The following is a 72,089-nucleotide window of genomic DNA, read 5'->3' on the forward strand; positions in this document are numbered from 1 at the left end:
TTGAAGAGGTCATTCATACTGTTTGCTATGTGGATGGTTTTGATGAGAATAAGATTGGAAAAAGGAGTTCGGTTAGGAGGCTACTGAAGTGGTATAGGAAGACATGATTGTGTCTTGGATTTATACAGTGGTAATGAAAATGGAAAGAAGTAGTCCGTTTTAAGATATATTTTTGATTTTCTAATAGATGTGGGTTAGGAATAGGGAGTAGATGGAAAATAAAGGGAAAGTAAAGGAAAGACTCAAAGATGAGTTTCAGACTTCTGGCTTTAGATTTTCTTTTTTAAATTGTGGTTATATATATAACATAAAATTTAACCATTTTAAATCATTTTAAATGTATAGTTCTGTGACATTAAGTACATTCACATTGCTGTACAACTATCACCACCATGTCTAGAACTTTTTCACTATCCCAAACTGAAACTCAGTGTGCATTAAACAGTAACTCCTCATTCTCCCCTCCTCTTAGCCCCATTATATGTACATGAGTACCATAGACTGTGGTTGCAGAATTGAGGTGAAAACCACTAAATTCCTAGCAGAGTCAGAGAAATCTTTATAAAGGAAGAAACTAGAAGAAGAGTAAGAAATGCCTAGCCAGAGAAGGTGGGGAAGGGCAACCAGTAGGAGGAACAGCATGTAGAAATAAGTGTAGACAGGGCCGGCCCGTGGCACACTCGGGAGAGAGCGGCGCTGGGAGAGCAGCAGTGCTCCCACCGCGGGTTCGGATCCTATATAAGGATGGCCAGTGCGCTCACTGGCTGAGCATGGTGCGGCCGGTCTCAAAAAGACAAAAAAAAAAAAAAAAAAAAAGTGTAGACATGCATGGCCCAATTCATAAAAGGCAAATAATTTTCTGTGGCTGAAATATGAAAAAAATAGTGAGAAGATATGGGAAATGTGGGAGGTAGTTAGGCTGGGGACTGATTATGGAGCCTTACTTAAATGGTAGGACAAAGAATTTAGAATTTGATATTACAGTCAATGGGGAGTCATTAACTTAAAAAAATACTTTTTTCTGTTTTCCAAAATAATCCATATTCATTATAAAACATTAGTAAAAACACAAAGAATAAAGTAAAAAGTACTGGAACACGAAATATTTTTTATGTAGGGAAAAGTTAACAACATATCGATATCAATCAGTATGCTTTGGAAAGATAATTCTATTGGCAGTTTAGAGGCCGAGAGAGGGGAGAGACCGCAGGACAGGAAATGGGTTTAGAGGTTATCAAAATAGTACTCATGAGAGATCTTCATCTCTTGAAGGTATGAACACAGTAGCAGTGGAGATGAAGAGGTGGGGGGAAGATCTGAAACAATCCTGAGGAGGAATAGTGACTGATTATATGTGATAGGAAAGAAAAAGGGAAAAGTGTGGGTGATCCTGAGATTTCTAGCTTCAGAGAATGGAGTTGATCATTAGATAGCTATGATTTTGCAAAGAGTAGTCCTGAGATAATAGGTTATAGGGCAGTCAAATTTTAAGGGGATGGGATTAATACTAAGGTCTGGAAAAAGGGATACAAAGAGAGTAGTTTTTTGTTTATTTTTTTTAGAAGTCTGGAGCTGGGGTATTCTCTGCTTATGGATTCTACTGAACTCTAAAAGTTCTGCCCAGGTACTTTGGTACCCAACAGTTAATTAGACAATTCTAGGGCCATAAATGTAAAAACCCTTTATGCCAGTTAGTGAGAAATGAATCACTAAACTCTATTAAAAACATATATTCGCTGGGCTGAGCCTGAGGCACACTCGGGAGAGTGCAGCGCTGGGAGCACAGCGACGCTCCCGCCGCAGGTTCGGATCCTATGTAGGAATGGCTGGTGCGCTCACTGGCTGAGTGCCGGTCACGAAAAAGACAAAAAAAAAAAAAAAAAAAAAACCATATATTTGCTAAATCTAGTTAGATATATGGGGGCTTATTCTATGATTCTCCTTATTGCTATATATATTGACATTTTCATAATAAAAATTTCTTAAAGAAAAATAGGTACTTTTATTGTGTAGGATATAAGATGATCTCATTGTCTATTCATTCATCAAACATTTATTGTCTATAATGTGCCAGGTACTGTGCTAGCCAATATAGGGAATACAAGATATATAAAGTACATATAAGTGTTATTAAAGTGGTAAAAATAATGTGCAGAAGGAATTAAGAATTCCTAACTGGGGTGACCTTGCACCAATTATTGGGGAGGACACAGGTTAGAGAGCATGAATTTCTAATCGGCCCATGTGGCATAGTTTCATAGGGGAGCTCTGACACTATAACCGAAACTAAACTATCCCCCCCCCCCGTGTGTGTGTGTGTGTGTGTGTGTGTGTGTGTGTGTGTGTGTGTGTGTGTGTGTGTGTGTGTGTGTGTGTGTGTGTGTGTGTCTGGCCAGTACCTGGATCTGCTGGATCTGAACCCTTAACCATGGCCTTACAATACCCTGCTCAACCAACTGAGCAAACTGGCCAGACCCTGTCCCCTTTTCTTGTGGGGCTCCTACCAATGCTGTTTCTTACAGGAGGTTGTTAAGCCTGCTCAACAGCCAGGGGAAGGAGGCTAAGAGTAAGTTTCATTCTGCTGTCTTGGCTTTAAAAGTTTGGTTTGGACTAGAGCATTGGATATGGCCTTGATTCCAATAAATATCTCAACATTAAAAAACAGAAAAGGGTTTTTAAAAAGCATAATTATGACTCCGAATCTGCCAATGGAAAGATTGATTTCAGTTACTTCCTAGGACAACGCCATGTCCTAGGCATCATTCTTTTTAACATGTTCAGGTTTTTAATTTACAAATCGGAAAACCCATACTAATACCAGCCCTGCCTCTACTTCAGGGTAACTTGGCTGTGGGATTTTTTCCTCATCAGCAAAAACTGTCTTGCCAATTTCACAGTCATTGAGGGGATCAAACAAGCTAACAGATGCAAATGCTCTTTGAAAAGTATAAAAACACTGCATATAAGTGAACCTTCACTATTATTCTCAAAGTCTTATTCATAACCTTGAATAAGAGAGTGCATAAGGTGGCCAGACTTCACTGTTCTTAGTTTTCCACAGCCTCTGCTTCAGGAAAAATAAATTCCCCTACACCCAGCCTTCGCTTTGTTGACTGCTCAAAACTCTCTTCATATACTTGTTCACTTGCTTTTCTGAGTATGTATATAGGACAGCATCCCCCCAAACAGAGGAAAGGGACATGCAGATGCGGTCTCACCAACGTTTAACTGAACTCCAAGCTAGAATAGAAGCTAGAGGTGCACATATGAATAAGGAGCTTACAGGCCCTCAACAAACCAGTAACAACCTGCTTTGTGTTAGGAGACTAGGAGTTGCCGTCCACTTGCCGGACAGCAAGAACTGCAGACAAGCAGCAGGGGGCAGAGGAAGCCGACCTGGCCAAAGCTAGGGTGGACCCTCCCACGTCTCATTCGTGTCTGCGAAGCGGAAGGCAGCTCTTCTGCTTTTCCCCTTTCTTGGAGTACAGAGAAGATAAAAAAATCCTTTCGTTTTACTACAGTAAATACTCGTATACCCATAGTCAGGACTTTGGACTAACAGCGCTTCGCAGCACCGTTCTCTGTTAAGGAGCCACTGCGCCCCCCGGCGGGAACTGCGGCGAAACTCTAGAACACCCGAAGTCGCGGAACACCTTATCGTCCTTCTTCTCCAGTGGCTCGGCTGTCTACGGCTCCGCCCACTCACGGGGGTCCCGCCCCCGACGCAACCCGTCTTGTGGCACCGATTGGCTGGCTACTGTGCGTGAGGACGTTGCGTAGCGGGGCGGGGCGGACGAGCAGTGTCCGCAGGACCTCAGCTCTGTGTCCCTGGCCGCCGCCCCCGCCGTGGCGCCGCATCCTCCCCTTACCTGTCTTGAGAGGGTACAGGCAGCGGCCGGGGCTTGGGGTGGTCGCGCAGCCGCCAAATATCTCCTCCAAGCCGCCTTTCCCAGCAGGCGGCTCTTCTCAGCCGGGTCCAGGTTGGGGGGAAAATGGCGCCGGGGCCCCTAGGCGTCCAGGAGATGCAGCTGCTGGAGGGTCGTTTGGGACCGCTTTTCCGGCTTCTGTTCCTCGCCCAGGCCATCCTCCTGCTGCCTGCCGCCCGGGCAGGCCTCTGTCCCGTGCAGTGCTCCTGCCGCATTCCTTTGCTGGACTGCAGTCGCAGGAAACTGGCCGCGCCAAGCTGGAGAGCGCTGTCGGGCCCGCTGCCCCCCGACACCGCCAGCCTGTGAGTTGGAGGGACCAAATGGAGGGGGAGGTCCCCCTCCACTGAAGACAGGAGGGAGACTAGCCTGGTCGGAGGGCGTGGTTGGGAGCCTAAGTTCTGAAGGAAACTGTCGTTACGATGTTGTGAACTTTGTTTTGGGAGTTGTGAGACTGATCAAGCCGGTGTTAAGGTTTCTGGAGACTTGTATGAAGACCAGGGTTAAGATTTTTGTGGCCAGAGAATCTGATTTCCTGGGATGGGGAGGAGTTGAGGCGGTGATGTATAACGTTAAGGACTCACGGGTTCTGGGTACCAGCGTTGACTGGATGGATGGTTGGGTGCGGGCCGAGCATGAAGCAGTTCCCCTCGCCCACTTTAGTCTGAGTCGGTTGCTGTGTATCTCATCTTGAATGGTCCCCAAGCACGTGGTTTTAAAATGACGATCGCCAAGGACGTATGAACTGTCTTTTGTCCCTAGTTCGTGTATTGGCTCATTTTGTGCTGCAGTTTTGATACTTAACAGGGCTGAAAACTTCATCATGTATCAGGAGATCCAGTACTAATGCACATCTTTATAAGTAGCATTCTTAATCTAATTTAGGATTCACTGTAAAGAAGGGAAGGCGTATTCTTTTCAAAATTATGTGATGCTGGGCCAGCCCGAGTCGGGAGAGTGTGGTGCTGATAATACCAAGGCCATGGGTTTGGATCCCATATAGGGATGGCCCGGTAGCTCATTGGGTGAGCGTGGTGCTGACGACACCAAGTCAAGGGTTAAGATCCCCTTACCAGTCATCTTTAAAAAAAAAAAAAAAAATTATGTGATGCTTTGTTTTCAGTGCATTTCCTTATGTTAAAGAACCCCAAAATCAGTCCTCTATTTATGTATCAGAAGCAAGTACAATGGTTGAATGAATGAATTCTGGAGTCTCCACTGCTGAGTTTTCATCTTGAGAGGTCTGTGTTAGACAGTGGCACTTGGAGGGCTCATTAGTGTGAGTCACCCTGGTGGCATTAGGACCAGTTGGTATTAAATGATGCAATTATGGGGCTTCTTAACCACTAACATACAGTTATACTCTGCCGCTAACTGAGCAAAACGTTTATTAATTGACTTCTAGTAGAGATGTCTCTAAAAGAAGAGTCATGACTCGAAAGGATAGATTGAGATGCAATTAAAATATGAGGAGCTGTTTGGATTTTCATTGGAAATAGAGTACAAATAGCAGGTCTTTGCAGAGGTTAAGAAGTGTTTATATATTTGCAAACAGGTTAAGTATAGAAAGGAAAGAAAGCTACATCAGATATTCATCGAGAAAATTAATATAAATAACCAAAGGTTTTAGTAAGCATAGAACTGCAGTATAATAAGGTGCTTTCTGTTGTTTTACGATAGTGACATGACACCTTTAGCTAATTCTGGTTCTGTTGACTCAAATCAAATTTAAAAATTCACATCAGAGTGCATTGTAGTCTGAATTAAACCTAGCATAGCATCTTCGTTATGCAGCAAGTGCCTTTTTCTAAGAAATTGTTGGAACAGCTACCTGATTATGACAGAATAAATCTGGCACTGGTTTGAAAGCAGCACGACTTCATTTAGCTGTAATTGAAATAAATGTGGCCTGCTTTTTAAGATCTTCCACTGGTAGGTAAACAGTAATTCCAAACAATTTTATGTAAGATATATTTATTTTGTGTCTAGGTTTGTTTTTTGTTTAATCAAGACAAATTGCCTAAAACCAAGTGACATTCAAAAATTTTAAGTGTCCTGTATGAAATTGACATTTTCAGTTGAAGTGAAATGACTTGGAAAGTAATTCTGTTGTAGAAATATAGTTGGGTGGAAGTCTTACATTAGCAGAACTCTTAGAATATTAAAAAATATGATTGTGTTGTTTTGAATTGAGAAATCAAACATTCTTCAGCAGATGGAGCTGGATTTATGCCTGGAGCTATAAACCTGTCAAGTACACTTGGGTTTCTTTATGTAATTTTGAATTTTAAAATACATACAGTGCTTTAAATATATGATGTACAGTCATGCATTGTTAACGACAGTTATATGTTCTGAGAAATGCATCATTAGGCAGTTTTATCGTGGTGCAAACATAGAGTGTACTTACACAAACATAGATGGTATAGCCTACTACAACCTAGGCTGTATAGCTTATTGCTCCTAGGCTACAAACCTGTACAGCATGTTACTGTACTGAATACTGTAGACAGTTGTAAAAAAGGTAAGTATTTGTGTATCTAAACATAGAAAAGGTACAGTGAAAATACAGTATCATAATCTTATGGGACAATCATCCATCCACTGAAACATCATTATGTGGCACATGACATTGTATTAGTGCTCAAACTCAAATGCTTGAACTTGTGACCATCATCAAAATGATTGTGGGCAAAATTCATGAATCCTGGTTTTTGGAAACCTGTTTAGGTACTGTCTTTATGCTTCTCTGTATGAGAAACTCTTTCTAAAATATAATTTGGTTTTTTAAAACTTGACTGGGTTCTCCGTGGGTGAAAAGCTCTGTATTGCATTGTCCTCATTACACACACACATACACAAGCACTGGAGGACCAGGTATACTAGTCATCTTCATCTTTTGTCAACTGAGGGTTTTAGAACCCCTCTATCCCAATCATTTGTTGCATGGTTATTTCATGATAAAAAAAAATTAAGAACAGTACATACTTTTAGAGTTAAGGACAATTTAGTTTTATGAAACATTTGTTACCTTGTCCTTACCATTTTCATTTCACAGTAAAAACTACTGAAAACTTCATCATTGATCAGTATTTGGGGACCACTACCACACTAGATTAATTTTATTATATTACACATGTATTTAGTTACCTATAGTCTTTTAATCCTTTCTTCTCTCATTGTAATAACTGTTTAAGATTTGTTTGCATTTGTTCCTTTAGAATAGTTGTGACAGGTTAGTTCTTTAGCATATAAAGAGGACATTAACTTATGCTGAATAATTCTAGGGAAGTCATGTGCAACTTGAGCTTCAACCTCAGTAGCTATCTTAGTGTCATTGGCAAAGTATTTTCACTGTTAACATGTAGATTCAGTCTTGATCCCTTCAAAGGTCTGAGCTCACTAACAATGACTCGTGTATGTCAAGCAAAAACTGCATAGCTTTGCTTATATTTCATATTTCCTTCCTAAAGGAAGAGATAATTTGTAGTATCCATCATTTCTACATTTGTAGTGATACTGGTAAGGATTAAGATACTCTGGAAAACATTCTTAAGTTTAAGAAGGGTAATGTGGTAGGGGAATTGATTTGAGGTTCTTTTAAGTTCATTCCAGTTCTTATTCATTTCTTTCTGTCTCTTCCCCCTCCCCGTCCCCCCCGCCCCCCCCCCCCCCGAAAATGAAATCTTTCAATTTCCTATTGTATGTAGAGGATAAAAACTGTGAAGAAAACTGTGTGAGAGGAGGAAACATTTTTGACATAACTTTTTACTTTGCAGTTAAATAATCCAGCTGGAATGTGAAAAGAATTCATTTTACTTTCTTAAAACTACAAGGTGGTGATCTGAAAATGAGTCCTTTTTTAAAAGGTACAGACTAGGTTTCCCTTCCACTAAGGTACCTCATTTTTGCCTGTTGTTACTGTCTGCCTTTCTTTTCTACTTTCTCCTTCCATTTGAGTCTGTGATATTTTTCATCATGCTTCTCACAGAGAAGTGAAATTGACACTGGGGCTGATCATTCAGTGGGTTTAGAAACCTGGTTTACTCTGCGATCAAGCTAAAGTAGGACTTCTCCATTTCTGCCTTCCCTCTAAGCCTCCATAAACAGGAATAAAGAGGAAATTCTTCTTGCTGTGGGATAATATCACCCTGTTCCAAGTCTACAATGAAGAGTAAAGAACTATGCTTGTTCCTGGAAGGATTCCTTACCCTTTCCTTCCCCTTAACCCTCACAACTTCACCAACAGCCAGTATCTGCCTTAAGACCTTCAGCACCAATGTCATTATGCCTTTTATTCTCGTTTATATCAGTCTCTGTAAGAAGCGCAGGGCTTTCAGGTTATCTGTCCTCTCCCAGAGGCACCCCCAGCTCCTTTCTTGGCTTTATATTTGTCTTTAGCAATTATCACCATCTGATACACTACATATTTAACTTTGTCTTCCTTTCAGTAGAAGGTAAAACATCATGAGGGCAGGGATTTTTGTGTGTGTTCATTGCTATAGATAAACAGTGACCAGCAGTAGGTGCTCAAAAATATTTGTTGAATCAGTGCATTAAAGAAAGGTTATCCCTTTTGAAGGAGATCAAGAGAAATTCTCAAAGAAATTAAAGTAGACCATTCTCATTTGCTTCGGTAGTCTTTGAAATATCTTATTAGGTGGTTTCTTTTCAAAATACCTCATTCTCCATAGTAAACATTCTGAATGAATCAAAACATTAGCTGATTATTTGTATTTCAAAATTATCTTTCTTTTAAAAAATAAGAAGAAAAATTCTAAATGTAGGCACATTGTGTTACTTCTAACTCTAGCTCCCATCTCACTCTGTGTTTGGGATGTTTTATTCACCCCAAAATTCAGAAAAACTTTTTTGTATGTATGCACAGTCTTTCATATCTTCAGACTATCTTTGTTTTTATAGGGCTTTTCAGCATCTGTTAGATGTTTACTAAGTATAAATAATTAATTAAACACAGAGTGTCATTAGGGCGTGCAGCTGTAGTTTGAGGAGTTTATAAGTCTGAACCTTCTTTCCAGCCTATATTCCAGCCACTCATTTCTAAAACTGGGATACTTCAAAGGTATTGTGGATGTCTCTCACATACACTATCTTTCTAGGTACTAGCAGAAACATCAGTTTTTTTTGTTTTTTTTTTTTCCGGTGACCGGCGCTCAGCCAGGGAGTGCACCGATCATCCTCATATAGGATCTGAACCCGCGGCGGCGGGAGCGTCGCCGCGCTGCTAGCGCAGCACGCTACCGAGTGCGCCACGGGCTCAGCCCAGAAACATCAGTTTTAAAAGAAACAGACCGACTTGTAAATCCTTCCATCAAATTGGTGGTGGGGGTGGGATAAGTGTTACTGTGTCTCCAGATTCAGTATACATTGTCTTGGCTTGCATACTATTGTTATAATGAACTGTTTCCTATCAACAGTCATTTGAAAGCATGTACAATATACTTTTCTTTCACTGCATTAAGGATTTTACATATTGTATCTTTATCCTGGTACATCTGGGAAAATGGTAAACAAAATGTGAGTCCACAAAATCTAGGGCATTTTTGTTAGCTCAGAAGAAACAAGAAAGCTTGCAGTAAGAGAGAGCATTAGGAAATCTGATCTAATACAGGAATGACACAGATCACTTAGGTTGGTTATTACACAAGTCTTTTCTTGATTATCTTGATATTTTAGATTGAGCCCAGCATAATTCACCAATTTAAACTCCTTTTGGCATTGTGACAGTTCCTGTCTTATCCACTTTCCTTAGCATTGCTTGTCTATTAATTTCTTGTTTTCTAATTTGATATGGGAAAAATCATCTTATTGTTTTAATTGCTTTTCTTTGTGCAGACAAGCTGTTTGAGTCTCTTAATATTAACATTGTTGCCACTGCTTTCTCTTGCCCTCAGTGGCACCTAATTTTAGATGTGAGAACCACTTAGAAGGAAGAGAGAAAGTGTGCTAAGTATATCTATACGGATTTTGACCTTCAACCTTTTTGATATGACCTTGCTGGCCTAAGGGATTAGGGGAAACAACAAGGTTACTACTAGAAAGAGGTAAAGAAACCTACAGTCAATTAATCTTACATTCAACACTATATCCTAGCCTCAGATCTCAACCCTCTTCCTCAGTAAACTGTCTACTCAAGAATCTACTTGGCTGGCTGGTTAGCTCAGTTGGTTAGAGCATAGTGTTATACCACCAAGGACAAGGGTTTGGATCACTGTATCAGCCAACTCCCCAAAAATAATAATAATTGTATTAGTCTGTTTTGTGTTGCTATAACAGAATTATCTGACACTGGGTAATTTATAAAGAACAGAGGTTTGTTTGGCTTATGACTCTGGGACAGCTGCATCTGGCACAGGCCTCAGGCTGCTTCTACTCATGGCATAAAGCAGGCAGATCACATGGTGAGAGGAAGCAAGAGAGAGAGAGAGGAGGTGCCAGAGGCAAACAACCAGCTTTCGGGGGAACTAATAGAGCAAGAACTGACTCATTAATTCCCCCACCCCCAGAGAGAGCATTAATCCATTCATGAGGGATCCGCCCCCATAACTCAAGTTTCCAACACTGCCACATTGGGGATCAGATTTCTACATGAGTTTTGGAGGGGACAACACATCCAAATTCCATCAATAATCTACCAATATGTCTTGCTGCTTTTATCTAGGACTTCATTTTTTAAATCTTATTTTAGAAAACGTAAATTATAAAAGGACACGTATGCTCATTATTAAAAAAACTAGGCAAAACAGAAATGTATTAAATAGAAATAAAAGCATCCCTTCCTCTACCACTTTCATTCCACCCTCCTGTGTTGCAAATAGGAATTCATTTTATAGGAATTTCATCTTGATAGTAAATATAACTTATTGGCATTCTGGTGTCTAAGTGGGGCTGTAGGTGATCTTATACACTCCAAAAATGTGTTTTGTTCACTACTACTTACAGTGCTGCCTGCCATATAGTGGGCGTCAAATCTTTGTTGACAGACTACTTTATTTTAAGTCCAGAAAAGGTGAAGAATTGAAGGAATCTTAACAGCATCCTCTATGCACCAGACTTTGGGGTGTTAAGTCGATTTCTGGACTAGTGCAATGGTTCTAAGCCCTGGCTACACATTACTTTTACTTTAAGAGCTTTTACAGAATATGAGTGCTTGGGCCTCACCCCTCAGTGATTCTGATTTGACTGATCTGGGGTGAGACTCAATGCATCAATATTTTAAATCTTGCCTGGTGATGCTAATGTGCAGCAATGGTGGAGAAGCACTGAATCACAAGCAGGTGTTGCTTATGGAATGTTAATCGAGAAGATCTCTGCTTTGCTTAATTCTTTAAGATTCCTTTATGCTTTGGAGGACCTGTTTATGTTTTTATAGAGATTGGTGTCCTAATTATGTTTCTTATATTAAAAATATTTTCCATTTCCTAATAATACAACATATATAATCAGCACATGAATAATTAAAGAATTACTTATATATTAAGATAATCACTTGGCTTCCTAATGCTAGAAAATACATTTTTCCTCATCTTTGGTCCATGACATTTTATATGCTTTATTCTTTAAGATCCTTCAGTCCTAATGGAAAACTGGCATTTAACCACTGGAGAAAAGATCACATTGTATAAGAGCTTAACACAATGTTTTTAAAAAATGCCCTGAATCCATTCTGTTATAATTTCTTTTCTACGCCAAAGTAAATGACTCAATTCATTTATTCTGTATTATTCCCATCATGAAAAATGTTAAGATGTTCAGTTGATGCAAATAAAATATAAAAGCAATTTAAGTAATTACACCTCATTCAAATTGTTAATTTCATGTTTGGGACAAAAAAAAAAACACCCCAAAAAATGGAATAGTTAATGTATGCTTTGCTTTGTTGTAAACCAATTTTTTAAAGGTGTATGTGTTCTTTACCTCTCCTTTTGCCCTTTTCCAATTCCCCCCTGCCAAAAGACTGTAGTTAAATTACTTATAACAAATAACCGCCAGAATAACTAGTGATGATAAGCAGTTTTAAAGTTAAACCATAAACAGTGCAACAATAGTGAAGTGTGGTGTAAATAAATTTGTAACTAAATGCCTCTAAATTTGAGGTTTCTCTTACACATTTTATATTTTATGTATCTATTTCAAAATCCTATGTCAACTTGCTTATGTAATCAAAATCTTGGCAGGTTCCAGCAGGAAAAGCATAAGCAACGCTGAGCATAAGTATGCTAATTTGAGTTGATATTAGACTTGGTGCCAGGTTAAACTACATCATTCATTATGGAATGATGGATTACATTAATAATGAGAAACCCAACTGATGTTTGGCTTTGATTAGACCTTTTCTACTGATAATGTACGTGATAAGATGACTTGTTTTAATATCCATTAACTTCTAAAAATATAATTACTTAATAATTGTAATAAAATATAAGTAATCTGATACAAAGATGTGCGCCCAGTTGGTACCCAGAAAATGCTCACTAATGGTGATGGGAAATGTCGTAGCTTTCTGAAGAGCATTCTCTCTCTCTCTCTTTCTCTCTTTTTTTTTTGGCAGCTGGCAGGTTATAGGGATTGAACCCTGGACCTTGGTGTCATCACCATGTTCTGACCAACTGAGCTAACCGGCCAGCCTGTCATAGCTTTCTGTATGTTTTCATCATAAGCAATAACTATTGCTCCACTATTATTGAACTATTATTTTATTCTAAATGGGGGGGGAATAATATTAAAAACTTGAATCTTAGTCCAAGTTTTTAATAATATTAAAAATAATATTAAAAACTTAAAAAACTTGGATGGGAATAATATTCCACGGTTTTGTACGGCTCAATAAAAGTTCAACTCTGTTTACTTAAAATTTGAAGGCCAGACGCTGGGTTCTAAAGTAGAATTTTACTATTTCATAAATCAGTCTGAAAACTAAATCTAGTATGTTTGCATTTTCCATTTTCTTTCTGAGGAATATAAGGAATATACTGCTGATTAGGAGGACAAGAGAGCATGCAATTATTGAGTTTTTCTTTTTCCTTATCCAGTGTTGTTATTAACCTGATTTGGTCAAGCTATGGCATTGTTCTGAAAATGTTCTGTAGGAAAAATTCTAATCTCAGAAAACTAACAGAATTAAATATTATTTCCCAGCACATTCTGGGTTAAAGATAAATTTTTTTAATGTGACTTTATTTTTAAATAATACATTCCTGTGGTAAATTATTAAAATGGTATAGAAACATTTAAAGTGGAAACATAACAAGTTTCTTTGTCCCACTGAAGGAAAACCCACTGTTACTTGTTCAGAGTGCTTCTTGAAGATTTACACCTATATCTATCTTTTCTTTTTCTTTAAAAACACACACATGCACACACAAATGAAGCCATACGTGTGTAAATATATTTTTCTTTTTACTGGCTGCTGAGAATTCCATTGTATGGAACTTTCATGAGTATTTAACTGACCTATCTAGATAAGCATATCAGTTTCTGTTTATTTTATAATTTTGCTATCACAGTAACTTCCTGGTAGATTTTTTTTTTTTCATAATTATGTGAGTATATATGTAGAGTAGATTCTTAGAAGTCGTATCACTGGGTAAGTCTAAAACATCAAATATTGTGATACAAGTATGTACCCAATGATTTGACCACTGGTGATCTGTCTTGTTATTAGCATCTTCCTTGTGAAATTGGAATTTAGAAGCAATATTTAGATTGCTATTTTAATAATATAATGTAGGAAAGTAGTTCCAATTAATTAAGGTTTTACCTTGGGAAGTGGATTATACCTGCATGTCCAATAGATAAATACTCAGAAAAGGAGATAATGCTAGATCATCATCCTATTTCAAATCTGTATTATAGTAATCTACTATTTATACATTGACCTGTGTGCTAAGCATTTTACTTATTTTTTGTTTGTTTGTTTTGTTGGTTTTTTTTGTGGCTGGCTGGTACAGCGATTGAACCCTGGACCTTGGTGTTATCTGCACCATGCTCTAACTGCCTGAGCTAATTGGCCAGCCCTGTATTCTTTTAATCTTCCAAACAATTCTGTAAGGTTGGCACTGATATTCTCATTTTGCTGTAGAAGAGACTGAAGTTTAGAGAGATTAAATGACATGCCTAAGGTACCAGAACTGGGCATGCAAAGACTATATCCTTTTTTTTCAAACAGAATGTTTCACATATTTATTATGGAATCAATCTACTTGTGCAGAGTATAGAAACAAATAATTTCCCTCATAAAACATGTCCAGATGTTCAGATTTTCAGCTTGATACAGTAAGATTTCAGTAACATTTGGTAAATATGTGTGCTGTCTCATGTGCAATTCTTTATAAACCCAGCTTGGTTCTTCTCCAATGTCTCCTCTTGGAGTTGTACCTGATTTTATTACCAGTTTTCATCTGAATCCACTGGGGAATGGGCCAATTTTGCTTTTGTTTCTTGGCCAAGAATCGCTTGACCCTGAAAGTCTTGTGAGAAGACATGGAGAGGAAGGGAGGCCATCGCACTTCGATGGCAGAGAAAGGGAGAGAGGGGGCGACTGTGTCCTTAAATGTATCTGTAGAGTTCGTATTTCCGGTTTTTTTGTTGTTGTATTCCCCAACGAAGCAGTATTTTTAATAATTAAAAATCCAGGGAAAGATAATGGAAGAAAATAAAACATGCTCCTTATTCTTGAAATGAATATTCCCATTTTCCTACCACCCCCAACTTTTTGGATTCACATAAAAAGTATTATACAACGTATTAAAAATAAGCAGTGCAAATGAAAGATAGGTAATTTAATTTGGAATAGCATTATGCCTCATGCTATAGTAAAATCTTATTTATCCTGAAGATATTTACCCAATATCTCCAGCCATTTCTAGTTCAATCACAAAGTAAAAATGCTTCTAGGAAGCATTTATTCATAGAGGAGACTCTCTCTCAGATCTCATTTACTCCTGATTCAGACAGTTCAAACAGTCTGTTAACAGTTCTGAGGTTTACTATCCTATGAAAATTGAATAGAGGCAACAAATTGCAGAAAGGGTAAGTAGCCTATTATAAACAGGGAGGCTGACAGTTCCAAGAATTGAGAGCTTAAAGTGTAAAGCTGTTAGAAGTAGAAGAAAAGCAAACATAAAAGCAGAAAGAATTTTAAGAGTTGTTTTGGAATTCTTGTATTTATTTATTTGTTTGTTTATTTTTTATAAAGATGACTGGTAAGGGGATCTTAACCCTTGACTTGGTGTTGTCAGCACCACACTCTCCCAAGCGAGCCAACCAGCCATCCCTATATAGGGATCCAAACCCATGGGCTTGGTGATATTGGCACCACACTCTCCCAAGTGAGCCATGGGCCAGCCCTGGAATTCTTGTATTTAGTTCACTTTTCTCCAAGAATATGTAAGATTATCAGTATGCTATATCACAGCATGGTAATTGATTTATAATAGTAACCTGAGTATTATTATTTTTTAATTTTTTTTGCAGCTGGCCCGTAGGGGGATCTAAACCCTTGACATTGGTGTTACAACATGGTGCTGTAACCAGCTGAGTTAACTGGCCAGCCCCTGAATATTATTTTTAAAAGTAAATTCTACTAGGCAAACTGTAACAAGACAGGGATTTTTATTCACAAAAGAAAGGGCAAATTATGCTGGATAAATAAGGGAAGCATTGTCATACCTTAAATATTAGATATATTTTCTTATCCTTTAACTTTTGCAAAGGGTCTGTTTATCATCAGAGGTTTTGTTATTGCTGAAGATCACAGTTTGGCCTATTAACGCTGCAGATTCTCAAAAACAAAAAAGATCATTGATGACTCAGAAGCATACATATGTGACTGCAGAAAAAAACCCTTGCATCTCTGTTCTTGCAGGAATTCTTTGCAATTTGCTTGCAGAATTTGATTCTCCTCCTTAAACTGTTGTCATTGCTTTGTACAGCCTATAAATAATTTACACCCTGATGGTACTAAATGACTACATTAATGGCACCTCTGTCTCCACATGATATCAAAACTTTAATAATTCATCATTTATTACAGCTACATCCCTGTAGATTAGCATGAATGGGAGCTGAGTTTACAATGCTGAAATAAAGCCTCTCTGAGACCTTTACTCTTCAATTATCATATCCCTAAATATTCAGATATTAGTGGTGTTAGAAAATAAAGGAAAGATTGTAGACTATTACAAAGCAAGACTCGTTAGGTTATGGTTATCAAGCATTAGATTACTTCAAGTTCTGAAGTACGTTTTAGGGATATTTCAAGGAGAAAAAGCTTTGGAAGATCTCTGTTTCAGGACTCTAGCTTTTAAAAAAGCAGACAAACTATCATTAGCTTATGCAAACTAAATGGAATTAATGATTGGACATTGGGAAGAATAGAGGGACTTCAATTTAAAAATTTATCCAAAATCTTAATGTAAGATCTTTACATTTAATAATTTGAAGTCTTCAAATTTGTCTTCTCCAGGCCTTTTGGAGTACTTTAAAAAAAGAAATAGGAAAGGCATGCTTATGGGGAACAAGAGTGTGTCTGTACACTACTGTATGCACAAGTCATATAATTAAATTCCAGAGTAAAATTTAGGTATAAAAGTTAATTTACCCATTTCCAGTGAAGGGGAACAGTCTAGTTGATGTTGAGTTTGTTTATAGTTTTGGAGTGACTCTACCTTTGAGAACTATAAATGTTGTTTTTGGAAAAAGAAGGTTACTAAGTTGACAATGTTTGTAACCCTAGCACTTAGCAGAGTGTCTGGCACATCTTCCAATAAATGTTTATTGTATGAATCCCTGATGATCAGATCAATCCTTGTAATGCTAGTTATACACCTACTGTTTTGATAACTTAAGCTGTACTGGTTTATATTAGTTGCTTCCTGTGATAGTATTACTTTGGGAATTTATTTCAGTTCACCTTTAATAGTTTTTAATCTCATTTGATGTGGATTTGTTTCAGGAGGGTTCAAAGAGCATGATTATGTGGGGTTCTGATCTATGAGACTGTATCAAAGTACATATCCTTAAGACAGTATCCTGTAGAGAGGCTTCAAAGTATTTCAGGTATTCTTTGGGTTTTCCATTGAAAAGCCAATGGGTTTTTCAGACATAAAGAGAAAATTCCTTTTTCCCCAAATAGAGACTCTGTATAGTTTTTGCTAATAATACAAAGTTGTTTATGCTATGTATAAATTGAGTTTAATTTTATTGCTTTAGAATTTCTTAATAATGGTTTTTTTAAAAAAATGATTATCTTGTCAGTGATTATCTATGGCAATGATTGACATCTGTGGGAGAACTATAGGGGATGAGTAAAGTCAAGAGTTACACTGCCAGTGATGATTTAGGGTTTGGAAAAGCATTATGAACCCTGTTATGGTTAAAATGAAAGTCTTTAATCTGTAAGGGGGAGAAATGCTAAATCTTAGCAGTCATGAGATGTAAAATTAGATTATACTATGCTAGCCTGCTATACAAATGATATTAGGTCTTCATTTGTCAGACCAGCCAGCTTGGGGCAGAATATGGAATCAACTTAAATTAAAGTAGTTGAATTTTTGCTGGAATTGAAACATCACCACAAAACAACAACAAAACACATCTTTTCTCTTGTATGAAATTCTGTTTGTTTAGTCACAAGTATGAGTTGGATGAAAGTTTCTGAATATAAGATTTTTATGTGGAGTGAATTCATATTTTTTTTCTCTCTTTTCTTTTTTTGGTTCCAACCATGACAATTCAGTGTTTTATTACAACCTGGTTTCCCAATGCATATGTTGGGCAATTGGGGTCTGTATTAGTCTGTTTCTGTTGCTTATAACAAAATACCTGAAACTGGGTGATTTATAAAGAAAAATGAAATGTACTGCTTACAGTTTCTGAGGCTGGGAAGTCTAAAGTTCATCTGGTGGTGGTGACAGTGACTCAGGGGTCTCACATTGCAAAATGGTGGAAATAGAGAGAACAGAGCTATATTTTTATCTCTTGTATTTCCCAACACACTCCTCTACTCATGAGTGCCCTTGAGCTGATACATCATGCCAGACACCTTGAAATAAAGGCTTTAGAACTTCTGAGGAAAAGTGGTAGTTTAACCTACTCTTAGTTATATAATGGTGTAAACTGAACTCTTAAATGAAAGTGGCCAAGTTTTACAGATGGGCAGGCAAGAATCTAGCTGAGAACAAATTGTTCGTCTGTGATAGAGACATTATTCAAACCTGCATGTATCTGACAGCTGCCTGTGGTGGCACAGTGAGATAAAGTGATCTGTAATGTTTCTCTAGTGTGTCCCTATTGCTAGCATATTGTAATATACCGTACATCTCTTGGGCAGACAGCTTGTATGGGCTGGATTCCACTTCGGCCTTGTAAAGATGCCAGGAAACACTAAAGTGAGTTTTTTAAAGCCTATTTAAATATTTAGATTCATGGCTAATTTTTGTGAAATCTCTATCTGATAAACTACTTGCTAGAGGTAAGATGGGATTTTGACTTTATGGCTTCCCCACTTATTAGTTGTGTGACCTTGAATTGACAAGTTATTAATCTCTGTGCCAGTTTCCATATTAGGAAAGTGAGGATTGTAAAAGTATTTGCCTGGTAAGGTTGTTGTGTGGATTTAACCAGTTAATATGTGTAAAGTGCATAGAAGGGTGCCTGGCACTTAATAAATGTTAGCCAAAATTATCGTCACCATCATCATCAACATAATTTGGGGTGAGATTAATTTCCCTCTCCTGAAGCTAGATTGCTTTTTTTAAGGAATACCATATCTCTGTAATGATGTGGTCAACTCCAGTTTTAATATAGAAGCTCATCATCTTGACTTGTGAAATCTATCTTCAAATTTATTTACAGCTAATTATAATATAATATTATATAATTACTACAATTATTATATATATATATAAACTATGCAATGTTCTAAGATGTATTGTTAAGTGAAAAAAGCAAGGGGTGAAACAGTAAATTATTCTGCCATTTGTGTAAAAATTTGCTGGTACATACACGAAATATCTGGAAGGCTGCATATTTTCATTTGCTGCTATTGGGAAGGGGAGTTGGGTGGCTGGGGACAAGGGTTAGAGACTTTTTTTTACAGTATATCCTTTTGTACTTTTTGATTATTGAACCCTGTGAATGTATTCCCTAATTTGTAAAAAATGAAAACAAATTTAATTATAAAATAGCTATTTTAAAATCTAGATAAATTTTTATTCATCCTTTATAAACATTTCTTTTTGTCTGTACTATTCAAATTCACATTTAATAGGACTTTTCGTATCGCTATTTTAGTTTTGGGTTTTTTCCCTTTACATCTACTTTCTAGCACTTAACTAAAAATGATATTTTGTCTTCTTTCAGGGATTTGAGTCATAATCGATTGTCAAACTGGAACATCAGCCTGGAATCACAAACATTACAGGAAGTGTAAGTTATTTTTATTTATTTAAAGTTATGTTAAATTCCTTGAGGTGATTTAATAAATTGTGAATTTGTAGCTATTCAATCCAAAAATGCTGTCAAAAAGTTGAGGGAAAATTTTTTTTAATTAAAAGCAATTTTTTAAAAACCTGAACTGTTGCCTTTTGCTTTGTTATTATCACAAACTCTCTGGGCATTGGGTTAGTGATTTCAAGTTGCAAACTGTGTAAAAATATTATTCTACTTTCCTGGGGACAAAAGTTAGATTTCTCCCCTCTTGAGGTAAATACATTTTGTTTGTTTTTTTGGGCAGGATTTCAGCCAGTGAAACTCTGTGTTGTGTAAACTTTTTAAATGTCTTGACCTGTCATCTAAGAAGGAAGCATTGTTGTCTAAAGAAGATTAATATGAAATAGGGTATTTTGGGTATTATTTGAGAATGTGGCAGTTAATATAATTCAATTTTCCTCTTAACTGAGGTTTTTCCTTTAATACTGTAATGTATTATGTAATTTTGGGGAGAATTTTCTAAAATATTATTAATATCAGTTATTTGCATTGTGATATTCCCAGGGGCACAACTATCAAGGTATATAAGCCTGTTTGCCTCTACACTAAAAACCCCTAGGACCCTCAGATTTCTTTTTCTTTTTTTTTTTTTTTTGTGGCTGGCTGGAAAGGGGATCTGAACCCATGACCTTGGTGTTATGAGGCTGTGCGGTAACCAACTGAGTTAATTGACCAGCCTTATTTTTCTTTTTAATTCTTTGCTAACGGGTAACTTTTTTGTGCTCTTACTGTCCTTATATTCTCTCCTTCCTGCCCCCAAATTTACTTCTTCTAATCTGTTGAGAATAAACTGAATAAATAATTGACAAGTTTGTTAGCTGGACGATTAGGTAGGCACTGAGGAAAGGCCTGAAAATGCTTCAGTGGAAGGTGCATGAGCTTTATTGCATGAACTTTGTAACTTTAGTTAGTTTCTTGAAGGCCTTTTACTTCTTGTTTCTTTTCTGTATTATAGATTGCTGAATTGTTCAATGATTGAAAACCAGGTTAATAAAATGTGATTATATTAGATTTGCTACTAAAACACTTGAGGCAATCTGTTGAAGAGGCTGTTGAGATCAGATGCGATGTCATGTTATCTATAAAATTAACTATAAGTTACATCTCTGGGTGGGCAAATTAATTTCATTTGTGGTCTCAGGTGACATTCCTTAACTTTGAATAGTTTAAAAATATATGTGTATATATTCACATATATATGTATATATATACGGAGAGAGATCTGGATGGCCCAATTTTTCCTTCTGTGTTTAAGGACTCACATTAGCTGTCCTAAATGTAACTATTCACTCTAACCAACTGAGCTAACCGGCCAGCCTCTAATGTAACTATTCAAAGAACCTTGCTGGGACTAACAATATTTAATGTACAAAATGTTTTCTAGCCTTTCTAATATTGATATCAATAATATGTTAAAACTATGAAAAGGATTTCTTATTAAAATCTGTAATTTCTCAATAAATATATTTTTATCTCAGTCTAACTCATTCTGAGTTGTAGGCTTTTTCAAACTTGTGTATTAGCCAGGAAAAAAAAAAAAAACAGAATTCAAAAGATAACATTTCCTTCACTAAACTTTTAAGTCTATTTTCCCCCTTGCCTAGGAAAATGAATTACAACGAGCTAACAGAAATCCCATATTTTGGAGAACCAACATCTAATATTACTCTACTTTCATTGTAAGTAAATAGGATTTCAGATCTTTTACTTAAATTATGAGCAATATACAGTTTTTTTATTTTAAATACCCAAATTAAATACCCATTTTATTTTGAGTACTCATATTTAACATCCTTTTGGCCTGGGGTAGATAACCGGCAGCAGCTTCAATGTAATCTTTGTTTTGTAGAGTCCATAATATAATCCCAGAAATAAATGCAGAGGTGTTACAGTTTTACCCTGCTCTTGAGAGTTTAGATCTCAGCTCAAATATTATATCAGAAATCAAGACATCTTCATTTCCACGAATGCAGCTTAAATACCTGTAAGTAAAGTTTAAATTGGATTTACTTCAAAGTGTGTGTTTATTATTTATTGATACCTATCTTCCCCAAAATGTCTGTTATTTATTGAGATTTTTATATGCATATGTGAAACAAACCTAGAGTCAGTTTTTTGGTTTGCTGATTTTTTGTCTCCCCCTCATCTACACCCCCCAAAAAGAAAGAGTACACTATTGTCGGAAAATATTGGTAGTTATCCAGGGTAATTTTTGAGATTTAATACAGCAGTTTTTTTTTTTTACCAACAGTTTTGTAAAAGGTAAATAGGAGTGGTTTGTTAAGCAGTGGCTTACCTTATATAATGATGGTAATTAACCTGTGTGCCAGTGTTTTCCAGTTTACAAAGCATATTCACACATACTGCTTCATTAACAATCTAAGTGAAGTAGGTATCACCCTAGTTTTGTAGATGAAGATACAAAGCAGCCAAATGATTTGTAAAGTTGTATATAGTTGTTAAGTGATAGAGCTGGGGCTTAGGCAAAGACTTTGAACAGCTTTCCAATGGTAGAATTTATTTTACTTAATTTTTTTCTTTTGCTGTTATCTTGCTCATTATAGGAATTTGAGTAATAACAGGATAACCACCTTGGAGGCTGGTTGTTTCGATAATTTATCGAGTTCCTTGTTAGTGGTAAAGTTAAACCGGAACCGAATTAGCATGATTCCCCCTAAGATCTTCAAGCTACCTCACCTCCAGTTCTTGTGAGTAACTAAATAGATGGATTATTAAAAGATAGTTTTTCCTTACAGTGTCTTTTTCTTTTTAATTATTGTTGTAAAAATTCAGCAAACCAATTTTTTGACTGTAAAACTATTTTTGTTAAAGGGAACTTAAAAGGAACAGGATTAAAATTGTGGAAGGTCTTACATTCCAAGGGCTTGACTCCTTAAGATCTTTGAAAATGCAGCGGAATGGAATTAGCAAACTTAAGGATGGAGCATTTTTTGGCTTGAATAACATGGAAGAGCTGTAAGTATGAGGAACTAAAATAGGGGAATATTAGGAAAAGAGTTTGTCAAGGACTTTTCAATGCCAAGTGGCTACGATAGTTGCTTTAATTACACAAAGGTACATTAGTTATTTCTCCATTCTCCAATGTGAAATAAGTGTACACAAGACTTTTTAAGTTTTGTTAGCTAACTGGTCTTTTTGTCACTATTCTTACAAACTCCTCATCTAAAAAGTTTACATTCCCTTAATGTTTTGGCTGATGAAAATTAGCAGAACTTATACAGAATACTATACCACTTGGCATGTTGATTTTGTAGACCTGATATTTTAGACAGTCTTACTACCTTGTAGCCACTAAATCTTAAATAAGATAAAAATATTTTTTGAATAGAATTTGTCAGCTCACTTGTGTTGAACAAAAGTATGTGCCTCTCTGAGAAAGAATTAATGAAGATTAAAACTGTACTTGTCATTGAAATGCCTTGTTTTGAAACATATTTTTTCCTCTCTTTCCTTAATTCTGCAGAGAACTGGAACATAATAATCTTACACGAGTGAACAAGGGGTGGTTATATGGCTTGCGAATGTTACAACAGCTCTATGTGAGCCAGAATGCTATTGAAAGAATCAGCCCTGATGCATGGGAGTTCTGCCAAAGACTATCCGAACTGTGAGTGATGGATGGCATTTCATTGGAGGCTGTGAGACTAGAGCAGGTTGGAATAAATCATTCCCACGGCCAATAATGAGATCTAACATCTCTCTTTACTAGAAGTTTGTTGGAAGCTTTGAAATTATCCTGTAAATATAATAAGAATTTGTAAGTTGAACCAAAATACAATGAATTCCTTACCTTCCATGTTTCCTATTTTCAGTGATTTGTCTTATAACCAGCTTACCCGCCTGGATGAATCTGCCTTTGTGGGTCTGAGCTTACTGGAGAGATTGAATTTAGGGGACAACAGAGTCAGTCACATTGCTGATGGTGTGTTTAGGTTTCTTTCCAATCTTCAGACACTGTAAGTACATTCACCCTTTCTGTGTGTGTGTGCATGCTAGTTTTTTAATGCAATAAAGCAAATTAAAACAAGTAATCAATCTGCAAGTTTATATATGCTAATATTTTGTGATTGTTTTTGTCCTTTTCCTTGGGGCATAATAATCTTATTCATCTTTATCCCTGTAGATAAATCTTATTTATCTCAAGCCTATAGTAGGCAATTCAGTTTGTAACAAAGCCTCTTACTGTGCCAGTTGCTGTGGAATAAAACACAGTTTGCTAGTGTCAAGAATGCAGTCATTTTCTTGTTCCTGTGACCTTGACTATGCACCAGAACTACTAGTTCTCATTCAAAATGATGCAGGATGCATAGTGGGAAGGACATAGGATTAGATGGTTGATAAAGGTAATTTCTTCTCTAAAATTCTGTGGTTCTGTAAGTTCAATGTTTTATTCTGATTATGGAATATAATTTTATTGAATGAAGAGGTATTTTAATGAAATACTTACAGTAATCTCAAAGATGAACAGAATAAGAGAAAGCTAAGAGTAACAACTAGAATTTATAGATTCTTAAGTTCCTGAGTAGGGCACTTTGTGATCATCAGGTTCAGAGTTGATAGGTGGTTTCAGAAAAGAGGCAGACTTCCAACTTTGGGACCTTAGTATCAATGAAAAGGAAAGCATAACGATTTTGAGAAGGTGTACATACATGCACAAGTGTGTGATTTTTTTTTTTAACTTCAGATTTGGCTTTGAAATATTAAAAGTTTTTATTTCCTTTTTGTACGTTATCAGAGGTGAAACTAGATTAATGCAAATTCAGAAACTTACATCAGATGCAGCTGCAGCCTTTTAGCAATTGAAGGGATGGCAAACAAGTTCTTTCAGTATACTACTGAATATTACTTTTAGAATTAAATTTTAGGAAATAAATTGCAGAAGTAAACGGTTGTTTAATGCCACAGAAATAATTAAGGCAGAATTAGGATCAGATCTGAGAAACTCTGGCTTTAGCCCAGTGTTCTCTTGCCAGAGTAGATATATTTCTTACTCAATTTCATGAATGATTTTTATTTATGCTGTGCTGTGAAGGAGGGGGCAAGTCCTGAAGAGTTGAGCCACTGGTTGTTTTCATGTTTATTCCTTAGTGAAATAAAGTGAGCTTTGTTAGCTTTTCACTTCAAGTAAAGATAGCTAAGCAGGAAGAAGGATCTTCTATCTGCTTACTGTTAGTCACACAACTTTACCTTTGCCTTATAAAGCAAAAATCTTTGTGCTTTATTTTATTAGGAGATAGCTTAGGGAAGCAAAAGTGATTGAATATTTTTAATTGGTATTTCTTCCATCAGCACATGGTATGGTACAATTGCATTTCCTCTGAGAATGGAACAGTGGATTTTAAAAGATCCATACTTTTCCTTTTAAAGAAAATATAGTGACCACTCTAATACATGGGTATATCATACTTGCTTCCCAGGGGACACATTTAATTGCTCTTGAGCTTTGAAGCTCTGTATTGATATTACTCTTTGTGAGCCATTTTAAGTTTAAGGGCCCAAGGGAAGTCTTGGGTCACCCAGAAATCCCATTAGTCTGAGATCAGATTTGTAGGCTGTATCCCCTACATCTTGAATCCTCCTGTTTTTTACAGGACTCTGTCTATAATTTTTAACATGCTAACACAATTAGGGCTGTTAGCTAGGAAGATTAATATTCTTAGCAGGTTGCTTTATTTATTTATCAAGGCCAGCTCAATTCTTAGCTTATGAGAATCAGTTCTTACATGTTTATCACAGATATTCCTTAAAAAGCAGAATTGTGTCTTCATCATAAGTAACTGTTAAAATAAGGACCAAAATTAGTATGTGGACCTTGACATTGCCATGCCAGGATGCTGCCCAATAGTGTGATGGTTGTTGACTAACCTAACCTGTCTCCATGACATTTTTGTAGAGACTTAAGAAACAATGAAATTTCATGGGCCATAGAAGATGCTAGTGAAGCCTTTGTTGGACTCACAAGTCTCAATAAATTGTATGTATTTATAATATTTATGTATGTCTACAAAAGTGTATTTTCAAGAAATAGTTGTAAATGTAATTGGATTATTGTTTATTTGATATGTCTGGAAAGGCTGAGCCTTCTGACCCATCTGCTGGAGGAAAGAGCTTTGTTTTTTATCATGTAGGTTGTTTGGGGTTTTTTTGTTGGTGGGGCACCTTTCATTGAAAAAACATTCCTATGGGCACTTAAAGAGAAGCTATTTATGAAAGTAGAATTTCTATTCAAGTAAAATAAATGCATTGAGGGGCTGGCCCATGGCTCACTTGGGAGAGTGTGGTGCTGATAACACCAAGGCCACGGGTTCAGATCCCTATATAGGGATGGCCAGTTAGCTCACTTGGGAGAGTGTGGTGCTGACAACACTGAGTCAAGGGTTAAGATCCCCTTACCGGTCATCTTTAAAAAAAAAAAAAAGAAATGCATTGAGAAACTAGAGTTGAACTGGTAATCTGAGTAATTTAGTAGAAGGAGAAGTTTATCTCAGTAAGATTTTAGATCTTCTCCCATGAGACGAATTTCTCTAAAGATTGACACTTTTCTGAATTTCTTTGATGTGATGATCTTTTGCTAAGAAGGGAGAGATGGGGAATATAATCCAATTTAGCATATAAAAACTACCAGTTTACATGGTGGGGATGGTTGTTCAGAGGTACGTGATTGAGCTCCAACGTCTTAATGGAACATGCTATGCTTTGCATTGGTTAATAATTAAAGTTTATAACTTTCTTCAAAATGCATGTTCTCATCAAATTTTACACATTACGTATGTGTAGTTTTTTTTTTGTTTTTTTTTTTAAAAGATGACCGGTAAGGGGATCTTAACCCTTGACTTGGTGTTGTTAGCCCCGTGCTCTCCCAAGTGAGCTAACCAGCCATCCCCATATAGGATCCGAACCCATGGCCTTGGTGTTAGCAGCACCGCACTCTCCCAAGTGAGCGGCCCTATGTATAGTTCTTTGTACGTCACTTATATCTCAAAGCTGTTAAAAAATACAGAAAAAATTCATGTTAACACACACACACACACAAAACCGGGGGGGGGGGAGAAGATATAACAACCACAATTACTTGAAGTTGATACGACAAGCAAACAGAAAGGACATTGTTGGGGGGGAGGGGGGAGGGAGGTTTTGGTGATGGGGAGCAATAATCAGCCAAAATGTATATCGACAAAATAAAATTTTAAAAAAATAAATAAATAAAATAAACAACAACAACAAAAATAAATAAATAAATAAATAAAATGGTCATGAACCAAACTATGATAATGAGAAACAAGTGCTATAAAAAAAAAAAAAAAAAAAAAAAAATTCATGTTAAGCTTATTTTCACCTTTTTTAGGTAAATGTTCGATTTAATGAATTTAATTTTGCTTAGTAGAGAGCATTATTAGAAAGATTTGTTTGTATTTCAGAATCTTACAAGGAAACCAGATTAAGTCAATTACAAGGAAAGCATTCATTGGTCTTGAATCCCTTGAGCATCTGTAAGTATTTTACACACATTTTGCTCATTATATAAATAATCTTTGCTATTAGCAGAGGTTTTCATGACCATTTGAAATGTTTATATAACTTAATGTAGAAACGGTGACTAGTAATGTTTCATTTCTCTTTTCAGAGATTTGGACAACAATGCTATAATGTCTATCCAAGAAAATGCTTTTTCTCAAACTCACTTGAAAGAACTGTAAGTAACTTAAGTAATTTTTTTGTTTGTTTAAATTACCAGTTATATCATTATCCATGCTTGCTGTGCTTAAGTGTGGTGAGAGTGACCCAGAATGTTTCCAAAAGCATATAATTCAGGGAGTAAAAAAGAAGGACTAAAACTCAGGTATTTTAGTGGCTGGATATAATTTTAAAATAACCTAACATTGAAAAGTCCATAGTGTGTGGCACCAAGACCTGTTTTGCCTGTGCTGCCAGTGCTTATAATTAGGAAACCTTAGCTCTGCTCCTTGTGCTTTATGTAAACTCCAATGTCTTTTTTTGTTTTTTTTCTCTATTTCTTTTTGGACTATAAGAAACATGTGTTGCTAATTCTTACCCCTTGGATGGGTACAATTAAGGTATTATGTAATTTTGTTTAGTTTCTGACATAATCTGCCACTTTCAGTATAATTGTCAGAGAGGATATCTCTAACCTGTTGTTCAAACTATTAAAATGTTCAAAAACTGTTAAATAGCTGCATTAGAAAAAAACTTATTTTATACCCTCTTTTACTCATGATTTTTACAAATTGCTCTTATTGGTTTAGTGATTTTCCTGGGGGAAAGAGCTTAGCTGGACATTGGTATTAATTTTAAACTCTGGTTATTCAAATATGCAGCCAGGGGTAAGAACCACTGGACCATAACAATTCATCTTGCTTTAGCTGGAAGCTACTCAAAGGATGGTATGGGACCAGAGCTGGTTCATGACTGATAAGGATAGAAATTCAGAATAAGCATTTAGAACCTTTTAGAACAATTTGACATTACTGTGACACTTGTTGTAGTTTATAAAAGTATTGGTCTGAGTGGACTGGAAATTTTAAAAACTGGTTCTTACCACAGATGGTTTGAGATGTACTGGCAATGTGTGTTTTCAAACTGCCTAGGTTCAGATCCTTGCTCCATTCCTTACAGTGGGCAAATTATTTAGCCTAAGAGTTTCTCTTCTCAACAAGGAAATAGCACTTCTCTCAGGGTTATATGAAGATAAAATGAAGTAATTTGTTTACCCACATATTTATTCATTGTCTTCTATGTAAGGTACTGTTCTGGATGCTGGAAACAACAGTGAGTAAGACAAAGTCTGTGTTCTCATAGCATATTATGATAAAGTCTAGTAAGGAAGGTAGTTAATAAGCCAGCAGACATGTACTATCTTATCAGATAATAAGAGTTCTGAAAAAAAATAAAACTAGGTAAACGAGGTGAAAGGTATGGAGAGTGACAGGGATTGTTATTATAGATAAAGTGGTGAGGGGATTTCCTGTACTGGCAAGCCATGAAAAAAGAATCTTTAAAAAAACAAACAAAGAAAGTGGTGAAGGGAAACTCTTCTGAAGATACAACATTTGAACCAGGACCTTAATGAAATGAAATGGCAAACTATGTGAATACTGGGTGAAGGACTTTTCAGGCACAGGGAAGAGCAAGTGAAATGGGGTCAGAGTTAAGCAGGATCGTGTGGGGCCTAATAGGCCATGAGGAATTAGGATTTTTTTTTTAATAAATGATTAGGAAACATTGGAGGGTTTTGAAAAAATGTTCAGCACAGAGCGCGGCACATAGAAAAGATGAATAACTAATATGAACAACGAAAGTAAAACGTTATGAAGATCATTATTAGTTATTTACTGTCAGATTTTTTAAGTGGCTTTGGGTTTCTTTTTTTTTTTTTTTTTTTTTTTGGTCTGTTGAGATATTTTAGGCTTAGTTTAATTTGTAAGGGCACAACTTACTGCAAATCCTTTTTTTTTTTTTTTTCTTCACAGTTACCTTTTTTTGCCCATGATAATCTGAGGGCCGGCAAGAAAGTTTTTAAGTATTGTTATGAGAACCCAGTTTAACGTATAGGTAGGTGAAAGCAAATACTGTAGTTTCAGTCTTCAGAGAGACATTTAGTAATTTGGGAGTTGTGACAAAGATTCTTTGCTTGACCAAACTTTAGTCAAGCTCCTGAATTTTCTCTTAGGCCTATCTGTGCACCTTCTTGTAAAATCCAGTTTTAGCAAGAACCCTCGTACCCTTGATACCTGGTAACCCTCAGTATCTTCAGGTTCTTCACCCTACACTATTTGCCAGATGATGTATGATAACCCTGGCCTGTCTTCAGCAAGAATTTTGTTAGGTTGATTTAGCCAGAGTCCCTTTCCCCTGATGTTTCTTCTTAGTAATTTTTCATCCGCCTACCCCACCCTGCTCCTTGTCTATAAATTCCTACTTGCTGATGCTGCATGTGGAACTGAACCCAATCCTCTCCCCCACTGCAAAAATCCCATTGCCATGATTCTTTCACTTATTGCTATGGTCCTGAATAAAATCTGCCTTAGCAAGTATCTTTAACAAGTATCACTGAGTAATTTAACATGCTTTGCAAGTTACACTTTAACAAGTGATGCTTTAATAATTATCACTGAGTAATTTTTTCTTTAACAGTTATAGTGCTGTGATTTGCATAGGATCAGATTCATCATTGGACCCCTGGGCCTCTCACCCAGGATCCCAAGTGTGCACTTTTGAAGACTTTGTCTTCACTTCTGACTGATTGATTGGGGATCCAATGGTGAATTAGGCTCATGAACCATTGCTCCGGACAAATGTCTGTTGAAGCTGGTAAGGAAAGATTTTGGTTCTTAAGATTCCGAGTATATTCTCCAAAGCTGGGTTAGAGTCACAGGCTTCTTTTGAAATATACCTCCTGCACTGGAAGGTCTTCCTGGCTCTCTTTCCTGAGTGGGAATTATTCTCTGACTCCTTGGGCAGGTATTCTTCCTGGCACTCTGTGAGGCCTCTCTGTTCTCTCTGTTGGATCCCGTTTCTCGCATGGGAACTTCTCTGTTACCTGAATTCCCACTTCTAGAACTCCTGCTGACTATAAGCTCTGTCAACCCTGTCTATGGCCTTCTTGTTGGAACTTCATTGGCCTCTTTGAGAAACTCAAGATCTTCCAAGCTGGTTCTTCTAAGAACTCTCCCTTCCCATTGCTACTGCTCCTTCTTCTTTCTGTTACTCTTTAATCTTCCCTCCACTTCCCTTGAATCCTTTGATATATTCCTCTTCAAATTTCTACCTTCCCTCTCTTCATTCTTGCCAGACTTTTTGCTTTCCACTCCAGTCTGTCTCAGTCACTTGAACTTTAGGTCCCTACTTTCATTGGGGGCTCTCAAGGGACTTGGAGACCCCTAAAAGCAACCACCTGAGGCTGAAAAGGAAAAAGGCTAATTGGTACTAGGCTAAATATTTACCTACACTCAGATGAGGTTTGGAGCTATCTAGATAGCCCCTACATGTCTCTCCAGCCTCCATGCGATAACATATCTCAGCACAAAAGAAAATCTTGAAAGTTTCTTTCACAAATGTTGGTAAATAGGTAACCTTAACTTGTCCCATTTTTGTCAGAAACAAAATTTGGATAAAAATATAGAGTGGAGAAAAGATGAGAGCTAAACTGCTTTATATAAACTAGTGAGTTAATGTTACTGTGTTTTTCTGACTCATAGCTGAATGAAAGCTGTAAGATCTCTGTGTCATCTATATGTTTATGTGTGAGCATATATGATGGTACTTCAAAAAGTTTATAGAAAAATAGAATTAAAAGATAATACAAATCTTTCCATGAACTTTTTGAAGTACTCTTGTTTGTATGTATTTATGTATATGTGATTTTTAAAAAAATTCTGGATGGTATTACCAAATTAATTTATAAAATTTCTTAAAGGAGTTTTAGTCAAATTGTCTTAGAGATAAATGAACATTTATATAAATTAAATAATCCTAAAATTCCCAGAAATATAGAAATTAATCCAAGTTTACACAATTTGGGTAAATCTTTCATAAATAAGGTTAGATTAATATTCTTAGTCTAGTAAAGACAGCTATGTCTTCAGAATTGTTAACAACTAATGCAGACATGCAGTTTTATTCTACTTGGGTTTACTAGTCAAACAAGCATCTACTAGATGTTTAAGATTATGAAACTGTAAATCCAGCCTAAGAACAAAATGTACAGTAAAATGAATTGCTTGATCCATGTCCTGTACGGCAGTCAAAAAAAGAGAGAAAAGAGCCATACGTTTAACTTTTTAGGTTTTTTGCATCTGTGATATTTTTGATACTTGCCTAACTATTCAACAAAAAAAATAATTAAGGCGATGGCTAGTTTTGTTTAACATCTCAAAAAATTTCCATGAGCAGTTCAAGCATAGTTATGAACAAGTGAATTAAGTAGATGTAAGTGGGATAAAAGTTTATAAATGAATTTTTCAACAATAATTACGTTTTATGAAAATGTCCACTTAAAAAATAGTTTCAAAACATTTTTGGTAACTTGACACTTTTTATACTGCTACATGATGAATATTCATTGAATATCTTGATCATTTTCAAATAAGATAAAATACTGAAGCATTAATTGTTGAACATAAATTTAAATTTCTTTACTTATGGCTTCCTAAATTTTACAGAAATACAAAGCGTATTTGAATCTGTTAGTAGACATATCCTGTGCCACATTGAAAAATTGTACTATGAGGAAGCGTGTACTTTTTGAAATTACGAAATGGTATATTTATGACTTTGTGAATCTACAGAATATTGGTATATGACAGTTCATCATGGCTTGCTTCCTAGTTTCACGAGAAATTAAGATTACTAAGACTTAAGAATTCCTTTTTTTTTGTACAGGAAGAGTTAAGAATTCTAATTAATATATGTAAATGAAACTGCTAGGAATGATGGCAAAAGAACAATAACAGTTCTGTATGCAAGGAAAGTAGGATGTGTTTGGGTAAGAAAAGGTATGAGGTATGAAGATGTGTTTTTGTTGAGGAAAAAGGAGAGTAATTTTGCCCTAGTTTGGAGGTTATTTAAAGGTTGTTTCAGATGAAAAAGGAAAATGAAGAACAAAAACTGCTTGGATATAGAGACTTGGGAAGAGAAAGAGGGAGAGACTCGTGGTCAAGCTGGCTAAACTTGAATGATCGTATTATAAGGGTTTTAAAAATGAGCTTTAATATCAATAGTATACCTATGCAAAATTAAAATTTAATTTTCTTTCATATGTTAAAAGGACAAAGTTTTTTGGGGGGTAATTGGGCTGCTCTTGATAAGAGATTGTGAAAGATTTTTCTTTATCTCTTAAATAATCTGCCTAGAAAACAAAGATCCTTTGTTTTATGAAAATAATTACCTGTGCTTCATGTAGTCTTTATCGGGTCTTTGATTACTTAGGAAAACTGAGTTTGTTTGATATTAAAAGAGCTAAGTTTTGTTACAACTATGTAACATTCTGTATTTGCCTTTAAAATCTTTCATTGTCACTTTGGTTAAATAGATAATTAAGTATTGTTTCATAATTATCTGTGATCTTGTTTAATCAAGTATTCATATCCTTTGACATTTTTAAAAAAAATTTTTATCGAATCAAAATTGATTATATGTATATTTGGGTTTCAACATTGAGATAGGTTGATCAAATCAATATTACTAGCATATATATTGTTACAAATTGTAATTATTCTTTATGCCCCTTGTCCAATCTCTCCTCATCCTCCTTTCTCTCCCCCTCCCCCCTCTAATCACCCTAGATTTCTTCTCACCCTCTGAAAGAATAATGGTTACTCTGTTGATTTGCTGCCCAAATGATCTGTCCAATGCTGAGAGGCGTGATAAGGTCCCCCAGTACTATCATAGAGCAGGTGTCTCTTCCGTCACAATGAAATGGGCTTGTGGAGACAGACATCCTCCTCCTTTCTTTATCTCTGCTGGTGACTCTCCTTGTGTCAACTCACTCCAGTGGCTGGTGGACCATCTGCGTGGTGGTTGTGGCATCTAGCCACCTTCATGGCAGCCATGGTTATCATGGTAGCTATGGTGGGCCACCCACATGGAGGAGATGTTTTTGGCCCTTTCTGTGGTGCTGGCAGTGTGCCTGGTTGTGGAGAGTGTGTGATCCCCAGTTCTATGCCCTGGGTCGCTGAGTGGGTCCCAAGGCACTGGCACAGTGTGCCTGGTTATGGGAGGGGGACTCCGGTCCCAGGCTCCATAACCCTGGTCCCCGGGTGGGCCCTGAGGCATTGGCATGGGGTGCCTGGTTGTGGGAGGGGAGTCCGGTCCCCTTCTCCATGCCTCGGGTCCACAGGCAGACCCGAGGCACTGGCACAGTGTGCCTGGTTGTGGGAGGGGGGGTCCAGTCCCCTTCTCCATGCCCCGGATCCTTGGGTGGGCCCCAAGGTGCTGGCACAGGGTGCCTGGTTGTGGGAGGGGGGCTCTGGTCCCAGGCTCCATACCCCAGGTCCCTGGGTGGGCCCTGAGGCATTGGCATGGGGTGCCTGGTTGTGAGAGGGGAGTCTGGTCCCCTTCTCCATGCCTTGGGGCCCTGGACAGGGCCGTGATGCACTGTCCCAGAGTGCCTGGTTGTGTGTGGGGAGTCCGGTCCCCAGCTCCTTACCCCGGGTCTCTAGGCAGGCCCTGAGGTGCTGGTATGGGGTGCCTGGTTTGTGGGAGGGGGGTCCAGTGTCTGGCTCCATACTCCAGGTCTCTGTGCAGGCCCTGGGGTGCCTGGTTGTGGGAGGTGGGGGTCCAGTCCCCAGCTCCATACCCCAGGCCCCCTTGTGAGCCTTGGGGCACTGGCATGGGGTGCCTGGTTGTGGGATGGGGTCCAGTCCCCTTCTCCAGGTCCCAGGCCCCAGGGCAGGCCCCGAGGAGGTGGCACAGGGTGCCTGGTTGTGGGAAGGGGATCCGGTCCCCAGCTCCTTACCCCATGTCCCTGGGTGGGCCCTGAGGTGCTGGCGTGGTGAGCCTAGTTGTGGGATGGCGGTCCAGTCCCCTTCTCCATGCTCTGGGACCCCTGGCAGGTCCTAAAGTGTTGGCATGGTGAGCCTGGTAGTGGGAGGTGGGTCTAGTCCTCTTCTTCATGCCCCAGGTCCCTGGGCAGGCCCTGAGGCGCTAGCATGGTGTGCCTGGTTGGGGGGGGGGTCCAGTCCCATTCTCCATGCCGCGGGTCCCCAGGTGGTCCCCAAGGCACTGGCACAGGGTGCCTGGTTGTGGGAAGGGTGTCCGGTCCCTGGCTTGCTAGCCCTGGGTCCCCGGGCAGGCCTTTAGGCATTGGTGGGGTGCCTGTATGTGGGAGTGGGGTCCGGTCCTTGGCTCCAAACCTTGTGTTCCCAGGTGGGGCCCCAAGGTGCTGGCGGTATGAGTGGTTCTGGGCAGGGGTCCTGCTCCTGGCTCCATGCTTCATGTCCCCTGGTGGCATTCATGGTGTGCCTGGGCCAGAACTAAGTTTTTGTCCTTTGCTAGCTTCTAAAACGGGGGATCTTCCTGCGGGAACCAGTACTTGAGCTGTGTGGTTGAGGTAAATTGCCACTTTGCTACTGTTTCCCTAGGGAAGACTTTTTGTGCAGCTCAGGGTTTAATGGTTGACCTTATAGGTACTTCCAGCACCTGGGTTGTGTAGAAACTGATCTTGGCCTGAATCTTTTCATCAAACTGCACCCCATGCAATTCTGCATTCCTGACCAGTCTCCTCTGAGTGGTCCTGCGATGATTGGGGGGCGGGTTGGCTGTCCTTGCTGTGTCCCAGTGTTCTCCCAGTGGGCCCCACCGCCCGTTCTCCAAACACTTTCCATGGGATGGGCCCTGTGCCGGTCCCTTGTGATGACTCACCGGCCTCTGAGTGGCTCCCCTTTTTCAGCTGTTCTGGCTCCTCACTCCTGTGTGGGTCCACGGGAACCCTGTTAGTGGTCTTGCTGTCCTGGGGGCCAGCAAAGTCCTCTTCTCCCCTGCCGCCTCCAAGTAACTCCATCTAAAGGGCACAGCTACAGCTTCTGCCTCTGCTGGCTCCTGCTCCATGTGCTCCAGCATTAAAGTGGCCGCAGCCTGAAACGCTGAGAGCAGTTTTTTCTTTCTCTCTTCATGGTTTCTCCTGCCTTCATGAGTTCAATAGGTCTCTCCTCCTCTTCACCTGAGCTCTAGAGGCCCCAGCTTGGCTGATGTTACATTTTTATAGTTGTAAAATCATTGATTTGTGGGAGAGAGTGATACTGGGGACCGTCTGTTCCGCCATCTTGATTGGAAACTCCTTTGACATTTTTGACAACATCCTGAAATTAAATTCTAAATTAAGTATTTTTTACCTCAAATTAACTTTGAGACTTTCCAGAGATCTCCTGGAAAGTCCTAAAGGATTTGTCCCTCATTTTATAAAAAGAGAGAATAATTGGGTTTATGTGATACATTATGTGGGAAACATTGTCAAATAAAAAATGATGCTAAATCTTCTGTAGGTTACATTTATATGGATTTACGTCATTATTATAGGTATTTGAGAAGTTGTATGAAGTTCATAGAAATTTGCCAGTCTCATCGCCATTCGCGATATGTCTGGCATAATGTTATCAGTCATAATTTCAGTTGCTATGTTAAATGCCACAGAAAAAACTAAATTTACTTACCAAATGAACTTTTATCAGATCTTTAACTGTGGCCATTTTAAGTCCTTTGTCATTCACAGACGGTTATTGTTTTACTCTGATCCTTTTCTGGAAGCTTTTGCAAGCAGCTGTTATCAAAAAGTGCTTTATCTTCAGAGAGATTCATGGAAAAGACTCTGACAATTGCAGGTTTCTGATAACTTTACAATCATACCATTGGACTGAGTAAGAATTTCCAGAACTCTAATGAAGAAACTGATAGGTTCATGAAACTGTTAACCCAAGATCAAGCAGAACAAGAATTAGTAACATGGAACTGAATGAACTGGTAAAGGATGATTCAAGGTTTTGTTTTGGATCACTGCTGGTTCTTTAATGTTTTATTTCTAGATTTAAGGAACCCCTTTCTATTTTCTCTTAAGCTGTCTATAACTTACACTAATTTGGTAAAATATACCTTTGTGAACAAAAATGATATATTTACTTTTTCTCCCTGCCTGATCCCTCCAGAATTCAGAAACTTAGTATTTTTATTTTTATAGCAGTACAGTTATTTGCATAAGTTCAATAGGAATCTGTTCTCCTTATAACAGGACACAATTGGAAACATTGGTTATATTACCAAGGCTTTGACTGGAATGTTATATTTGAGAATGATGCATAAAATCAGATATGACCAGACAGATTTAAGGAACTAAGGTTGACTTTAAGGCACCAGTGCTTATAAAGCCACCTTGGAAAACTGGCCTGATACCTTGCTTAGAGGGTTCCCAGTCTTACAGGTGAGTAAGGAAGGTCACTTCCTGGCAGTCCTGGGAATATTTTAGGAACCTCAGAAAGAGAGGAATTTATTCATATCTATAGGTACTGAAAGTGAAATCTGGTGGTGAGTTTCTGGCTTGGCTTCCTGGCCTTGACAGGTTTTAAAAGTGTAATCTGATATTTCTTTGAAAAGTTCCAGCAAAGCAAATTTAAAAAGGCCTCTGAATGATCAGTTACCATTCTTGCTGTACTTATCAGACCAAATCTGAGACCAGACTAACTTTGTAAAGCAGAAGGGAAAGGGGCATGACTGTGGAAATTTTTTTTGTTTTAATGAAAAACAGTAGTGCACCCTTGAGGGTTCTTCTTGCACATTTTGCCAGCCCCTTACCAAATTCTCAGTTCTTCTAGTTTCCTCCAATATCTGGCTATAACTCTCCATATGGATGTTTCCAATTTTTTTCCTGCTCTCCTGACTTGGCATAACTAAAACTGCCCTTTTCTTGAAGCCCTGCAAGCTGAACCTGGATGACTTAATAAACTTCACAGAAATCATAACAGATAATGTATGGACAATCTTCATGTCTGTTGCTGTGTGAGCTGCTCAAGAAGTACATCTTAACACCCGATGACATTACCAGAGACATTCAGACTGCAAACCAAGAAAGTCTGTCAGATTGCCATGACCTGTCCTCCATCTGAAGATGCTTCTAGCCCAACACCTAGAAATCTTCTCAACTGACTGCCCTCTGGACTCGAAACTGAGTTTATAGTTTCTTCTAACCATTAACCTTTGTTTTTCTTCTATTTTCATAGAAATTCCCCTTTTTTAATGCCTTATTGCTCACACCATCTAGTATATATCCTCTAATACCAAGTCCCAACAGATAATTCAGCTGGTCCTTAATGAACAAAAGGTGACAGAATGAGAAAATAGACTTATATTGTTTAAAGGAAGGGAGAGACAGATCTCTTCTTTCCTTGAACAAGAGGGAAAGATTGACAAAGATTACCTTGCTTACAGAGCTTTAACAAGTATTATTGAATACTTTTTTCTTCAGCAGTTTGTTTGAACAAATTGCTATTGCAGAAACTAATGCAACTTTTTTACTGAGAAGTTTGTTTACTTTTGGTTACTTTAAATCTAATTCATATTTATAATACTTCTTAGGTCAACATGTAGTAAAATCTCTCTTTATACTTTTTTGGTATTACAGTGCTTTGCGTCAATATTTGGAGGTAGATAAAAGAGTTGCATATAAATTAAAAATGTATTTTCCACTAAAATTATACATAGGAGAAAAATTAGAAAATAGTTATACAAAGAGGGAGAGAAATACCCCTGAATCGCCACTACTCAAAGACAACCACTGTTAATGTTTTGGTATATCTCTACCCACACACTGGTGGAGAGAATGCAGTGTCTTCTGTTCGGCACTTGTGGGCAGAGTTGGTTAGTGTGTGAAGGATGGAAAGAAGTAAAAGAAATAGAAGTGAAGGGAACTACCATGAATTAAGTATTGTCTGTGGCTGGGCACTGTGCTTTATTTAAAACTTTTTTGGAGGTAGGTGTTCTCCATCTCATTTTCCAGAAATGGAAACAGATTTTTGGAGGCATTCAGATCTTGTCTATGGTAAGTAGTAGAGTTAGGACATGGGTCCAGGTCTCATGACTTCAGCTCCTGTTGTAACTAAGAAAACATAGATCATGTCAGTCCTTTATTCTTAACCTTCCAGTGGCTTCCCATTACATTTGGGGAAAAAAAATAAACTCAGGTCCTTTCTTTACTTTATAAAGCACCTGGTCCTCTCTGCCCAGCTCTCTTGATTAATTCCTGTCACTATCCTTGCTCACTGTGCTCTAGCCTCAGTGGCTTCCTCACTTTTGCTCGAGCACAGTATGCATGTCTGCCTCAAGGCCTTTGCACATAGTTTCCTCTGTCTGGGACACTCTTAGATCAGATCTTCACATGATTTGCCCTTTCAACTCTTCCAGGACTTTGCCCAACTGCCGTCTTTTCAAAAAGCTTTCCGTGACCACTTTATCTAAACTAGCAGCAGATGTCTCGGTGTCTTCACCTAGCTTTGTTTTTCTTCATAGCACTTACCACTTTCTGATATTATATTTTGCATTTATTTATTTATTGCTTGGCTCTAAATAAACTTGAGGGCTATGTCCCAACCGCCTAGAACAGTGCCTGGCATATAGTAGACTCTCAAATATTTCTCTATAAATGAATGAAAAGAACTTAAGAATTCTTAAATGCAAAAGGTAACTTTTGGCTTATTTAATTAAAATTACCCTTAATAAAATATGCCTTTTGAGATATCCTTAATGACTGAAACTTTTGTGCAATAAGGTCTTAGGTACTTGATACCAAACTTTAAAACTGAGTGAGGATTTTGATCATGCACACAAAGCAAGTTATAATGTTCTCCAAATCATGTGCTTTCCCTGCTTTTTAAGGGGACAGGGCATTTAAGAGGTCATTGAGAGAAAATGCTGATTTTTCAGATATGTTCTATAGGTCTATTATAGACCTCAAGTAGTTTTCCAGTGGTTCTTAGTTTAAGTTGCAGTACACATTGCCACAGGGCTGAAATGTTTTTAGTCTTGATGAAATAATTTAAAAATAATTATATACCATATACAACAAAAATCTCTGAATGCTCCAAATGTGTATATCATAAGCTTTTCCCCAGACTTTTCTAGGGAAAATTTTTGTTTTTTATTGTTATTTTTAAATTTTATTTATTTATTTATTTATTTATTTTTTAAATTTTATTTTGTCGATATACATTGTGGCTGATTATTGTTGCCCATCACCAAAACCTCCCTCCCTCCGCCCTCCCCCCCCCCCCAGTGTCCCCTCTGTTTGCTTGTCATATCAACTTCAAGTAATTGTGGTTGTTATATCTTCTTCCTCCACCCCTGGTTTTGTGTGTGTGTGTGTGTGTGTGTGTGTGTGTGTGAATTTATATATTAATTTTTAACTCCCACCAATAGTGAGAACATGTGGTATTTCTCTTTTTGTGCCTGACTTGTTTCACTTAATATAATTCTCTCGAGGTCCATCCATGTTGTTGCAAATGGCAGTATTTCATTCGTTTTTATAGCTGAGTAGTATTCCATTGTGTAGATGTACCACATTTTCCGTATCCACTCATCTGGTGATGGACATTTGGGCTGGTTTCAACTCTTGGCTATTGTAAAGAGTGCTGCGATGAACATTGGGGAACAGGTATACCTTCGACTTGATGATTTCCATTCCTCTGGGTATATTCCCAGCAGTGGGATAGCTGGGTGGTATGGTAGATCTATCTGCAATTGTTTGAGGAACCTCCATACCATTTTCCATAGAGGCTGCACCATTTTGCAGTCCCACCAACAATGTATGAGAGTTCCTTTTTCTCCGCAACCTTGCCAGCATTTATCGTTCAGAGTCTTTTGGATTTTAGCCATCCTAACCGGGGTTAGATGGTCTCTGTGTGGTTTTGATTTGCATTTCCCAGATGCTGAGTGATGTTGAGCATTTTTTCGTAAGTCTGTTGGCCATTTGTATATCTTCCTTAGAGAAATGCCTACTTAGCTCTTTTGCCCATTTTTTAATTGGGTTGCTTGTTTTCTTCTTGTAAAGTTGTTTGAGTTCCTTATATATTCTGGATATTAATCCTTTGTCAGATGTATATTTTGCAAATATTTTCTCCCACTCTGTTGGTTATCTTTTAACTCTGTTAATTGTTTCTTTTGCTGTGCAGAAGCTTTTTAGTTTGACATAATCCCATTTGTTTATTTTTCCTTTGGTTGCCCATGCTTTTGGGGTCGTATTCATGAAGTCTCTGTCCAGTCCTATTTCCTGAAGTGTTTCTCCTATGTTTTCTTAAAGAAGTTTTATTGTTAAAGGGTGTATATTTAAATCCTTAATCCATTTTGAGTTGATTTTAGTGTATGGTGAGAGGTATGGATCTAGTTTCATTCTCCTGCATATGGATATCCAGTTCTCCCAGCACCATTTGATGAAGAGGCAGTCCCTTCCCCAGTGAATAGGCTTGGTGCCTTTGTCAAAGATCAGATGGCAGTAAGTGTGTGGCTTGATTTCTGGATTCTCTATTCTATTCCATTGCTCAGTGTGTCTGTTTTTATGCCAGTACCATACTGTTTTGGTTATTATAGCTTTGTAGTATAGCTTAAAGTCAGGTAGTGTTATGCCTCCAGCTTTATTTTTTTTGCTCAGCATTGTTTTGGCTATGCGTGGTCTTTTATTATTCCATATAAATGTCTGGATAGTTCTTTCCATTTCTGAGAAAAATGTCTTTGGAATTTTGATGGGGATTGCATTGAATTTGTATATCACTTTGGGTAGTATGGACATTTTCACTATGTTGATTCTTCCAATCCAAGAGCATGGGACATCTTTCCATCTTCTTGTATCCTCTCTAATTTCTCTCAGCAGTGGTTTGTAGTTCTCATTATAGAGATTTTTCACATCCTTGGTTAACTCAATTCCTAAGTATTTTATTTTTTGGATGGCTATTGTAAATGGGCAGGCTTTCTTGATTTCTCGTTCTGCATGTTCACTACTGGAGGAAAGAAATGCTACTGATTTTTGTGTGTTGATTTTGTATCCTGCTACTGTGCTGAAATCATTTATCAATTCCAACAGTTTTTTTGTAGAGGTTTTAGGCTGTTCGATATATAGGATCATGTCATCTGCAAACAGGGACAGTTTGACTTCATCTTTTCCAATCTGGATGCCCTTTATTTCCTTCTCTTCTCTGATTGCTCTGGCTAGTACTTCCAGCACTATGTTGAATAGGAGTGGTGAGAGTGGGCATCCTTGTCTAGTTCCTGTTCTTAAAGGAAAAGCTTTCAGCTTTACCCCATTCAGGATGATATTGGCAGTAGGTTTGGCATATATGGCTTTAATTATGTTGAGATACTTTCCCTCTATACCTAACTTATAGAGGGTCTTGGTCATGAATGAGTGCTGAACTTTATCAAATGCTTTTTCAGCATCTATAGAGATGATCATATGGTCCTTGTGTTTGAGTTTATTAATATGGTGTATCACATTTATTGATTTGCGTATGTTGAACCAACCTTGCATCCCTGGGATGAATCCCACTTGATCGTGATGAATAATTTTACGTATGTGTTGCTGTATTCTGTTTGCTAGTATTTTAGTGAGGATTTTTGCATCTATATTCATCAAGGATATCGGCCTGTAGTTTTCTTTTTTGGTTATATCTTTACCTGGTTTTGGTATCAGGATGATGTTTGCTTCATAGAATGAGTTTGGGAGATTTGCGTCCATGTCAATCTTTTGGAATCGTTTGTAAAGAATCGGTGTCAATTCCTGTTTGAATGTTTGGTAAAATTCTGCTGTGAATCCATCTGGTCCTGGGCTTTTCTTTGTTGGGAGCCTTCTGATAACAGCTTCAATCTCCTTTATTGTTATTGGTCTGTTCAAATTTTCTACGTCTTCATGGTTCAGTTTTGGGAGCTTGTGTGTGTCCAGAAATTTATCCATTTCCTCCAGATTTTCAAATTTGTTGGCGTATAGTTGTTTATAGTAGTCTCGAATGATTCCTTGTATTTCAGATGAATCAGTTGTAATATCGCCTTTTTCATTTCTAATTTTTGTTATTTGAGTCTTCTCTCTTCTTTTTTTTATTAGCCATGCTAATGGTTTGTCAATTTTATTTATCTTTTCAAAAAACCAACTTTTTGATTCGTTGATCTTTTGAATTGTTTTTTGGTTTTCAATTTCATTCAGTTCTGCTCTGATCTTAATGATTTCTTTCCGTCTGCTAACTTTAGGTTTGGATCGTTCTTGTTTTTCTAGTTCTTTAAGGTGAAGTGTTAGGTTGTTCACTTGCCATCTTTCCATTCTTCTGAAGTGAGCGTTTAATGCAATAAATTTCCCCCTTAATACTGCTTTTGCAGTATCCCACAGGTTTTGTTATGATGTATCATTGTTTTCATTAGTTTCAATAAATTTTTTGATTTCCTGCTTGATTTCTTCTTGGACCCATATGTCATTAAGTAGAATGCTGTTTAATTTCCATGTGTTTGTATAGTTTCCAGAGTTTTGTTTCTTATTAATTTCTAGTTTTAATCCATTGTGGTCTGAGAAGATACATGGGATAATTCCAATTTTTTTGAATTTATTGAGACTTGATTTGTGACCTAATATGTGATCTATCCTGGAGAATGATCCATGTGCTGATGAGAAGAATGAATATTCTGTGGTTGTTGGGTGGAATGTTCTGTAGATATCTGCCAATTCCAATTGGTCTAGAGTCTTGTTTAGATCTTGTGTTTCTCTACTGATTCTTTGCCTAGATGATCTGTCTAATATTGACAGTGGGGTGTTCAGGTCCCCTGCTATTATGGTATTATTAGTGTCTATTTCCTTCTTTAGGTCTAATAGAGTTTGTTTTATAAATCTGGCTGCTCCTACATTGGGTGCGTACATATTTATGATTGTTATGTCTTCTTGATGGATCAGTCTTTTTATCATTAAGTAGTGTCGCTCGTTGTCTCTTTTTATGGTTTTTAGTTTAAAGTCTACTCTGTCAGATATAAGAATAGCTACTCCAGCTCGTTTTTCTTTTCTGTTTGCATGGTAAATCTTTTTCCATCCTTTCACTCTTAGTCTATGTGAATCTTTATGGGTGAGGTGGGTCTCCTGTAGGCAGCATATAGTTGGGTCCTCCTTTTCGATCCAGTCAGCCAGTCTGTGTCTTTTGATTGGGGAATTTAAGCCTTTTACATTAAGAGTTGTTATTGAAAGGTGTTGATTTATTCCTAGCATTTTATTGGTTGTTTGGTTGTCTTAGGTGTCTTTTGTTCCTTGCTTTCTGATTTACTGTTTGGTTTCTGTGTTTGTTGGTTCCTTAGGTTGTAGATAGCGTTTTTGTTAGCTTGTTTTCTCTTCATGAATGCCATTTTTATTATACTAGTGGGTTTTGATTTTTCTTGGGTTTTTATGGCAGTAGTAGCTATTTTTCAGGAACCAAACCCAGTACTCCCTTGAGGATTTCTTGTAAGGGTGGTCGTGTGGTGGTGAACTCCCGCAGTTTTTGTTTGTCTGAGAAATATACTATTTGCCCTTCATTTCGGAGGGATAGCCTTGCAGGGTAGAGTTTTCTTGGCTGGCAATCTTTGTCTTTTAGTATTTTGAATATATCATCCCATTCCTTTCTAGCTTTTAGGATTTGTGATGAAAAGTCTGATGTTAGCCTGATTGGGGCTCCCTTATAGGTGATTTGACGCTTCTCTCTTTGTCTCTTAGTTTTGCCATTTTGACTATAACATGTCTTGGAGAAGGCCTTTTTGGGTTGAATACGTTTGGAGATCGTTGAGCTTCCTGGATCTGAAGATCTGTGATTTTTCCTATACCTGGGAAGTTTTCTGCCACTATTTTGTTGAATATGTTTTCAATGCAATCTCCGTTTTCCTCCCTTTCTGGAATACCCATGACTTGGATATTTGAGCGCTGAAGGTTGTCTGATATCTCTCTCAGATTTTCTTCAATGTCTTTGATTCTTTTTTCTTTCTTTTTGTCTGCTTGTGTTATTTCAAACAGCCAATCTTCAAGTTCAGAGGTTCTCTCTTCAACTTCGACAAGCCTGCTGGTTAAGCTCTCCGTTGTGTTTTTTATTTCGTTGAATAACTTCTTCAGTTCAGCAAGTTCTGCTACATTTTTTTTCAGGACATTGATTTCCTTGTACATTTCCTCTTTCAGGTCCTGTATACTTTTCCTCATTTCATCATGCTGTCTAGCTGAGTTTTCTTGTATCTCATTCAGTTTCCTTAGAATTATCACTCGAAATTCCTTGTCATTCATTTCAAGGGCTTCTTGTTCTATAGGATCTAGAGTTTGAGATTTATTAACTTTTGGTGGTGTACTTTCTTGATTTTTTGTATTTCTGGTATCTTTTTTTTGATGTTTATTCATTGTGGCAGGGGGTTTCACAGTCCACCGGTTTGAGACTATTGACTAACTGAGATGTTGCTGTGGTTGCTAATTTGGTATGGCTACCTCCGTGACTGCTCAGTTGGCCTCTATTGCCTTGTGTGTATGGTTGCTTCGGGTCTTGGGCCTCTCTGGGGAGCCACCTCTCTGGTCAGCTTGAAGTCTGCTGGGCTGCTGGATCATGGGGTGGTACCACAGGGTGTGTGGTCTCTGCTAAGCTTTCACTTCACATGCAGGACTTCTCCCTGTTCCGTGCACTCTGGCCCGGGCTGTTGGATCGTGCAGTGGCGATCCCACAGGGTGTGTCGTTGTTGTCGAGTCTCCGTGTCCCTAGCCGGACGTCTCCCCGCTCTGCGCGCACTGGTCTGGGCTGGGACGTGTCTTCTGCAACCCTCGTCTATCAGCTGGGCCTTCAACAAATTAGCTTTAAAAACACAGATTCTGGGACAGCTGCATCTGGCATGGGCCTCAGGCTGCTTCTAGTCAGGGCAGAAAGTGGCAGGAGGTTCTGAGGCTGGGAAGTCCAAAGTCCATCTGGTGGTGGTGACAGTGACCCAGGGGTCTCACATTGCAAGATGGTGGAAGCAGAGAGAGCAGAGAGCTAGGGAAAAATTTTGAACTTCAGAACTTGAAAGGAAGGTGTAATGAACACCCATATACCCTTTACCTAGATTGACCAATTGTTAACTTTTTGCCAAATTTGTTATCTGCTTTGCTTCTTCCCTCCCTCTCTCTCTCTCTCCACACACACATATGTGTATACACACACACCGTTTTTTTTGTTGGCTGTTTAAAAGTTGTAGAGTTGCAGACATCATGACAATTTACCCCTAAATATCTCAGTGTGTATTTTTAAGAATAAAGACATTTTCCTACATAAGTACATCACTACTATCACACCAAAGGAAGTTACCATTGTTAAAATAAAAAAACCTAATGTACAGTCCATACTCAAATTTTCCCTAGGGTCAAAAAATGTCCTTTGTAGATTTTTTTTCCCAGTCAGGAATCACACATGTGGCTGTAATGGCTCTTTAAGTTGCTTTTAATCTAAAATAGAACCCTCATCCTTGTTCTACCCCCCTTTTTGTGTCTTTTATGACATTCACATATTTGAAGAATTGAGCTTGATATTCTGAATTTGTTTTCTTCTTATTAGATTTAGATTAAGCATTTTTGGCAAGAAAAATGCATAGGTATATATAAGGTTTTAATGTTTAAGAGATTTGGAATGAAAAGTAAAACAAAGGATACTTTTCCCCTTTTTCTCTGCAGGATTCTGAACACAAGCAGTTTGCTCTGTGACTGCCATTTGAAGTGGTTTCTTCAATGGCTGGTTGATAATAACTTTGAACGTTCTGTGAATGTAAGCTGTGCACACCCCGAATGGCTAGCAGGGCAAAGCATCCTGAATGTGGATCTGAAAGATTTCGTCTGTGGTTTGTATTATTGTTTTAAAATTTTATGTATTAATACTTACTATCTTAACAACAGAATTTTAAAAAATTAAACTAGAATGCTTTCCCACTAACACATCTATTTTTATTTTTCTGTGTTGTTCTTCAATCCATGTTTCAATGATGAGATCTTTACATTTTTGTAATCATGGGTTAAATTTTATATTCTTTGACTTAATATTTATTTTTTTTCTTTTATGATAATATTTCATAAGCAGTTTTTTCTCTGTGTTCTTAATTGATCATCTTTAATGATAGTATAATAGCATCTTTATGAATGTAAGCCTTTCCGTTTTAGGGAGATTGTTAACTTTAGGATAAATATCCAGTAGTAAGATTACTGAATCAAAAAGCATGATTTTTTTTTTTGCATGAACATTTTTAGTAGGTCTTGAAAAGTGCCGCCATGTGTTTTCAAAAAAGATAGTTTATGTTGTCACCAGCAATGTGTGAATGTACCAATTTATTGTGGTTTGTATTTTTGATACAATTTCTTAAAACTAAAGTTGCAAGGTTTTGGTTTTTCCTTGACAGGGGAACAGTTATAGACAAGTTGTCTTGACTCTAGCACAGTAATTTCAAGTATACATCTATATTGTTCTTTCTCAACTTGGAAATTTTTCCTTTACACTTAAATTTCCTTTAAAGTGGAATGACTGATTCTTAGCTTTACGTAGTAGAGCTTTTAGGTCAGTTTATCTGTGTTGCATATCATGTGGGCACCTGTGTATTGCCAGATCTGTTTTATAATCTACTTATAGATGCTTGGGATACTTGGACATTCAGGCCCACAAAGTACTTCCATTGTTCATATTTTAAAGAAGAAAACAGACTTAAATAAATATTAAATTCTGCTTACATTTCCACGCATTCCATTTTGATTTTACTTAGTTTTAAGTGTAGACATACTATGTATTTTATCCTCCTTTTCCACTTACCACGTTTATGACAGTGAAATGTTATCCAGTGAAGATATTGGTTAGCAATTTATATACCTGCTTTGCTGAATCAGTTCAATAACACTATAATTTTTGAATCTATAGTTTATTAGCCAGTTCTAAGCCAGTCTTTGGTTGGACATTTGACATGTTTGGAATTTTTCACTATTTAGATGAAAGCTGTATACATACAAAGTGCTTTTGAATAATTTGCTTTATTAATAGGTATTCCCTGTGAAATAGAATAGGTTCATAATCTCCATTTTCTATATTGGCAAAGGACAATGGTTATTATATACATGTTTATATATGTAGCATGTACATATATACAAGTGGTAATAGCATTAGAACTTGTCTTGAAATTCTAATATAAGATTTCTCTTTTTCCCTAGTAATTGGTAATGCTTAATGAATACATTCTAAGCACACAAGTAACAGTAAGGGATAATGGAAAGAGTACTGGGTTCAAAAGTCAGGAAACCTGCATTCCAGTACAGGCCTTGCGTCTGACTTACAAGTCATTTGACTTTTCTGGGCCTCATTTTTTCTGTTTAAGCAAGGGAATTAGACTGTAGCTCTGTAGTCTCAACTTTAAAATGCTACTTTGTCAACAGAACACACAATTTTACAGTATTTGTTTTAAAATGGAATCTAAAGAAGAAAAAAAAATAACTGTCTTGGTTACTGCTGCATTTTCTTCCCCTCAGATGATTTTCTCAAGCCACAGATAAGGATACATCCTGAAACCATAGTTGCTCTAAGAGGCATGAACGTGACTCTGACATGCACTGCAGTAAGCAGTAGTGATTCACCCATGTCCACTATGTGGCGCAAAGACAGTGAAATCCTTTATGATGTGGATATTGAGAATTTTGTTCGTTATCGGCAGCAAGCTGGAGAAGCTCTGGAATATACTAGCGTCTTACACCTTTTCAATGTGAATTTCACTGATGAAGGAAAATATCAGTGTATTGTTACTAATCACTTTGGTTCTAATTATTCCCAGAAAGCCAGACTGACTGTGAATGGTAAGGAATAATGCTCCTTGATATTTTTTTAGTTTAGAAGGATTTTTTATGTTCAGTTTTGAACCACTTAACCAAGAAATTAGGTTAACCCTGACATTTGAGGGGGGAGTCTTACTTTGTCTTTTGGATTGAGACAGTGGAGTGGGAGGGATTTTTTGATTAGCTGCTCTACTCATTTGCTGTCCCTAATTGGTCTTTGGTTGAAGGGTCAACTCCATGGCCCTAGGAGATACACTACTTTCCCTGCTGTTTATGCTTTTGAAAACATTCTTTTGAAATTCTCAGTTTTCTTTCCAAAACCATAATTCTCTTCTGAAAACTAGGAAATTTATTCCTGTTGCTGTTCAGAGGCCTCCTAATAACTGGGAATTATTAGGGTCCAGTGATCATTATCATTGTCTGAATGTAGTCATACAGAATCAGTGAAATTAATGCTCTTCCCTTGGCTGTGAAAAACTTCTCCAAAACAGCTATTGCCTATCATTGAATAGCTACAACATTTTAGGCCTTCTGCAACCAAAAAATGTACTTGGGTCTTGCTTCTGTGCTTTTTTAATGAGATTTTTCAAAGAATGAATTTTTTTGAACATAAGCAGTTCCCTTGACAGCTTTGTAGATGCTAGCTTGGGAAGTACAGTTTAGCTTCATAAGTAAGGAAGTCATAGTAAATATCAGGTTCTAAAATATGGGATTCAGAAAGATTTGTGGCCTTCTGCTTTCCTTGTTCCTATCAAGATGATTGGATAGGTGTGTCATGTATCCTAGAAGAGTCAGTTGTCACTATGCTGCAAATATTCTGAGGTTCTGTGAGAAAAGATGGCTGCTAGAGCTGTATTCACTATCAGTCCAGAGAGCATGTCTTCTCAAAGAAGTGGAGCATTATAACAGTTTGTATTTTGTCTACCAGATTCGTTCATGTGTTTGTGTGTGTGTGTATGTGTATGAGGTATATACGAGGGCAAAACGAGGGCACTTCAGAAAGTTCATGGAAAAATATAACATAAAGATACTATGAATCTTTCCATGAACTTCTTGAAGACCTCTCATACATATTATGCCCATGCCTACTTTCTCACGATCTTTCTTGTAACAGAGATGCCGTCTTTTCTGAAAACTCCAATGGATCTAACTATTCGCACTGGTGCCATGGCCAGATTAGAATGTGCTGCAGAGGGGCACCCTGCCCCTCAGATTTCCTGGCAGAAAGATGGTGGTACTGACTTTCCTGCAGCTCGAGAAAGACGCATGCATGTCATGCCCGAGGATGATGTGTTCTTCATTGCCAACGTGAAAATAGAAGATATGGGAATCTATAGCTGCATGGCACAAAATATAGCAGGAGGCCTCTCAGCAAATGCGTCGCTAACAGTGTTAGGTATGTTTAGTGTTCTATGGGTCCCTGCTTTTGTTGGAGCCTTTCAGGAGCTACTCTTGGTCTCAGTGAGCAAGAAAAATAGTTTTGAGATTCAGTTGTGATTCTTTTATCATTGTCTCTCGTTTTGCTGCTTTATATAGATGTCAGACTAGGATATTAGTGGGTCAGATAACTGAAATCTGGGAAAATGCTGGGTGCAAAATTAGGGATCTTTTTATTAGTATATGTGCTGCTGAAGCGAGCAAAAAATTAGGAATCTTAATGACAATGAATTGAAAATTCAAATCCCTTTATCAGTTTATCCTTTATGTTTCCCTCTGGAAGGTTTCTACTTCATATATGTTTTTTCTGCTACTGAGTTTGCATTGAGGGTTCCACTATTTTTAGTATTAGTATCCCAGATATTTGATACTGCTTCACAGAGAACCTAAGATAGTTTAACTGCTTTCTCCCCAGTTCATTTTTTAAAATTTTATTATTTATTTATTTACGTATTTTCAGTTTTGTAACTTTATTTAACAATCAGCAGTTAGTTCTTATCCATATTGATTACAGAGTTTTGAAAGTGGTGTCCAGGCTCAACAAAGCTTTCTGGACAAAGGAATAAGGAATGTCCCGTATCATATCCATGTGCAGTTGGCCAGAAAATGTAATGAGAATGAAGATTCACCAAACAAGCTCTCTACTTTGGTTACCTATATACCTATTAGCACTTTCAAAAATCTGCAGACAATCAAAGAGATGCAGAAATTTGCCATGATGGAGTTGGGGACTCGAGATGTGGCAAATTTCCAGATTTTTGCATGCCCAAGGGGCACGCTTCTTGAAACCCACACCATGGATATGCTGGTGAATGTTGATGGTGTGTTCTCAGCTTACCACCTTGTTTATGGCTGAACAGCCCTTCTTCTTGTCACTCTCCTTTACCGGAGTCGTTCTGCCAGACCCAAGTTAAAAAGGAAGAGCATAAGGGATTGTGGGAGAGGGAAAGCAGCAGTCACAAGTACAGTTTCTGGGCCCTAAAAAATTTTAATGTAATTAAAATACCTGTTTTCTGGCTAGATTTCCTGTTTTCCTTTTAATGTGTTCCTCTATGTTCCAGTAAAATGTCTTTTCCCTAAAAATTTCCCCTGACTAGCCTTTTTTTTTCTTATTGGAATTCTTTTCTTCATGGAATTCACCCAAGGCAAATTCTACTTTCCAGTTCTCTCTTTCACTGTATAGCAGGATTTTTTTTTTTATGTTTGTTCATTTGTGTTTACTTGTATAACCAAAAAATAAGTTGTTTATTGTTTTAAAAGTTTAAGTGGTGGTGCTGATAACACCAAGGTTAAGGGTTCGGATCCCCTTACTGGCCAGCCACCAAAAAAAAACAATTTAAGATATACAGAAAATAGGAAGAGGGAGGGAAAGATATTCAAACACTGTTAAAGATTTTAACGTATTTTCTCTAGATTTTTTTAAAACTCATTTTTATGTAGTTAACTTTACCTATTTTTTTCCCATTTAATATTGTATCATAAAGGTTACCCTATCATGTAAAAAAAAAAAAGTCTTCATAAAACATTATGTGGCTGTTCTATAATTTACTTAATCATTTTCCTGCTGGATTTTTAGATATTTTTCTTTATTTTTCTAGATTACAAATAATTTTGTAATAACATCTTTATGTATAAATCTTTGAATTCTTTCCTTAGGATAGCTTGCCCAAGGTGGAATTATTGAGATAAGATTTAAGTTTTTTTTTGTTTTTCTGAAACATTAACGTCTTTTCCTCCCGTGAATATGTAAAGGTGCTTATTTCACCATACCCTCATTAGTCTAATTCAGTAGGATTTAGGGAATAAAATTGCCTAACACATTTTTTTTTTTAACATTCTCCTGGTAGAGACGCCCTCATTTATTAGACCCCTGGAGGACAAGACAGTTACCCGAGGTGAAACAGCGGTTTTACAGTGCATAGCTGGAGGGAGTCCTGCCCCTCGCCTCAACTGGACTAAAGATGATGGACCACTGCTGGTGACGGAACGACATTTCTTTGCTGCAGCCAACCAGCTTCTCATCATTGTAGATGCTGGGCTAGAAGATGCTGGGAAATATACCTGCATTATGTCTAACACCCTTGGGACAGAACGTGGCCATATTTACCTTAATGTCATTTCATCCCCCAATTGTGACTCTTCCCAGAGTAGCATTGGGCATGAAGATGATGGCTGGACCACTGTTGGCATTGTCATCATTGTTGTGGTCTGCTGTGTTGTGGGTACCTCTTTGATCTGGGTCATTGTTATTTACCACATGAGAAGGAAAAATGAAGACTATAGTATCACGAACACAGGTAAGTGGTACACAGATGACAACTATGGCTTGTATCTGAGTTTAGAATATAGGATTTATTATAAAGTTTTAAAAACTGAGGAGTGTGATATGTTACCTGATATGTGGTATTAGGAGGTTTTTCTGTTAAAATTTTTATATATTCCTTGATATAATAGAAACTCTTTGAGGAATAATTTTAAGTAGTTATAAATACTCCCTCAGAACTTTGCTGTTATAAATGCATTATAAATGCACTTTTTTTTTTTTAATGCCTGAGGTTCATTTCCTTCTTATTTTTGCTGTAGGGCAGAATGGAGCCCTCATGAGTGAGGTCAGTCTTTTACACGTTTTACCCTGTAATCCTGCAATAGAAAAGATCCAGCCAGATAAATTGTGAAAGTGTAGTTACAGATAAGATTTTAATCTTTAGGTTTTGTTTCTTTTGGTAATACTTTAAAAATGAAGCTTTGAGGAGAGTTCTAGTGAGAAATAGTTTTAGGGGACATATCAAAAGCTGTTGGGTTCCTAAGTACATACCATTTTCCTGGCCAATACAGGTTGAGTATCCTTTTTCTGAAATGCTTGGGATGAGAAGTGTTTTGGATTTTAGATTTTTTTGGATTTTGGAATATTTGCACTAATACTTAACAGTTCAGCATCCCTAATCCAAAATCCAAAATGCTCCAATGAGCATTTCATTTGAGCACCTTGTTGGTGCTTTAAGTTTCAGATTTTTGGATTAGGGGTACTCAACTCATAGTATCAAAATGGAATAGACTTGCAAAATAGTCTTTTGAGTTTTGGCTTCAGCTGCCTAACTTTGAGAGTTACAGATGTCTCTTTTACAGAGGAGCTCAATCTGCCTGCAGATATTCCCAGCTACTTGTCTTCCCAGGGAACACTGTCTGAGCCACAGGAAGGCTACAGCAACTCTGAGGCAGGCAGTCATCAGCAACTTATGCCTCCTGCCAATGGATATATACACAAAGGCACTGACGGTAATGACTGTTTGTTGTTTATGATTATTCAGCCTGACCTGTTAAGTTTATTTTTCAGTTTGTAGTTTCCCCCATTAACCTGAAGCAATATTTTAAAGTAAGGTACTCAGGGAAAACATTTATTCCCATGCAAAATAAGATGAAAATTGACTATAGAGAAGAAAATCATCTTACAGAAAGGAGAAAGACATCACCTTTAAATGAGGGATTGGGCATACACAGCAGAGGCTCCCAAACCTGTATTATTACAGGAAGAGGATGTTCTAGAAACTTTTTTCCAGTGTGTCTTACCCTTTTCAGGAATGAGCATCCTTCAGACCAAGGGATGTTTGTTTCTGCTGCTTTCAGGTAGATGTTTAGTAAAGTTTAAAGGGCAGTGACAGTTCTCAGCATATATTGGAGAACATCAGAGAGATGTTAAAATGTTCTCTAATTAAATGAACTTGACTTCTCAACATTCTCTACCCCCTTCTCCCCTTCCCACACTCTCGTTGCCACAGAGAGCAACAGAACATCGGGAGGTGAATTAAGGGATAGAAAAATTGGGTTTGATTTGTACTTGTTCTTTCCAGCTCTGTGACCACAAATGAGTTAGTTAAGATCTAAGCCTTAGTTTCCTTATGTTTAATAAATAATACTTTATAAAGCACTTCCCTCAAGATTTTTTTTTTTTTTTTTTGCGGCTCTTAGTACAGAGACCTTGGTGATATAACACTGCACTCTAACCAACTGAGCTAACCGGCCAGCCCCCATCTCCCCAGCCCCAAGATTTTCACAGATCCTGTCAACAAGTCTGTGCGGTACTTCAGGTACCATACAAATGAAAAATTTATTTCTTCAGAGATTTTTTAGACTGGTGTCAACAGAACTTCTGTATCTAATTCATAAATTGGATTTTATTTTGCTTTTCATGGAAAGCAGGGTTATTTCTTTCTTTTTAAAGAATACTTAAAAGTCTTTATTCTTTGAAATTTGTGGGAATTAATACTGCTTTCTGGTTTAAATTGAGTTACTTCTAGATCTCTTTCAGTTTTAATATTCTGTTGCTTGATCGTGAATAAGTAACTCACTTTATTTCTCACTTTTTTTCCTCTCCTTCATCCATTCCGTTTTCAAAGCACATTAACAGTCAGAGAGCTTCACTTCTGCCAACCATACACTTGTCAGGCAAGAATCTTGACTGTCAGAGGCTTTTAGCAATTGGTGTTGCTTAACCTTTTGACTCATAAAAGTAACATGGGCTTTCATGAAGTGAAGTCATCATAACTGTGTTCTTTTCTTTTTAGTTTGCTTAAGCCAAGCATGTATCTTGCAGCACAGTGCCAGCTTTGTCTTGGCTCCTTTATTTGATCAAGGATCTCTTCAGGCTGGCCGGAGATGATTTAATGTAGTATTCAAGAGCTTGGGCTCAAAGCCAGAGTGCTTAGGTTCAAATTTCACTTTATCATTCTGGCAGTATGACTTTGGTCAAGTTCCTTTACTTTTCTGTGCTGTAGTTACCCTATCTGTAAAGTGGAGATGATAATAGTCCCTACCTCGTAGAAATGTCACAAGGATTAAGTGAGTTAATTCACAGAAACTTCACCTGGTTTATAAAGTATGTACCCAGTAAATGATAGTGATGATGATGATCATCATGTCAATAAATGACACCAGTGATAAAGATGATGTCAGTAAGTGACAGCAACGATGATGATGATGTCAATAAATGACAGCAGTCATGATCATGACGATGACCATAGCTATTGAAGAAAACTGATGATTGGCAAAAGTAATTCCTTAACAGAAGGATGTTTGGGTTCTTTCCCATGTTGTCATTAGGTGGCACTGGTACTCGGGTGATCTGCTCAGATTGTTATGACAATGCCAACATCTACTCCAGGACCCGAGAATACTGTCCATACACCTATATTGCTGAGGAGGATGTTCTAGATCAGACACTGTCCAGCCTCATGATCCAGATGCCCAAAGAGACTTACTTGGTACACCCTCCCCAAGATGCTACTGTCCTGGAGAGCCTAATATCATCAGCAGACAGAGAACTATCTGCCTTTCCTACCAACCACGAGAGGATAAATGAGAAGAAGCTTTCCTGTACACAGATGAGCAGTGGTAAGGGGTGCATTTTTGTTTGTTTGTTTATTTTGTTTTCACTTACACCTAATTCATTTTTCCTTTTATCATATAGGTAGTGCTCTTATTTGACAGGAAGCAAACAAACTGGTATACTGGAGTAATTGGCCACTGTTAACTGGCGTAAACTAGAGCTAGAGACTTTTACATATTAGAGTTACAAAGAGGTCTTCATCTGTAGGATGAAAATAGCTTTTGTGGAGGTTACAAGATCATACTACTGAAAATTCAGAGGCCATACAGAAAAAGCTTTAAAAAAGTTTCATGTAAGGTATTAATTTTTTCTCCCATCTTTATTAAATAATGGAGATTTGAAATACTAAGAATATAATTTGGGCATAATTTGGTGAAGGTTTTTACTGAGTTTTTTTTTTTTTTTTTTTTTTTTTTATAAAAGATGACCGGTAAGGGGATCTTCACCCTTGTCTTGGTGTTGTCAACACCACACTCTCCCAAGTGAGCTAACCGGCCATCCCTATATAGGGATCCAAACCCGTGGCCTTGGCGTTATCAGCACCACACTCTCCCAAGTGAGCAACGGGCCGGCCCTTTTACTGAGATTTTAAAATATTTAATTTGGTTGCCATTTTGTCAGGTAAATATTTAGTCTCAACCTCACTTGGCAAGTGTTTTCTTTATCCTGTGAGGTATAATCAGGGGCAGAAGTGGGAAAGTAGTTTTGGGATTATATCTTCTGTCCCAGGAAAAGAAATACACATTATGTTCCATAGATCAGGCATTTGATAACAACTTGGTCAGTAAAACAAAACTCACTCTAGATCATGAAGGGTACTACTGAGTATGTGTTCTTGTCCATCCAGGGTTTTCATTAGCTGTTACTCATGTCAGCCTGAAATGGAAGAGCACTGGAAATAGAGTAGAGGGTGAGAACTACAGTTTTTTAGAGGAAGGTAGTGTATAGTGGTACTTTCAGGGATGATTCTGGCAGGAGTAAATGATCTAATGTGGGACTTAAGATGTGCTCTGTTTTTCTTAGAGACCAACTCTAAAGATTTCTAAAGAAGGTACAAATCAGAGGAAAGTACTGTTTTTTCAGTTAGCCTCTTATCTTTACATTCATTTTCTACAAAAGAAATGCACCAACACTCAATCTATTTTTCCATGTCCTTGAAGAGTTACACAAGAAAGGATTAAGAAGAACCAAAAATGCAGTACATCTTTTTCTTAACCTTGAGGATGCCCTAGTTTTTAATCTAGTCTGTGAGAAAATCAGCAAATGAGAGTGCTTTGGTGCATTACCCATTCTTTTTCTAGAGTACTCTAGCTTCTTACTGCTCATAGTGTGGTCTATAGACTATCAGCATCAGCATTACCTAGAAGCTTGTTAAAAATGCAGAATCATGGTTCTGCCCTAGTGAATCAGAATCTACATTTTAATGAGATTCTCAGATTATTCGTATGCATACTAAAGCTTGAGAAACCCTGCTCTAGCTTACTTTTTATATGGATTTTAATTTTATTTCTGGGTGTTTGTTTCCAGAATGTTTAGCTAGCTTTTTCCAAAATGCACCCTATGAAGTTAATATTAAACTTGAAGTAAACAGTCTTTGGAGAAAAGCTCACCACTGTAGTAAATAAGAATAATGAGAAATGCATCTTTTTGAAACCAAAGTGCAGACAGTGTGGTTTAATATAGCTGCTTTTGGTTATTATTTGTTGTTAGAATTATTCGTGTGCTAGAAGTTGGAAGGGAATGATTTTTAAAAGAATTTTTAACATTTAAAGATGTAATGGCTGCACTGAATCAATGATTATTATCTTTGCAACACAAAACTTTCATTGCCATGTGGGCATTTTTAAGCCGCTTTTAGTCCTTTTGCATATGTCTAAAGAATTTTATTTAAAAATTTATATAGCAGCAGAACCACTAAAATAGCAGGCAAAAGTGCATAATATAAAGCAGGGACTCAGTAAATAATTGGTTAGGTTTGTTGAATAGAAGAATTTGAAAGACCATGGTTCCAGTTTTTATTTTGGTTCGTTGTCTTAGTTGTGGCTAAGAAGATGGCAAGTATACATTTGACCTTAATGTCCTTTTTCAGGAATATTGGGCATCTTTATTTCTTTGAGGATTTGCTTAAAAGGATTAAGTTTTAGAAAATTAATTTTGAACTTCTAGTTGTATCTGATCATTTTTGTCTTTCACTCTCAGAAACGTTGCAGCGGCCTTTGTGGAATTCAAACAGAGAATTAGGCCTGCCTCATCCTTCCTTTTCTCAGCAGCCAGTCCTTGAGTCACCACCACTTCATCAAAAGGAGGTCTTGGCAGAGAGAGATCCAGACTTCTCAGCTTCCCCCATGTCATGCCACATGTTACAGGACCACGCTTTTGATTTTAGTAGGACTCGGAGCATTCAAGACGGTAGTGAGGGCACATGAAACTCACTTCAGGATGAAATCTGGGCAGAGACTCAAATTAATTAATTTTGTATTTACTACCTCAGAGTTCAGAAGAAACCCCAAAGTCAGCATATGTTTTACTCTGTTTACAATTATATCTGACCACACCAAGATGGGCCAGGCATTTGTTTGGGCTTTTACTTGGCAAAGAAAGGGTAACAGCTGACAAATGGGTACATCTACTTGAAAATGTACAGCACTGATAGTGGAAGATATGGGGGAGATGTGCTTCCTGATGGTTACATGGGGGGAGTGCCTGTTAGGAAGAGTCTCATTGCTGCTTAACAGAGCTGGATTGTCCCAATCCTCAGAGTGATCCTGAGAAAACATCACTACTTTGATGTCCTACTTTGCCTTCTAAGGAGCAAAAATATCTTTGGAGCCCTCTGGAAAGTGTGCATGGGATTCTTCGGTGGTTTTAAGCAGATAGTTGAGACTGGAGCTTTGATATTCAAGGTCTTCGGCAAGAATCCTAGGCTTGACCAGCTGGTTACCAGGTCAAAGGTTTTTTGTATTCTTGTGAATTTTCTTTTTGTCCCTATTCCCCGGGGACCTCATTGTAAATATATGTGCATTTATAAATAATTTTCTATCCATTGACTATAAGTGTTGGCTGCAATGTAAATATTTTTGATATGCCAAATTATGTGTAATATCATTATAATGTTGACAGTAGCTTCTCACATCACAGACAGATTTTGTATAACTTGGTTTAGTGAGATCTAAAAACTTTGTTTACAGTTTTAAAATCTTAATCATTAAGAATTATATGTATGGGGCAGGGTAACTAGTGATTGTGTACACACAAACACAGTGTTGGTGTAATTAACTGCTTTCTTCATGCCTAGAGGTTCATACGTCTAGTCTAATCATTTGCCATCTGTTTACAAGTGCAAGGTAATAATCCCTTTCTAGCATAAAAAGGCTTGTCTTACAGAGCCTGGCAGTCTCATCACAGCTACATACGCACATAGGTAGAGAAAAACTTGTTTTAGGAATATCTTCTTTCAGCACAGTACTTCATTGACAGGGAAACCAAAGATTGCTTCTTTTCTTTTTTTGTTTTGTTTTTAATTTCCCTTTTTAACAGAGCACAGTATATCTTAAGAAGGGAAGAGTGCTCTTGGGAATAGAAGAACATGCAGAAATTCCTATACTACAAAGCTTTGGAGTGGTCCTTGTTTTGTACAAGTGATTATTTAAGCCAAAAAGTTTTCCTAAATTTTTGATAGCAATGAGCTTTATGTAAACAAAGAATTTAACACTCTAATGTAATGTATTGGACTAAAATTCTTTCTTTGTGCTTTCAGATTTCATTTCACAGACTTTTCGATTCTGTTCTCTAAATCAAGTATTACTAAATAACTTTAATCACTTAAATAAAAATATCTATTTCTAAGTTGTTGTGCATTTTAAGGGTTCTGAACTCCTGTAATTTCTCAGCTTTTTGACAGAGAGTTTAGCTGAATTTCATACTTGTTTTCATTCCTAAATTTTCTCCCACCACTTCTTTAGTTATTTAGTACTGCCATACATTTCCTTTTCTTCTTTGAACATTAGCCTCTGTTCATTTTCACTTTGAACTTCTTAAATATCACTATTTTCCTGTCCTTTCAATCTGTGATTTTTCTCTCACTAGTGTAGTTTGTACTGGACTGACTTGGAATTAAAAGGCCTTGTTCACTTTCTGGCTCTGCTCCTTACTAGCTGTGTAATCAAGGGTGATTCCCTTTATTTCTCTAGGCCTGATTTTCTCATTTTTGAAATGAGGGCATTTTAGTAGATGCTCTAAAGCTCTTTCTAGCTGTAACATTCTATGAATCTGTAATTTCCTCCAGGAACCAAAGGAGGATTATGCTACTTTAATAAAAAGCTGCTTTCATGAAATGTTTGTTAGAGTAGAACAAGATTGATGCTGCTTGCTCTGGCTTGAACCAGATTTATTTCTTGTAAGCAGGAGTTATGGTCTAGGAAAGACTCATGAAGAGAAAAAAAATATTCTGCTTCTAAACAGTAAACATTAAAAATCTTGGCTTGTTTGAAAAACCACCCATTGTTCTCTAGAGCAATGTAGAGCATTGTTTTCTGTAGAGCAGACTGGTATTAGGTCTGAATACTAGTGTTATAGCACACCAAAGTATCAGAATCAGTTGAGAGGTGTGCCACAACTAATTTGTAACTCACTTACCTTTCTAATGTATTCAAAATTATCCCCATAATTATAGTGGTCTCACTCAAATTCTGATAGACTTTCTTAAGTGGAAAAGGTGGAGTTTAGGGGTAGGCTACTAGAGGTTGTGCAAGTGAACATCAGCTGTCACATGTGAGGGGGCAGAAAACCGGCTGTGAGCCAGTGCTCTAGAAAACTTTTCCGGTAGGAGCACTGCCTCTGTGCTTTAGCAATGTGGTGTTAGAATCTGGTCTCTTGAAGGGCTAGCCAGTTTATTCTCTATTATCTCAACTCAAATGGTTGAGACATCCACCTAGATATTCCTAGCTTGCCTAAATAACTAGTCAAGAATCTGTTTAAATGAAAAGAAGCTACCTCTGGTCTTAATTAATAAATTCTAATTCTAGGAAAAGGGATTCCTGAAACTTTTTATTATTGCATGTTTTTGACCCTCTGATGTAAACAGGATTAGTGGCTCATCAGAGTTTCTTCCTAGTGGCTTAGCATCTGTCTAATGCTAATTTAATCAGGAATATTATAAACCAAGGCAAACTGAAGTGCTAAGAGAAATAATCCCAGTTTCCACACCATTTCAGTAGGGATACATAAATTCTCAGTTGTTGTGTGCCTCTCTGAGGCTGATTCTCCAAGTCTGCATGGAAGAAAAAATAGCATTTTCTTTGAACTCCACGCCTTACTGGCACAGGATCTGCACCTAAGCTGTTGGCTTTCTGTCATTCAGCAGCTTCTGAAGTACTTTCTCTAGTGCGCAAGCTACTCTCTAGAATAGAAATATCAGAAACCCAGCCCAATGTACACTTGCTCTGATAGTGCCACCTCAGAATGCTTTAAATGTGTGTTTTTCTGTAAGGTAACCTTCATGTTTAAAAACAGTTGCCTTTACATTGCCCGTTGGGGTGTTGTAAAAGGAACACTAAAATGTCAAGGAGTTTATACTCTGTTATTCATTTTCCTATGAAAAGGAGTATGTGATAGAAGTGTTTAATTACTTAGAGGTTTGTCATATGAAGTAAGAATTTTATTTTTCCTGGGATTGAATGTCTTTATTAAATGAGTAGATGGCAGCAAATTCAGCACCAATAATTTTGGAAGGAGTCAGGATAAGTTGTCGGGTCAGAATGTAATTCTTCATTTCCTGGTCTCAAGGTAGCTGAAGAACTGCCCGAGGCGTATTGATCAATATGATTTATTGCAAATGCAGGAGGGCAAGACTGAAATACTAAGGACTTTGGTCCTGATGCCTTTTAGAAGACTGAATCAAAACCTGACAAATTATTGTAATAGCAAGATTGTCCCAAGATTTGAAGTCTAACTTTCCTCAGCTAGAGTTTTCAACCCACAGTTAGAAGCACAGCTGTAAGGTGAGTAGGCTCGAAGAAGGAACACCCTTTGGAAAAAGAAAATTTAGCTACTTTTGAAATGATTCAATGCTTTTTCCTATTTTCATTTTCCATGATGAATTATTTCCTCTTGTTTTATAATATCTTTAACTACCCCCAGTTTCTCTGAGAAAAAGTGTATTACAGGGAGGAGGATCAAAAGAGCCAAAAAATCACGTCTTATTACCTTAGCTTTTTAGAAACCCTACTGTCTTGTAACAGATAATCTTATTGAAACTTCCAAAGTTTTCATTGACTCTTGAAGAATGCTTGTGTTTACTGGCCTGGAGCAGGAAATTAGGAAGATTTCAGCAATCTCTGAAGCTGATTGAAATGGAGTAAAAAATCAGTCTCCCATTTTGCACTACTGTACTGGTAGGGCCATCAGGCCTGTTTTCTGGAATAAGTATTTAGAGGGAAAAAGAAATCCCTGTGGTCCAATACTCCACTGCTTGAACCCTTTACTTTGTGGCTTGAGGGCTTTTGAGTGAAATGGAGTAGATAGATGGATGGATGGATGGATGGATGGATGGATGGATGGATGGATGGATGGATAGATGGATGGATAATAGATAGGTAGATAAACTCAACTCTGGCAGATTCATCAGCACCACCAACACAATAGAGGAGAGAGAACAAGATCAAAATGGGAAATGGGTGGAAAGGAAGAGGTTTGAAATGGAAGGCAATGAAGGCAAGGTGGTGGGAGAGAGAAGTCTTGGCCTTAGGGCAAGTCCAATTCAAAGGAGTAGATGCTGGCAATGGGAGTTCTGCAGAAGCTGAAGGTGCTGTACTCAAAGAGGGCATCATCTTCAGTGTTATTCTGCGCTGTTCCAGTTGCTTGCCCAGACATTTTGCCAACAATACTATCCTTGATCTTTTAGGTAGATGCATCTGACAGACCCAAGCCTTCCAGCTGTGACATCCAGTTCAGGGAGGGCATCCTCCAATCCTCCAGAAAAGAAAGGAGCAATACTGGCTACTCACAGAGTCCATAATAGATTCCTGTTATCAGTGAATCCTAGTGTATTCCAAAGATGGAGGGAGTGCCTCCAGGGTGTTCTCTGAGCTAGAGAGAAAGAAAGTTGTTAGGGCTTTGCCTGCTTTGTCTTCTCACTCCTTCTTCCCCTTCAGTGATGTCTGCCTTTAAATAAGAATTTTATTCCAAAGGACAGGAATCATAAGCAGAGAGGTGCAGTATACACTTGCTAATAATTCTGTGTAAGCTAACTTGCTTAACAATTAAATTTATCTGGCAATTGGAATCGTCAGCCTTTTAGGGGAAAGATACATGCAGAAGCTAGATAATCATGTTAAAAGTGTTGAAATTTCTGCATTTAGTTGTAATATGGGCAAGATGGTTTTTAAGGTCTCTCTCAATTTTATCATTGGAAATCCCCAAAAGCAATCAGATAGTCTTGAAACTTTATCTTTCAAAATCCTTTGTATTCACTTTACAGCACTTTAGAATATTTTTTAAACTAAAGAACTTTGGACTTTTGTTGACAAAGTGGGTCTGACCTGTGTTCATGGCCGAAAACATGAAATTCTGGGCTTATTCTTCTGAGGAAATCTCTAAGTAGTTACTAACACAAATGACATCACCATAATAAAAAATTTTAGTCTGTAATGTTTTATAACTCTCTTTTACTTTTTGATTAATTTTTATTCTTATTTCTTATCTGTGGGATCCCATTTGGAATGTGGTTGAAATTGTAGTATTCAGTTTTACACCCAATATTTTAAGCAAGTGTGTTATGGCCTTCCTTTTCTTATTTTAATATCCACAGAAATTCCAGAAGGGTAATGGAGCAACAGAGGTAAATTTGCTGTCATTTTATGCAACATCTTTCTTTGCTGCTTGATGCAGAGTATAGAGGTTAATTGTGAAAACAGCTGGACCTTAGAAGGTCGAGCTAAGATTTTTTTGGTAACATGCAAGTAGTGTTACATTTTTCTATTACATGGTCTCTGTCCCAGTCCAGTTTGGCCAATGTTTCCCCTTCTTTAACTTAAACGTTTTTGTTTGTAGTACTATCTAAACTAACACTAATTAGCCTTGATTTTCTTTCTTTTTTGGACAACTGCCTGGTTTGTTACAAAAGTAACAAGTTCTGATTTGAGGTATGTTACAAGCTGCATTTATCAAAACACCTGAAAACCAGAGAATCATCTGGAGGTTTTGTGGGTAGTGAGGTAGGTGTGTGTGTGTGTGTGTGTGTTTTAAGAGTTAAGATTTGGACCTGCTCCCTTAAGGTTGTATATTGAGTGTTTCTTAGCAGTCCTAATGATCCCCACAGGGTGGGGTGAAAGTGAGGAAACAGCTTGACTTATGCCCGTTTTCAGATGTCAGGAGTAAAGTGATCTTTTGCCAACTGTAACTGTCTCGAAAGAGAAATGATCATCAGGTGGTCAAGTGCTCTTGGAATATGTCTTGGCTGCTTAATGTGGCCTCTTGATCTGTAGAGAGACTTATTTCTACCCCCTACTTTCCCCTGTTCTCTCTTTTTTCCCCTATCAGAATATGTCATTCAGAGCAGCCCTGGTATTAGATGTATCTAAAAAGAGGTATAAACCGAGTTGTTGTTCAGTGTGGCCCCTTCCTAGTATCTATTTATATTTTCTCACACATAAGAATGAATATTTTATAGAGCATGTGTTTGTCTACTTGTTTGTCTACTATAATATGTCTTCAATAAAGCTAAAATACACTATGATTTCCTGGTCTTTTCTTACCTAAAGCACAGGAGTAAAATGGTGCATTTCTGAGTTTGTGTCCTCTTGAGGTGGATCTTCAAATAGCGGTACACGTTAAAACAGGGAAGAGTTGCTCTTCTATAGTTCTTGCCAAGTCACACACTGCCTTGAGCCTGCCATTGTACTCTCCCTCATGGTGTCCACCATGGTGCTAGGTGCCTGGCAGGGATGGAAACAAATACACTTAATAGTTCATTAGAAAATAAGAGTACTTTCTGCACAGGGAAGAATTTGAAGGCAGCATTTTTTAACTTGGTAAATCTTTGATTAACAATATTTGAAAAATGTCAGTATTCTGGTCAACTTTGTTACTGCACCATTTTGGGGGCCATTTCTGTTGAGACTCAACTTTTTGAAGGCTGGACTCATGGTATTGATCCCATTGTGTACTTGTACTGTACTTTATGAAGCAGTACAGTACTTGTACTGTACTTTCTACAGACGTCCTCTGATTTGAATCTCACAGCACTCTCATGATGTAGATCAGGCAGATAATTTTAATCTCCACATTTTGTAATTAAGGAAACTGGATCAGTGAGATTATCACTTACCCAATGTCAAAAGCCTTAGACAATAAAGCCAGGATTTGAATCCAGATTTTCTGGCTAAAATTCAGGGGTTTTCCCACTATGATACTTTCCAGTTCTGAGCCGAGTATCTTGTCTATAATCACTTGCATAAAACCCTCTGGACATTGATCACTTCCAGTGTGAAAATTTGGACTGGAATGTACCCTGCAAGCTGATCTTTACTAAATTTTTGATAGCAAAACAAGACTATCATTTTTTTTCTCTTGTAAGGTGAAATGCAAAAAAAATCCATGTTTTTTTCTATTTTTCATTTTGGAGTGGGATGTGCTACAGTCTAAGTAGTAGCGCCCTGCTGAGTTACAGAAGATATTTGTTCATACTCATAGATATTTAGAAGCTTGTAACCAAGCGCTTAAGCTATCTGTGCTGCAGGACTACTTGGCACGGATCAATACTTTTGTAAAATACAGTAAGAATGAATTTGTAGAAAAATGAAATACAGAGACAAAATACAAGCATAAATTTTTTTTTATAGATTCAACAGACATAAAATTACTCTGTCAAACTGCTATTAAAATTCTAAGTGCTTACTTTTGATTTCTATACTTTATCATGGACAAGTAGCAAGTAGTTTGTGGATTGACATAGATCTGCAGACCACTTTTGGAATAGTAGTCCTATCTGTAACATGTAACAACACAGGTACGTGTCATGATGGGGATTGGTTTTACTCATTTCTGGGGGTTCTTTTCAATCTTGCTAGTATGGAATAGTTGAAACTGAGGACTAAGCTGCTTTCTGGAGGCCTCCCTGACTAGAAGCAACAATTAAAACAATTTTTCAGCTCAGCCACCTCCCCCTGCACTGTAGCTCCTCACTTGCTGGGTAGAGTCCTTTGTAGCAGGCTGTTTGCTTTCCAGCCCTGATGTCCTTCTGGCCAGTGCTCTGGGATGGGCTGCCTGTGGCTTTTTTTTTGTAAGGGAAATCCTATCACAGGGTATGCTAAGGGAAGAAGAAGACATGGTCCATCATACTGGGAGGGAGATGGGCTGATGCTGTGGAGTCTGACGTGGACTTGTGAATAGTTGCTAGAGGAAAGCTCCGTTGGGGCTATCCCATCTGCCACCTCTGCTGCTTTCTTCAGCCAGTCAAGAAATGTTTCTTGAAATCTCTAGGACAGAGATTTGTCACTATTCATTTAGTTTTCAGATCATCACCAAGGCTAGTTGTCAGAGCACTTTGACAAAAAGAACAAACAATCACAAATTATTGCTGGGAAAAAGTAAAGCAATTAATAGTGAATATATTCTGCCCACCCTTTCCAGATATTGTGACGTACTTAACATATTTAGCATTTTATATCACAACAACCCTTTTAAGGGAAATATTCTTATCCCCATTTCACAGATGATGAAATAGGTTAAGCAAATCGCCCACCTTTGTATATCTAGCCAGCAATAGAACCAGCAGCTGAAATTATGTCTTCATGATTTCAAAGCACAAGTTCTTTCCCTATGCCAAAGAAAGGGAAAAAGTGAGCTTTTGTCAAGCCCCTATTTTCTCATTTAGTGTTTGTTATCAACTGAATTGTGTCCCCCCCAAATTCATATGTTGAAGCTCTTTTCCCCAGTACTTCAGAACAGAACCGTTCTTGGAGATAAGGTCTTTAAGGAGGTAATTAAGTTGTAATTGGTTTTTAGAGTGGGCCCTACCCCAATCCGATCTGACTGATGTCCTCATAAACAGAAAATTTAGACACCGGATAGGTGGGAGCACAGAAGAAAGACCATATGTGAACTAATCAAGAAGGGGGCCATCTGCAAACCAAGGAGAGAGCCCTCAGAAGAAACCAATCCTGCTGACACATTGAGAACTGTCAAAAAATGAATTATTTAAGCCACCCAATCTGGAATTTTGTTTTGGCAGCCCTGGCAAACTAACAGTTTTCCAACAACCCATCCAGTTGGTAGATATTTTTTTGAGTTTTGCAAATATGAAAATGGACTCAGGTAATGTGATTTGCCTAAGGTCACATGCTCCAAAGCCCCTGCTTTTCTGAGCCACACTGTCCTCTGACCCCAGTCGGTTCTTTGTATAACGAAATGGACTATGTGTACTTGATATTCTTATAGACACCCTGAGGAAAAACTGGAAATAAAACCAGTGAACATGCTGGCTAGCTGCTTGCAGTTCTCATAGAAGTTCACACAAAAGGTATCCGTAGCACTGAACGATGCTTGCCAGAAAGCGCCATAAATGAGAGCATCTGGGAATAAAGAAGCAAGTTATTTGGAGCATTCAGGAGTAAGTGCTTTTTTTTTTTTTTTTTTTTTTTTTTTTTTTTTTTTTTTGTCGTTTTTTCGTGACCGTCACTCAGCCAGTGAGTACACCGGTCAGTCCTATATAGGATCCGAACCCGCGGCGGGAGTGTCGCCGCGCAGGAGTAAGTGCTTTAAAGCTCCTATTGTATTCTCTCTCAAGGAGAAAACAGATTTTTAAAAAATCAGTATGTAGAATTCCATATGTGAAATGATTGGCTGATCTTGAGTTAGACTTGTATGTAAGATCAAGTAGTTTAATTTTGTTTTTTTAATCTAAATGCTCCATCAAAGCCAGCGTGAATTTCTCTGTCTTGAAAACAGTAAGTAGGTGGTTGAGGTTGGCAGTGATAGAGGCTAGTTTGAAATATTTATTATTTTGGGCAAGCTCCAGAGACAAGCACATGGGTATATATTCCATGGCAGAAACAGCTAGTGCAGAGAAGAAATACAATTGCTGTCAAACAGTGAATTACCACTGCCCCCATGGCCTTGTTCTTTATACATGTAACCTGAGGGTGGCTCAGGGACTACACACATATATTTACTAAAAAGGAATTTAAGGTTAACATTCAAGTATGTGATGTGGAGAACTTTTTGACTTCTGGAGAAGCACAAAACTGTAATAAATTGCAAGTCTGGGGGGAAAGCCATGCATCGTGCATGGCAGGGGTGCTGCCTCCCAGGCCCCGCTCCTCCACCAGCACCAGCTTTCTCTAGCACACTCTCTAGACCTTAGTTATCTGTCCCATCAGCCAAATGTGTATCATTTCCTGAAATTCCTTTGAGTGCAAAAGTCTTTAAAACCCAGGAAGGAAAGGAGAAGTTTGAAAACTGCCTCGTGTCTTCCTCTGTTGTAAGTTTCAGTATTCCTGCCGTTGAGCAGCCTTACTTTAGAGAAGGCCCTGAGAGCTGGCCGTGCTCATTACTTTCCTCAGTTCAGGAAAGGGATTTTGTAGAGAGAAATCCCAATTTATAGAGGTGACTGGTTCATTTTGCCCAGAAGTCCTTTCTTGTGTCAAATTTAAGTTCTATCTAATGCAAGAGTTGTTAGTGAAATGGTTGCTGAGAGCTCACTTGGGAGATCGTGGTGCTGACAACACCAGGTCAAGGGTTAGGATCCCCTTGCTGGTCATCTTTAAAAAAAAAAGAAAGAAAGAAATGGTTGCTGAGGGTGGTGCAAGAATTTAAGAACAGCATAGAATTTCTTGGTAGCTCTTGAAGGGTGTGGCTTTTAGAATCTTTGGTTAAGAGAACCAGCCTGTTCTGTTTTCTTTCTCTCCTCATTAAACTCAAATGTTTCCTTTCTCATTGCTCTTCTTGCCCCAAGCCCCAGTAAAAGGGTTTGGGCAAAAGAAGCTAGAAACTAAACTCCTAAGTTCTCAATTTGCCACCCATGGTAGGAGTCCCGTAGCTAGGCAGGGGCTGCCAGTTTCCTGTAGAGACAGCTGGCTAGGGATATGAGGATTCCTCAGGGTCAACCAAGTTTGTTTCCCTGGGCCCTACATTTACTGTATGGTTTTAAAAAGCACTGGTTCAGAGCACTGCCTTTAATGGAGATGGACTTCAATTCCACCTTCATCTCTTACCAGCTGTGGGAGCTTAAGCCAGTTTCTTAAGTGCTTCATGCCTCATTCTCCTTATCTGTAAAATGGAAATAATCATGCCTACCTTGTGTGTTTGTTGAGAGGATTGGATGAGCTGGTGCATATAACATACTAAGCACAGCCCAGCACAGTGCTTAATAAATTTTGACTGCTATTAGCTACTGTTATGGGCACTCAGAATAGAGCACCCCCACCCCCTCCCTTCCCTATGCTGAACAATTCAAGATGGGGAATGGGGAATTTTAGCAGTTTCCCCAATGAGTCATTTCACAGATAGCCCTGGAGATTTGGATTCCTAGCTGAATTTTGCTTAGAAACAGAATACAGTCTCCTGAAACTATTAAATGAAAAGTGCATTCAGCTAGGAATCAATTGGACTGGAATTTTGACCTGCTCTGCCACTCACCGACTGCTGGGAAGTCACTCGACTGCTGAGTCTTGATGTCATCTTCCAAGGGTGCATTTAGACTGTCATCAGATGCTCTTGGAGGCCCCTTCCAGCTCTGAAATATTGTGGTTCTTCCAGGAGCAGTGAGCTATCCTCATCACTGCCCCCATTGTGTCTTTATTTCTTCCAATTGTTTTTTTTTTTAAAGATGACTGGTAAGGGGATCTTAACCCTTGACTTGGTGTTGTCAGCACCATGCTCAGCCAGTGAGCTAACCGGCCATCCCTATACAGGGATCCGAACCCATGACCTTGGTGTTATCAGCACCACACTCTCCCGAGTGAGCCACGGGCCGGCCCCTCTTCCAATTGTTTTACAGTGGTTCTTCTTAAATCTCCCAGGAGAGAACTCATTTTCTCAGAGGAACAGCAACTACAAACTCTCATAAGGAATTTTGTAGAAGACAAAGAGCCTGCCTGGCTTAAATGAAGAGAACAAAGTGGGAAACAAAGTCAGGAGGAGCCTTTTTGTTTCATTTAGTATTGACCCAACTGGAAAGTAGAACTGATCAACAATGAGTATTATTCTTGAATAAGGCCCATCATTGGTCCACAAATCCCACCTTATAGTGTCGTTCCAATGATTGTGTAAGAATCCAGACAATAATCTGTGGCAATTTGGACTGCTTCTCAGAATATTGTCTTCAGTACTTAGTATGGTGGCTGTATTAGTCCATTTCTATTGCTTATAACAGAATACCTGGAACTGGGTAATTTATAAAGAATAAGATTTATTCTTACAGTTTTGGAGGGCTGGCAGTCCAAATTCCAGGGAACACATCTGGTGAGGGCCATCTGCAGGGATACAGGTTGTCACATGGCAAGAGGGGGCATGAGCAAGAGAGCTAAGCTCACTCAATTGCCTTATAAAGCCATCAGAGCCACACCCTTTACCACTCATTAAACCATCACTGGATTAATCCATTCATGAGGGTAGTAAAGTCCTCACATCTAATCACCTCTTAAAGACCCCACCTTGCAATTACTGTAATAGGATTTCCCACCCTCTAAACACTGTTACAGTGGGGATTGTTTCCAATACACAAACCTTTGGGGAATACTGCTATTTAGCCCATAGCAGTGGTATTAGGAAAACTGCAAATGTTCTGGAACAAGAACACTTGAGTTCAAATCCTGTCTACTCCTCTTAGAAAAATTACTAAATTTCTTTTAACCTCTATTTCCTCCTCTGCAAGACAGCAATGATAAAAACACTTACCTCACAAGATTGTTGTGAGCATGAAGTGGAATTGTTTTCACTGGAGAGAAGCAAACACTCCAGTTTTTATAAGTTTAACTTATTTGGGGGTATGGATAAAGGAAATGGCAACTTTACTTCCTCTGGGCCTTTTGGCCAATCAGTGGACTGCACTTTACCTTGGGGAACAGCTGTAGCTTTTTAATAAATTCAAAACTAACTCTAGTTTTTCCAAGACTCCTCAGAGTTTACTCTAAAGGAAGCCCCTTGTTTGAATTGTTCTTGGTCTGAACAGGAACCAGCAGCGATGATGTGTTGTAGCCTCGTGGGCATTCCCTTGACACTGCACACAGACGCTGCCCCAAGTAGTGTGAACGAGGATGCTCAGACAATGAGAGCTTCAATATTTCTATCTTGTTTTGCAGTTATACTTAAGAATTCAATAAGCTGAGAAGTAAGGAAGCTAAATTGCTGGCCCGACAAAGGAATGAACAGAAAAACCAAAAAAAAAAAAAAAAAAAGAGGATTTAAAAAAAAAAATTTGCTCAGTTTGGGAGCCTGGCTTAGTTTTCTTGATACTATGCTGTTCTTGATGCTTCAGTGTTCAAGCTGGGACCCTGAAAATGGTGGAACCACGTAACTTGAATTTTCTTCAGGCTAAAATAACTCAGTGCTCGTTTTGAACCATGGATTTATTTTTATGCCTTTTTTAGACTTACCCAGCTACTTCTCAATAAAAGGCCCAGGATAAATGTGTGTTCATGCTTAGTGTAGGGCAGGTGATTCCAGAAATATAAGCTGAATCAGCAAACTCTTCTAAAAAGGAGCCCCTGTCCACTGTAATACTGTCTTGGCAAGCTGGCCAGAGAGTCTGAATTTGCAGGGCTAGAGTGCAGGGCAAACTGAAGGGTTTTCTTGGCATATTTAACCTTCAAATCTAGATTTTAGAATATGTGAAAAACAGTGACATTCTCACACTGGTCCCACTGAAAAGCTGAGACATTTCAACCCTTGAATATTTCATCAGCAAACCACAGGGGGGCTGGTGAAGGGATTGATGGGGTCCTCTTAGGGTCTTGTGCCATTTTCTTGTCTTTTTTTTTGTTCAAAGACCTCTCTTTTTCTCTCCCACCTGGAAGCAAATTTAAAACATTCCATCTATACTTGGGTTTAAGCTAGAACTTGCCTCTAGGTGGCGCTGTAGCACAGGGAATGGCGGTGCCTGGTGCCACCTCGGGCCACCATTTCTCAGGGATACCATTATGTAAGGGGATTCATGGGAAATCGAGCTTCTCGGGCTGCACAATAGAGGGAAGGCCTGGCCTTTGTTGCTATTCAAGATGCGACCCTGAAGAGGTCGGGGACAGCGCGGGCTGCGAACGCGCCTGATCTCAAACAATGTAACACAGGTTTACGTTCCTGCCAGGACGCAGCCCGGAGCAGCCTGGCGAGGGCAGCAAGGTTTGGGCTTGGCCTGCTGGGAGAGTTAGCCCAGGGCTTCAGGCTTTGTCCCCTCGCGTCCCGGAGGCCTGGCTCAGGCTAAGCGCCCCTGACCGAGCGCTCAGCGTGGCCAGCTGCCTGCCCACAGTCTCCAGATGAGGCGGACAGCTCCTAGGCCGAAGCCCCCTCTCTCCTTCCCTCCTCCCCCTCTTCTCCCTCCTGCCCTCCTCCCCTCACACCTCCCCTTCTCCTCTTCCTCCTTCCTCCCTTCTCCCCTCCCCCCCCAATCACCTCCCCACACGCTCCATTCTCACTTTCTGCTATTTACAAAACACCTTCCCGGGTGATCTCATTTGCCGCTCACGGGTTGCCAGGGAGGAGGACAGGCTGGGGCCCTCCCTCACTCCCTTGTGCACTTTGAAGACAGTGCATGTAAAGATCCTCACCTGTCCTTGCTGCCAGTGAAGAGCAGTTTCGTGGGGCAACTATTGGATTCAACTTAGTGGCTTCAGGCTTAGTGCACAGGGCTTGGCACAGGGGAGGTGCTCAAAATTATGTACTAAATGAATAAATGTTTACAGATGAAAAAAATAGAATCAAAGGACAGTAGGTGGTAGAGTACATTCTGGAAGTTAGAGCTTCAAACTCCTAGGACCAGCAACATTGCTGCACTAGGAACTCATGACATCACCTGGTTTTCCAGTCAAAAATACAGTATGCGAGTGCGAGTGCGTAAAGGGACCGTGCCGATCTGTCTCCATGTGTGGCGCTCAACAGCATGCGATTGTGCTCTGGGTGAGGCACTGCAACACCAGTCTGCTGGCTGTCAGGGGACAGTAGGAGATGTGGGTGGGTCTGGGGGAGCAGCCAGTCTTCGTGAGAGCTTTCTTAAAAGTATGGGAGATGGGGTAGGCACTTAGCTTCCCATCTACCAAAACCCTTCTATCTTTAACTGATACAATGTCTTGGGGTGAAAAGTTTCATCCAGTCATTGCCTGTCCCCCTCTATTCCAATCCGTGAATCTATACTTTGTTATTTGTTTAAATGTACATATTTCAGGTAGTTTAGGACTCTGAAATGAGACTACACAGGTTCAAATCTCAGCTCTACTACTTCCTAGCTTTCTGCGCTTGGGTAAGTCATTTAACTTCTATGTCTTGATTTCTCGTCTTTTGAATGGTTATAGTAGAAGTATTTAACATATAC

At 38.2% G+C, this 72,089-nt stretch overlaps 2 protein-coding genes and 1 pseudogene across 5 annotated transcripts; 1 reads left to right on the top strand and 2 right to left on the bottom strand.

Annotated features, from left to right (window-relative positions):
* Positions 1-3,793: 3,793 nt before the first annotated feature.
* On the top strand, positions 3,794-58,294 carry LRIG2 (leucine rich repeats and immunoglobulin like domains 2). 4 transcript variants are annotated; one of them, XM_063104429.1, is made up of 18 exons: positions 3,794-4,228; positions 19,308-19,373; positions 21,041-21,115; positions 21,286-21,420; positions 22,001-22,144; positions 22,269-22,412; positions 22,921-23,064; positions 23,270-23,413; positions 25,351-25,431; positions 26,876-26,947; positions 27,082-27,150; positions 45,622-45,785; positions 47,449-47,769; positions 48,863-49,144; positions 51,033-51,482; positions 52,312-52,461; positions 54,283-54,573; positions 56,768-58,294. In XM_063104429.1, exons 1-18 carry the CDS (start codon positions 3,993-3,995, stop codon positions 56,992-56,994), a joined length of 3,195 nt encoding a protein of 1,064 aa, XP_062960499.1. In that variant the 5' UTR covers positions 3,794-3,992; the 3' UTR covers positions 56,995-58,294. The 4 variants fall into 4 exon arrangements, with proteins under 4 accessions (XP_062960499.1, XP_062960502.1, XP_062960500.1 ...); XM_063104432.1 differs by lacking the exon at positions 47,449-47,769; XM_063104430.1 differs by lacking the exon at positions 21,286-21,420.
* Positions 14,263-14,428, bottom strand: LOC134385189 (large ribosomal subunit protein eL39-like). Its single transcript, XM_063107109.1, has one exon. It carries the CDS (start codon positions 14,426-14,428, stop codon positions 14,273-14,275), a length of 156 nt encoding a protein of 51 aa, XP_062963179.1. The 3' UTR covers positions 14,263-14,272.
* Positions 58,295-61,309: 3,015 nt separating the features above from the next.
* Positions 61,310-61,581, bottom strand: LOC134384240 (protein AF1q-like; annotated as a pseudogene).
* Positions 61,582-72,089: the final 10,508 nt, after the last annotated feature.

This window comes from Cynocephalus volans, chromosome 8 (genome assembly GCF_027409185.1).
Source record: "Cynocephalus volans isolate mCynVol1 chromosome 8, mCynVol1.pri, whole genome shotgun sequence".
Taxonomy (NCBI): Eukaryota; Metazoa; Chordata; class Mammalia; order Dermoptera; family Cynocephalidae; genus Cynocephalus; species Cynocephalus volans.

Excerpts from the sequence above, each read along its gene's own strand:
- LRIG2 (XM_063104429.1), top strand. The coding sequence starts at position 3,993 with ATGGCGCCGGGGCCCCTAGGCGTCCAGGAGATGCAGCTGCTGGAGGGT. Across the intron at positions 23,065-23,269 it reads TGCCAAAGACTATCCGAACT|TGATTTGTCTTATAACCAGC; the intron begins GTGAGTGATGGA and ends TCCTATTTTCAG. Across the intron at positions 45,786-47,448 it reads TCTGAAAGATTTCGTCTGTG|ATGATTTTCTCAAGCCACAG; the intron begins GTTTGTATTATT and ends TCTTCCCCTCAG.
- LOC134385189 (XM_063107109.1), bottom strand. The coding sequence starts at position 14,428 with ATGTCTTCTCACAAGACTTTCAGGGTCAAGCGATTCTTGGCCAAGAAA.